This window comes from Culex pipiens, chromosome 1 (genome assembly GCF_016801865.2).
Source record: "Culex pipiens pallens isolate TS chromosome 1, TS_CPP_V2, whole genome shotgun sequence".
Classification (NCBI taxonomy): domain Eukaryota; kingdom Metazoa; phylum Arthropoda; class Insecta; order Diptera; family Culicidae; genus Culex; species Culex pipiens.
The window spans coordinates 53079843-53151931 of record NC_068937.1 but is presented as its reverse complement, the minus strand read 5'-3'; the positions used below and the strand labels follow the sequence as shown (position 1 = coordinate 53151931).

Genomic DNA, 72089 nt, shown 5'->3' with positions numbered 1-72089 from the left:
ACTCAAAAATGGTAATATTCAACCTACACACTTAGATTTTTTTACCGTACTCGGTAAAATTTTTACCGAAATCTCAACAGCCGAGCGCTCGGTAGCCAGCCCGGTAAAAATTAGATTTACTGAGTGCTCAGTAAACTTGATTTTGACAGCTCCGGTTAATCTGTACCGAGGAGCTCGGTAAAATTTTAACGGGCGCTCAGTTTAATTTCGGAACAATTACCGAGCTTACAGTAATGCCTTTTCCCCTTTTTGTTCACATTGATTTTGAAGGTTAGAATAACAAAAAAACATTTATTTACAATAAAATTAACGTATATTCCACAAATTTAAAAGCACGCATGTTTCCGAGATCCAAAATAATAGTTTTGAAGTTAGTCCGGAACCAAGTTCTTAATAAACATTACTTTTTAACAAAATCATATCGTCTGAAGAATATCTCTGCATTTTATCTTGCCTGAAAGAAAGTTTATATTTAATCAAAACATCCATTTGTTTTTAAATGAAAATAACCTTACCTCTATAATAATAGCCAAAGTTTTTCATAAATGTGTTGTTTTTATAACTATTTAAACAAATTTTCATCACACCGATCATTTTTAACCGTTTTCTAAGCGTCAGCAAAACACATTAAATGACAGCTAAGTTTCAACAGTAGAGCTCAGTAATATTTACTGAGTTCCCAGTAAAATTCACCAAAATTTACCGAGCAATCAGTACTTCAATTACCGAGCTGTTAAAAATAACCGAACACATGAGTTTACTGAGTTAATCAGCAGAATGAAATACCGTATTTTGGTAATTTATGCTGAACTTCAGTAATTATTTTACTGTAGCATGGTAATTTTGACAAAAACTACTGATAGCTCAGTAAAATATGACTTTTACTGAGCAATCTCAGTAAAAAAAATACCGAGTAACGAATTCCTGATTTAGTGTGTACCCAGTTTTCAACATTCCAAAATTCAACTTTTTTTGCTGTGTATGAAAATAATTTCAATTACAAGTCAATTTGATATAATTTTTTAATGTTGAATTTTACTTAAGCTATGGTTATGGTTATTGTTTTTTGATTTAGCTAAATATGTCCCAAACTATGGGAAGATGTTAACCAATTTTGTCACGGATATTATTTTTTGGTCTTTGTACCTAAACTTTTAATAAAAAGTGAAAAATTCAAAATTTGTTTTTTTTTAATTATTGATGAACCCTCCAGAGGAATCAACAATTTGCTCGAAAATTTTCTAAGTATCCATAACCCATTTTATTAATACTTTTTATTTAGCTTAATATGGCCAGAGCTTAGGGAAAATTTTGACCAATTTTTTTTTTAAATACATAATTTTGGCCATGAAATGTGGTTTTTATATTAAAACTTTTGTAAAAAGTGAATCAAAATGAAATTAATTTTATTTAAAAAATTGATATTCCCCTCATGGTAACCAAGAATTTGTACGAACATTTTCTAATTCTAATGAACTACTTTATTATATTTTTTATATTGCTAGAACTTTGAGTGCTTTCAAACATTTCCTTCAAGTTCACTATTTTGGTTTTTTGCTCACTTGGATATTAAGCCTGGTCTCTGTTAAATTTTACATTTTTTTCAAATGTTGAACAGAATTTGTTAGCCGTCAGAAAATGTTTAATGATTTTATTTAGCATTTGAAAATATGTAATATTTAATTGCAATCAAGCAAATGTTAAAATTTTAAAACAAGCTAACAATTAGAAACAATGTCAAAATCAGTTATTTACCTTTGTCAAAACATATCTCACAAGTACCAAATTAAGCAATCGGGAACATTTCTTGACTTTTTTTTGATAAGGTCCTATAAACAAATGTAAACATTGAGTGTATCCCGCTTACTCCGATGGACTTTGACATAAGGTGTGAAAGGGATACACTCAATGTTTACATTTGTTTATAGGACCTTATCAAAAAAAAGTCATGATTTTTTCTCTATTATCAGATTTTCTCGAGTAATTTTTGATAAAGAATGAGTTATTTTTCGAAAAAATCTCTGTTATAATTATTTTGTGTTATTATAACAGCTAATTTAAGTGTTTTAATAACAAATCCTGAACTTCTGACTATAACAGAACATGAACAGTTATTTCCACCTGTTTGTGATTTAATCGTCTAATAAGAATCCATCCATAAACTACGTGGACAATTTTTAAATTCTGTAAATTAATTTTAAACTTTTCAAAATTTGTAAAACTTCTTTATATGGTAATTTAGTCACTGCTCTACCAAGTGCATAATGATTTCAATATGATTATCAGCATCGGCATCCTTCAAGGGTGTCCCAAAAAATACTGTGCAACTTAAAGCTGTTTTCATCATAAATCAACACCACACCAAAATAGACACTGATTCGAGATAACTCCTCAATTTTATGTTTGCACCAGTTTTTGTTCCACTTTTTCACACATGTTTTTTCTTCTCAATTTATTTATAAACAATGTTCTCCAAAGAAACCAAATAGATACCAGTTTCAACGTTATTTTCATCGTCGTCAAAGATTCCAAATTAGGTTGCTTTTAATTATCTGCCAATTAATATTTCGCACTAGTACTAATCATTTCAAAACTAATGATCACTTCAATTGCTTCACATTTGCATATGCGCACAACAGAACAAAAAAAAAAACGAAACTTTCCACTTAAAAACAACTCTTAGAACTCAATAATCCTAGATGCTCATTAGTTCACTGTTCACAGCGGCGATCGCATCGTGAACTTCAACGTAACTTCAATGTAATTCTCCACCAGTTGTAAATCGTCTGCCCATTAAATCAGGTTCATTACTTCTAACGATCCTTCCCACTCTCCCATCCCCCAGCACTGTGTTCCTCCCCGGTCTTCGCCTCGCACTCCCAGTATATCACGCACCTTCACGATCACGGCGTCAAAGATGTCACCCCAGAACAGGGCGAATATTGCTCCGGCCACGGCCACCACGGCCCCAACCACGGTCACACAGTAGATCTTCGAACAGGGCATGGTCACTAGTTTTAAGCACTGTTGTTCCTCAAATTCAAACGAAATCTTTGAATTCCCATGCGCGATGAAAATGTCACGATTTTTTTCTCCCGCAAAATTCTCACAAAAGAGTGAGAGAGCCCAAAAAGGCTCGCAAAAAATCACGGAGCAACTCCTTGTCCACGACCGATCCGCGGCGACTTGCACGAGAGAATAAGCGGCGAACCCTGCGCGGCATTCAGCTGAGCTGTGTTGAGTCTATACTAGTGTCAGTTTGAGTCGGTTTGCGCAATATCTACTTAGGTGAGCAGCGTGCGCGTGGAAATTGTCTGAGAATTTTGTTCAAGTCCGGCGACTCGCTCAACTCAGTTGCTATTCAAGATCGAGGATTGTGTTTGTTTGGTCGCTTGTTTTTTTTTTTGCGATGGGTGGGGTTCTTGGAATGGGGTAAAACAAGCTTACAAATATTGAAAAAAAAAAATCGAAAAAAAACATTTATTTTCGTTAAAAAGATTTTAAAATAGTTGTAAAATCAATGCAATTTCTGTTACTCAACTTAAAAAATCGAGAGACGTGTCATTCTGTGGGAAATGTAATGTTCTTTCAAAACGGCATTAACCCAGAGAGGTCATTTTTCCTTCCTCACTGAGGTAAAGCTATAATCCTGCTCTGAAATTGAACTTTTTTTTAAAAGCTCGAAAACCCGCCTTGATGTATTCATATCGACTCAGAATCGAAAACTGAACAAATGTCTGTGTGTATGTGTGTGTGTATTAGAGGTGGGTAAAATCGCTCTTTTTTAGGAGCCGCTCATTTTCGTTCGCTCATTAAAAAGAGCCGCTCTTTTGAACGACTCTTTCGCTCTTTTTCAAAATTTGGATGAAAAGGTTTTTTTAGGAATCGTGTTTGGACTTTTATAAATTATTTGATAAAAAAAATTAAACTGGAATCGAGAAGATGCCCTTAAAAACCATAGGTCTTGGTGGTCTTCATGTCAAGATTTCTACTCGAACCTAAACATTCGAGTAATAGAATGGCATCCAAACTTAAATCTAGCATGTGTGTGTGTGTGTGTGTGTGTGGTCCAATCCAATACCCGCTAACCGGTAGCGAAATTATGGGAAAGTATAATTTGTAGCAGACTGTGTATATGCCGAATGCTGATACAGCTTATCTCAGTCCCGGGTATTAGGTGGTGACAGCCCTCGCGCTGCTTCCAACGACCCATTTCAGAATGACAGAGCTCCTTGCGGTCCAATTCCGAGGTCGCTGGGCATTGTTCGGCCCCGCCTAGACATAAAAGCAAGCATCTGAAGGAAACTCGATCTATATTTAGACTTCCAATCCCGTCAGGCAAATCAGGGATCAGCGCGTATTTAATATGAGAAGATAACATGTTTCAACACTACGGATCAATTCACTGCTAGAGTGTAAACCTTCTGATGGCCGACTGCTTAGCGTCCCAGACCACCAATCCAAAGGTGTGAGTTCGAATCCCACCTGATTTTATTTTAGTTTTTATTCATATTCAAATTCCTGATTCCAAATTTCAAAGGTACCGACCGGGATTAAATCCCTGAACCTTCTGCTAGGGAGACAGAAGCCGTAACCATTAAGCCACGGAGCCGGTTGAATGGGACGTGGTTCTCTGTATGGCTTTTTGCGAGATGAGAGCAGAGGACAACAATCATCTCAACGTTTCCACTTTACCCGGGCTAACGACCGGCAGTTCCAGTTCAAGATGATTTCCCTTCATATGTTAAAAACCACTTATGATTTTGGCACATATTCCGTTTGTCAGCGTTTCCTGTCATTACTGGCGGGAAAAATCTACGTGGAATCAGCTGTGCAGACCTCATGTGTGACAGGAATGCAGGTTGAGCGACTCCCACGGGCATCCAAACTTAAATCTAGCATGCCGGAAAAATTGCTTGTAATTTTAAAATTGTATTAATTTCTACATGAATTGAAATATTTGGAGAAAATATTCTGTGAACTTTTTCTACATTCTGATTGAATCGATACAATATTCAGTATTCAGTACATTTTTAATATGATTTTAACAAATCATTTACTTTTGGGAATAATTTTTTTAAGCATTGACATTTTTGAAATTGCATTTCCAATTCTCAAAAACAAATTTAATACTAATTTTTTTTTGAAAATTCAATAAATTATATTTATATCAAAAATCATTCCATCTTGAAAAGGTTCTTTCAAAAGACCGGAGATTAAAAAAGAACCGCGGTTCTTTTTTTGTGAGCCACGGTTCGTTCGCTCTTTTCAGTGAACCGGCTCTTTGAGCGGCTCGCTCTTTTTTTGCCCACCTCTTGTGTGTATGTGACCAATAATGTCACGCAGTTATCTCAGCACTGGCTGAACTGATTTTGACCAAACCAGTCGCATTCGACTTGGTTTAGGGTCCCATACGGAGCTATTGAATTGTTTGAAGTTTCGATAAGTAGTTCAAAAGTTATGTATAAATATGTGTTTTCGCATATTTTCGGAAGTTGAATAAATGGCAGTAAACTGAACCAAACATCATCATGTTACACATCGTTAGTTAGGTAATTGAAAGGCCTTTTCAACGAGTCCAAAACATTGATAATCTGGCAACCCTGTCTCGAGTTATAACCACTTAAGTGACATTTATTTACTTTTTTGTAGCCGGATCTCACTTAAATGTATGTAAACAATGTCCGGATCCATCATCCGACCCATCGTTGGTAAGGTAATCGAAAGACCTTTCCAACGTGTCTAAAACATTGAAGATCTAGCAACCCTGTCTCAAGCTATGACCACTTAAGATGCCACTTATGAGCCCTTGAGTGATATGTGTGTTTTTTTTTTGTATTCCGAAACTTAACGAAATCAGACGAAATTTGTGTCCAAACCCATCATATCACATATCACCCATTGTTGGAAAAGAGTGAGGAAGGCACCAACCACATAGGTGGATTAAGTTAGTTTTTTTCATTTTTTTTTTTTTTTTTTGGAACAACATCTTTATTTTTTTGGAACTTTGCAAGGTTACATTTAAGAGTTTTTCCAATGTTCTAGAAAGTCTTAAAGCAGACAAACACAACAATTTTAGTGTAGGTTCATAAGGGTTTCCCCACCCATGTAGATCAATCGGACCGCGCACTGGACTCACAATCCAGAGGTCGCCGGTTCGAATCCCGCGGTGGGCGCCCTAAAATTCTAAGTGTCAATATGGGTATTCGGCGCCGTCGCTCCGTGCCATACTCTCGTACACTTAGGAGCCCAGGGCGGCGAAGTCCTTGTAGATAAAAGGAAGACACTAGTGGTTGGTACTACCAATAGTCGCTGACAGCTATAAGTCAACTTCGTTTTTTTTTTTTTAAACTTCAACGATTCTACTGTTGGCCTTTTTCTACCAATAAAACAAAGCTTCTAAAAAATCCAATTCACCCCCACATGCGTTTAACTCTATCTTGGAGTAGGTGAACACGAGGCTGTTATAGGAACAGAAGAGAATTCACTCTCAGACACAAGGGTGTTGATAGTGGGATTGAGTAGTGTGTGGTTAATGAGTAAGATAATAATAAGTCAAGACTTTTGACAAAAGGTAAAAAAATAAAAAAAGAATGCCATGATTTAATAAAAAAAAAGGCTAATTTATTAAAATAAACATTTGGATAATCAATAATTCTAACCTTTTTTCCCCAGCCTTGGTAACCGTAACCACTATCTGATCAGTCCGGAAGTAAACGATACTGAGGGTGAAGGTGGCAAAGGAAGAATGCTATGGAGATGCGTGCTATTAACTTGTTCGAGGAAAACTCGCGAAATGCTATACTCTCGGTGGGTAAATTGGGCGCATCAAGACTAGATCATTTGCAGCCGGCGTGAGATTCGATCTACGTGAAATGGGAGCAAATGAGAGGGCATTTTAACGTGAGAAACGTTTTGAGGGCGTTACTAACGTTGCATCATTGCATTGACGTAATTTGTGCTCACGTGAATTAGGCAGTTTGAGAGAAAAATCGTTAGGTTACTAAAATAAGTTAAAAAACTAGTTCTAAAGGGTTTCTTTATTGTTAATTATCACTATCAAACGCATGATAAAAAGTTGCAATAAGACCTCGCGTGACTTTGCCAACAGGTTTTCCTTCATATTAGTCAGTCTAAAATCCTTGCGTTTATTATGACAGACTGTGGAGTGACTAGTGAGTAATTTATAACCGGTAGCAATATCCCGTCACAAGGTGTAATAATTTAAAAATTGTATCCACTCACTTTGCTTTATAGTAACAAAGTCACGCATCAACCAACATAACCAATAGCCCTGCCATAAACTGTCAAAACAGTAAAGTTTCGTCAGGATGCACTGCACTTCAGGAAGATTGACCAGCTTTCGACTGGTGTAATCACCAAGTCGGGTACACCACCACGGTTCGACCGGTTGGCCTTGGTGGGTCAGAAATTGCAGCAATCCGCCCAGCATCAAGTGTGGAAGGTACCACTTAGGCAGTGACTAGAAAGACGACATTCTAGTTGTGGCGGTTACGCGACAGAAAGGGTTCTAGACTACTTAGAAACGTGGTGTCTTTAACGTGGGTTCGGCTATGGTGCGTTGGTTGGTTCTGACCGGCAGCATGCTCAATGAACTGGTACGGTACCTGTGGCAGCTGCACGTGTCTCGATATGGACTTTTACGAGGAAAAGTGGTTTGGTGGTCGCGGGATGTTGGAGACTTGAATCTTAATAGAATCACATATGGTGGCACTTTTGTAATTTTGCTTCTTTTTTTTGTTTATTCTTGAAGTAACTTTCCACTACACAATACTTAAGGGGTTACATACATGTAAATCAACAAAAAAGTCAGAGGTTGGTGTGAGCACACACTTAATTTTATAAAAAATCTGTTTTCAGGGCATTAAATATACTTTTTCATTTATTATCAAAACAAATTTGAAGACATTTGGTTGTATCATTGCCGAGATATAGCTATTTGAAGTTTCAAAAAACGAGTTCAATTTTTTTGTGAAGACTCATTAAACCGGTCCTATGTGCATGACGAAGGCCGATCTTCAAAAAACTTTTAGGAGTGATTGAAAATCATCTTTTTAGTGGATTCAATAAAATTCAATAAATTGTCTGTAATATGAAATTTAGTGATTTTCTACATGTATTTAACCCCTTAAATAACACATATCTGAAATTTTGTTAACCCTCTATTGTCCATTTTTTTTCTTTTGTACTACGAAAAACTTTACTTTTCTTGTTTTATGTTGTTCTTGTTTTATTTTTAGTATTTTAATTTGCATTTATCATGTTTATTTTATGTTTGTTTTTAAGTAGTATTTGGTCTACAGTAATGCCTCGGTTTAGCACCGCATATGGGGGATGCAAAACCGAGGCGTGCATAACCGAGGCACAGAGCTTATGGAATTTTGGCTATATGGGAGACATTGGCTTTAATCGTACGAAAAATCATGCAAACATTAAAAAAATATAGTGTTTTGGAATCGGGATGATGTCAGCTAACCATAAAAATTATTATTTCAAGAAAGTTTTCACAAAAATACGTATTTTTCCTGTATTTCGAAATGCATTTTTTCTCTAAAGAAACCAAAAATATATTGTTATTGCAATATGGGTATCAAATGATCAGATTTTTTTTCATACATTTTGGATGTAATAACATTTTTAGAAAATACTCCAAATTTTCACAAAACTACGTCTTTTCGAAAAAATACTTAAAATTTCAATTTTTACAGGATGGGTATCAAACGATCGGGATTTTTTCATACATTTCGAATGTAATAACAACATTTTTAGAAAATACTCAAAATTTTCACAAAACTACGTATTTTCGAAAAAATACTCAAAATTTACGTTTTTACAATGTGGGTGTCAAACGATCGGGATTTTTTTATACATTTCGAATGTAATAACAATATTTTTTTAAATACTCAAAATTTTCACAAAACTACGTTTTTCCGAAAAAATACTCAAAATTTCCGTTTTTAAATGTTGGTAACAAACGATCGAGATTTTTTCATACATTTCGAATGCTATAACAACATTTTTTGAAAATACTCCAAATTTTCACAAAACTACGTATTTTCGAAAAAATACTCAAAATTTCCGTTTTTATAATGTGGGTATCAAACGATCGGGATTTTTTCGTACATTTCGATAGTTATTAAAAAAATGAAAATAATCAAAATTTTCACAAAACTACGTATATTTGATACCCATATTAAAAACTGAAATTTTGAAAGGTTTTACAAAAATACGTAGTTTTGTGAAAATTTTGAGTATTTTCAAAAAAAATTGTTATTACAATCGAAATGTTTGAAAAATCCCGATCGTTTGATACCCACATTGTAAAAACTGGAATTTGGAAAAGCTTTTCAAAAATATGTAGTTTTGTGAAATTTTTGAGTATTTTCAAAAAATATTGTTATTACATTCGAAATGTATGAAAAAATCCCGATCGTTTGATACCCACATTGTAAAAACGGAAATTTTGAGTATTTTTTCGAAAATACGTAGTTTTGTGAAAATTTTGAGTATTTTCAAAAAATATTGTTATTACATTTGAAATGTATGAAAAAATCCCGATCGTTTGGTACCCATATTGTAAAAATTTAAATTTTGAGTTTTTTTCGAAAAAACGTAGTTTTGGGAAAATTTGGAGTATTTTCTAAAAATGTTGTTATTACATCCGAAATGTATAAAAAAAACCTGATCATTTGATACCCATATTGCAATAACAACATATTTTTGGTTTCTTTAGAGAAAAAAAAATGCAATTTCGAAATACAGGAAAAATACGTATTTTTGTGAAAATTTTCATGAAATAATAATTTAAATGGATAACTGACATCATCCCGATTCCAAAACACTATAATTTTTTGATGTTTGCATGATTTTTCGTACGATTAAAGCCAATGTCTCCCATATAGCCAAAATCCCATAAGCTCTGTGCTTCAGTTAAGCACTGGGCCGTGCTTAACCGAGGCAGCTGAACGGTGCAAAACCGGGGCAGTGCAAAACCGAGGCGTGCAAAACCGAGGCATGACTGTATCTGTCTGCCCAGTAGATCAATCGGACCGCGCAATGGACTTACAATCCAAAGGTCGTCGGTTCGAACCCGAGGCGGACTTAAATAATTTTAAGTGTAAATATAGGTATTCGGTGCCCTCTCCCCGTGCCATACCTTCACACTTAGGAGACCCGGGAGGCGGAGTCTTGTCGCAAAAAGAACGATACACGCCTGTGGATCCGTTGACGAAACCGCAAGGTTCAAGAGGGCCACATTATAAGGTGAAACGTCGATTCCGTTTTTTTTTTTGGTCTATTCTACCATCTCCTATCATTACATTATGCCTATCTAATTTTATCATGTTTGTATAGCCACTTTTTCAATTTTTTGCTTGTTTTTCACATTTTCTACTATAAAATGGCACCATTATCATTAAAATTGTAAAAAAATGCGTAGACACAACACTACAATATTACTGCGTATTACTGCGACAAATACGAAAGTAGCAATCAAAAAGTGTTTCCCTTACGCTACTAATAAATAAACAAACAAACAAACAACCATGAATGCATGCTTCTTTTTACTTAAAATATAAAGAATGTTAGTAAAAAAACACGGCCTATGTTGACCCATGAAAAAATAACATGTTTAAAAACATTTGCAAAGTCACTTAAAACAAGTCACAATTTCAACCCTAAAATTTTCAAAAAAATTAGGAGTTCTTTTTTGTAGTGCTTTTTAAAGATTAAAAATGATTGAAAATGATTTTTGGCGATATTTTAAATCGAAGCTCGTCTAGAGGCGGGATTGGGTTGTAGAGGGTTAAGTAGATTCTGGAGTACCGTAAAGTTGCCGTTGTAATTTTCTTGCCGTGAAATTTCAATTTTTGTATCGTGCAAAATCACTATCTCTAGTGATATATTCACATTTGAGCGAATACAAAGTTTGTAAAATAAATCATCAATATGTTTTATATACAATTCAAAAGTTAACCCTCTACAACCCAACCCCGCCTCTAGACGGGCTTCGATCTAACAAATCGCCAAAAATCCATTTTCCAACCAATTTTTGATCTTTAAAAAACATTGATAAGAAGAATAGGCCAAATACTACCAAAAACAAACATAAACTAAGCAAGATAAATGCAAATTAAAATACTAAAAATAAAACAAGAAAAACATAAAACAAGAGAATTAAAGTTTTTCGTAGAACAAAAGTTGCTCAAAATGACCTTCTGAATACGGGAAAAATAAAAATTTTCGAAAAAAATTTGGGCAGTAGAGGGTTAAATAAACAATTTTATACCACAGTCCAGACTCGATTATCCGAACGCCTCGGAAAAATTTCACTTCGGATAATCGAATCACGAAAAAAAAATATTTTCGTTACAACAACCCTGGGTGCTGAATAGTGGTTCGCAAAGCGGCCTCAATTTAGAACTGTCAAAGCGGAACCAATTTACTGTTCTCAAAATGCTCCCAAGAAGTAGCAAGTATTGTAATCGATCTATAATTTATTTTGTCAGGAATATAAAAGTCGATGTTGTCGAACTTTTGAAGTATTCGAAGTCAATTAATCTTAAGAAGAGGGTTGAAATCGAGATTGGCATAATTCATCACTAACATTTCAGTAAGCGCTTTATCTCACGCAAAGCCTATTTTTATGACGCATTTTGAAATGCTAACGACGAATTATCAATAACTATGGATGGCACCTGCGACAAAGCCTGTGACATGATATTGAATAATCTTACTCCGGTATTATCACTGCGCTTCAAAGATTCATAATCTCGTAAAGTAAAAAGTAAATCTTTCCCAGTTCCTGAGGGGAACACCCTTGAAGAGTATCGGGGCCGGCATTTACAAAGCGGATTCAGTGGCAGTTTCATTCTCAACTTAATGTTAACATGTTAAGGTTAATGTTAACATTCCATAGGTCGCCTCCCTAAGGTGTCGTGATAAGGTCCAGTTTGTGACGATACACTACCTTCCCTTTACTAAGAAATCGATTCCAGAAGGGAAAAGATCACCAGTTGTGTTGGTCCGAGCCGGGATTTGAACCCCGATCTACCGCTTACGAGGCGGAAGCGTTACCACTGGGCTACGTGGCTCGGACATTCATAATCTCGGAACATCCATTATGATTCACTAAATTACACCCGCTTCTAAGACAATTTTTCGTCACGTGGAAACCAAAAAAGGCCTCTTTTGGCTGTTCGTTTAGTCTATGAACAAAACACGCGCGAAGCATTTAATTTCTGAGCGAAAAGCCTAACATCAACAGATCCAAAATGTTTTAAAATAAGTATCTTGAGCAGCAAAAAATATGTCAAGCTTGAGCTTGAACATAGCCTTCTACTTTGTTTATGTTTACAGCTGTAGGGCAGTTTTATTAGTAATGAGCAGTAGGGAGCATTCGAAAGTCACGTTACGCATTTTGTCTTTTAAGCACCCAGCAAAAACCCATAAACAACTCTTAATAATGTAGAATTTTCAATATTGTTTTTAAATATTGAAAAAAACATTTTTAAATTTAAGACGCAATCAAATATTCAAATTTATCTTAAATAGGGTCGCAGAACTCGAATTTGATGTTACAATTAAGAAAATAAAAGAAACACAAAAAACTGTTTTTTTGCTCATAATTGATTATCCGATGTCTCATACAAACCTTCGGATAATTGAACATTGGATAATCGAAACTTCGGATAATCGAGTCTGGACTGTACACTGAGAGCCCGACCATGGTAATTTTAAAAACATTTGCTGAAAATGCTGCTTATTAAAAAAAAACTGTGGCTTTTCGGTAAAAACCCCATCCTTCATAAAATATTTTTAAATTGAAAAAGCAAATCATGAACCTTTTTTAGGTAAGAAAAGCAAAAAAAAAAATAACATTTTTCGAAAATTCTAACTTATTCTCACTAATGACAAAACAATCAAACCATCCACTTTAAAGACCAGGAGTCCGTAGGCTTCAATGGAGAGGGCACCCAAACCTCTTTCTACTCCAAGAAACCTTCCACCCCAGGTTTTGAACTGACGATCTTTGGATTGCTAGTCCAACCGCCGCCAGCGATTCCACTGGAGTAGGCTTGGTTTGGTGAGTTGTTTGTCTTTATAGCAGGGAGACGACTCCCACACCTGGAATGACTTCACGGCCTAACAACAGCCTGTAGAGAATGAGACGAGGATAGGCATTATTAGGCAAAATTAAATTATCGATGGAAATATTCTACGGCAAATAAGTGCTACAAATGATATTTGACCATTTCAAATGTTGGAGTTGAAACTTGATTGTTGTTGCTTGCTGAGATGCAACGACGACGCACACAAAACGAGAGCTTCGTCGTGCACCACGAAATAGGCCAGCAACGCGTGAGTGACCGTACTAGTGTGGGTGCGTCGAGTAGGTTGAGCTTGTTTGTCAGCGCAACGCGAAGCGCTACCAATGGAAAAAGAGAGAGAGTGACACCGAACGATGTCGTCGATTGCTGCGATGCCTGCAAGGTGCGCGCCGGCGAAAAATAAAACAAGAGAGTCGTATGTGTGTGTGTGCTCTGGCCCTCTGGGATAGATCGTGAGTCGGGCCGAGTCTTCAGTCTGGTTTGGAAATTTGCAGTGGTTGGTCGTTTGACGACATTTTGCAGTTTCCATTTTCAAGATGGCTGCATAGAAAAAAATAAATAAAATAAAAGCCTTTGTTTACTACATGGCGCAGTTGGTGGGTAAGTTAGGTGAAATTAAAAAAAAAGAAGAAAAAAAAGAGCTGAGATAGAGAAATAGAGTTATGAAATCATAAAAAAGTTGACGAACGCCTCAACTGTGTTAATAACAAAACATAGGAACAGTTGACGAACGCCTCAACTGTCTTAATAAAAACAGACATAGAATAGTTGACGAACGCCTCAACTGTCCAAATTAACTGTTGACGTAAGCCTCAACTATCAAATGAGAGAGAAATAAACAATAAAGGAGAGTTAAAGTGTTTGTTGATCATTCTCAACTTGGTTGAGAGAAAGAATAAAAAAACAACTTCAAAAAAAATAACTATATAGATTTAACAAAAAGAAGAAATAGCAACTTAGCAAAACAGTAATAAAAAAAAAATTAAAGAGTACAACTCACAAAGGTGATAAGAATTTGCAAAATAAAACAATTCTTATCAAATATAATGAGGGAAGATAAAATAAAGAAAAAGAGAAACAAGAAGTTTTATTAGAATTGCCGAGAAGAAAAATAAAAAAATAAAACTTTTGGTGCATCACATAGAGTGAATGAGATAAAATAAAAATCATAAAGAAGATCAAATGAGAGAGAATTAAACGATAGAGAAGAGTTAACGTGTTTGTTGATTATTCACAAATTGGTTGAGAGAAAGAATTTAAAAAAACAACCTCCAAAAAAATATATATAGAAATAAAAAAATGAAGAAATAGCAACTTAGCAAAACAGTAATTCAAAAATTTAAAAGTTTACAACTCACAAAGGTGATAAGAATTTGCAAGATAAAACAATTCTTATCAAATATAATGAGGGAAGATAAAATAAAGAAAAGAGAAACAGGAAGTTTTACTACAATTGCCAAGAAGCAAAATTTAAAAAAACGTTTGGTGCATCACAAAGAGTAAATGAGATTACATTTAAATTATAAAGAAGATCAAATGAGAGAGATTAGAGAAAGATTTTTTTGTAGCTAAGCAGAACAGTAAGTAAAAATTGATAAGTAAAATCCACCAAGATGATAAGAATTTGTAAAATAACAAATCCTTAGCAAATATAATAAAAAAAAGATGGAAATAAATTTGAGAAACAAGAAATGTTTGTTGAATTGTCGAAAAGAAAAAATGATTCAAAGAAAAGTATGATGCGTAACAAAAAGTGAATGAGATTAAATACAAATTATAAAGAAGATCAAATGAGAGAGAATTAAACGAAAGAGGAGCATTATTTTTTTTTGATATTCACAACTTGAAAAAAAAAAGTTTTGAAAAAGCCATATCGATTACACACAAAAAAAGAAAAAGCAACTTAGCCAAATCGTGATAAAAAAAATAAATAAATAAAAGGTAAATCTCACAAAGGTGACTTTAAGAGAACACAGTGATCAAGGAAATTGTTATTTTTTTTCCAAAATCGTTGTAACGCATCCAATCTTACGGGTATTTTTGAATAGAAGTGAATTTTCCCTAAAAAAAAAATTAAAGGATGGAAAAATGTTAAAATGCCTTGGAAAAATCTGAAACGAAAAAAAGGCTAGATACGAGTTTTGGAATGTACCCATACACTTTACAGTTGACTACTAAACTGTATATCTGAAGGAATAAAAAGAAGTGTGTTTTCTCAAGCACAAAAAAAAAAAACGAAAAAAAAAACAAATTAGACAGTTTCAGAAATGTAAGCAATGGTATTTTGAAACTAACATGTCTTATATTAAATCATTGTGCTCAATTTTAAAAGAAGTGAAGTAGAGTTTTTTCTTCTCGAAAAAAGAAGCAAATAGCTTGGATTGGCTAAGGTTTCTGTTAGTGAAGGAAAAAAAATGACTATTGCTCAAAATAATCATTGGACTTAAGAGCTTCTGAAAAATTAGAAAATAGAAACAAATAATTTTTAAATGGTTTTTGGAAGTTTCTGAACATTTTTTTTTCTCATGGAAAAAAGAAAAATGGAGTAATTTGGAATTGATTTCAAATTTCTGACAGTTCCAGAAGTTTGAAGCTATAGCATGGAAATCTACATGCCATAGAGATTAAATAATGTATCAGTTTTCTGGTTTGGAAATATTATCTCAAAACAAGAATTAGCGAAATAACGTGGACTCATTAAGGATTCTGTCAGTAAAAAAATAAAATAAAATGTAATATTTTGAAATGATCATTAGATTAGAGTTAGAAACAAATATTTATTGAAATGTTTTTGAATGTTTCTGAACTGTAAGAAAAAAAATTACCAAATAGATTTTTTTCAAACAATAACGAACAACATAATTTGGTATTGCTTTGGACGTTTCTGTAATGAATTCTGGGAGAAAAAAATAAAGAAGCAGTGTTTTTTTTTCAAGCATATAAAGGAGCAAAATATTGTTGATTGATAGAGGTTTGTTTCAAAGAATAAATGTAAGAGATAATATAGGATTTAATTAGATCAGTACACGAAGTTTCTAGAGTAAATTATAGCAGAGATTTTTTTCCAGCTTAAAAGAAAAGCGTCATTTGAAATGATAAAAAGTTTACGTCAGTAATGAATTCCAAAAAAAAAAATGATTGATTTTATCATGCAAATAAAAGAGCAAAATAATTTAGATTGATCAGTTCAAAGAATAAATGTGAGAGATGTCAGTTTTAATCTGAGTTTGGAGACAAAACATGAAGAAAAGCATTTTTTTTCAAGAGAACATTATAGAATAATGTAAAATAGGATTGGAAATGTTTTCACAGAAAAAAATAAACGATTCCTATAATTTCTAATTGTTTAACGTAAGTTTAGGAAAACAACGTAGGAAGCGGTAGCTTAGCAACCTTTAAAGCCTTCTTATGATCTTATGAACGATTTTGGAGGAGTTAGAAGAAATTATATTTTTCTTAATAAAAAAAAAAATTGGGGTTTTTAAAAGATCCATACAGTGAGTATCTGAAAAAATATGATGAGAGATTTATTTTTCAAAAAAAAGGAAACCTAAACGTCTTAATTCGATCATTGAACTGAATATCTAGAAGTTATTAAAAGGAAAGGAAAGAGCAAAATAACTTGAAGTAAATAAGGTTTAAGGAAAAATGTCACAACGTTAGTTTTGAGAAAATTGAATAAAGCGTGATTATTACAATGGATGATTTGAAAAAAAAAATGAAAATTTATTTTAAAATATCAAATGATTCAGAAAATTAACTAGATAAACTAGAACTGACAGTTAACTTATAAAAATGTATGATAGCCTTGATAAATAGCTAAACACTTTATAAACGCATTCGTCTGAATTACTGAGGATGAATACAGGAGAGGAAAAGGTTGAGCATTTATTGATTTGGAAAAAGATAAGTTGATAGAAAAACAGATGAAAAAAAAACAGAAAAGAGTAGAGAAGGGGGAGAATGTAGAGAATGAGACGAGGATAGGCATTATTAGGCAAAATTAAATTATCGATGGAAATATTCTACGGCAAATAAGTGCTACAAATGATATTTGACCATTTCAAATGTTGGAGTTGAAACTTGATTGTTGTTGCTTGCTGAGATGCAACGACGACGCACACAAAACGAGAGCTTCGTCGTGCACCACGAAATAGGCCAGCAACGCGTGAGTGACCGTACTAGTGTGGGTGCGTCGAGTAGGTTGAGCTTGTTTGTCAGCGCAACGCGAAGCGCTACCAATGGAAAGAGAGGGAGAGAGTGACACCGAACGATGTCGTCGATTGCTGCGATGCCTGCAAGGTGCGCGCCGGCGAAAAATAAAACAAGAGAGTCGTATGTGTGTGTGTGCTCTGGCCCTCTGGGATAGATCGTGAGTCGGGCCGAGTCTTCAGTCTGGTTTGGAAATTTGCAGTGGTTGGTCGTTTGACGACATTTTGCAGTTTCCATCTTCAAGATGGCTGTATAGAAAAAAATAAATAAAATAAAAGCCTTTGTTTACTACACAGCCAAGGTCGGGACAGACGTTTTACTTCCCCATTCGATGGAAGGTCTAACTAATGACAATAACTTTAAATTGGCGGATTTTGAATGAAACAAATTGTATAAGGGTCATCCTTAACTACGTGGTCAATTTCTTGGAAATTTTAGACCTCTTCGTGAACAATTATTCTTTGTTTTTGAAAAACTAACTATGGGGATGGAATAAACCATATTTCAATAAAAAAAAGAAAAGCATTAAATTTAAACAATCTTTACTCAAACGTCAAAGTCAAAACTTCCTCTCAGTACAAAACAAATAAAGAAAATTCTATAAGAAGGACTTTTCAGTTTTGTGTGAGTTGACCCCTTACAACTGTTCCCTAGGGTGCCCAGAAAAAATGACCCCCTGCTCCACAAGCGGAAAACGGTTTATTGGTTTATTTTAAGCATCTGTGCAAATTTTGAGTGAAATTGGTTGAGATTAACCCATTGATAACCGAGCCTAAAGTTGGCGAAAAAAATGTTTTTCATGCAAAAATGACTTTTTTAAATCGCTAATAACTTTTCAGGATTAAGTTTTACAGCTTTGGTATGTTCTACAAAGTTGTAGAGCATTAAATTTCCAATGAGAATCTCACTTTTGGAAATATTTGGATGTAAGTAGCGCACCGTGCAGACCAAACCGTAAGAAAATTGGGTTTTCCATACATTTTTTCGATTTTTCCCATACAAACTTCATCCTCGAGTATCAATGGGTAAAAACATTTTGCTCATATTTGGCCGAGAGTTCTAAAATAGCCCAAGGAACAATATTCAGCTTGTGGAGCGAGGTTTTGAGAAAAAGTCCCCTATTCTGGGCACCCTACTGTTCCCGCATCTCCGCCGGTCACTGTGTGTTTCTCACCGTTCAGAACCAGGGGGATGCTAAAGACCGCCATCTTGGGTGATTGAGATTGATAACGCGCGCAAATTGCGCACAGTGAAAACAAAAATATTTCTTTTTTTAATAATTCAATTTTTGTTATAAGAATTACTGTAGTAAATGTCAACCGGCTCCGTGGCTTAATGGTTACGGCTTCTGTCTCCCTAGCAGAAGGTTCAGGGATTTAATCCCGGTCGGTACCTTTGAAATTTGGAATCAGGAATTTGAATATGAATAAAAACTAAAATAAAATCAGGTGGGATTCGAACTCACACCTTTGGATTGGTGGTCTGGGACGCTAAGCAGTCGGCCATCAGAAGGTTTACACTCTAGCAGTGAATTCATCCGTAGTGTTGAAACATGTTATCTTCTCATATTAAATACGCGCTGATCCCTGATTTGCCTGAGGGGATTGGAAGTCTAAATATAGATCGAGTTTCCTTCAGATGCTTGCTTCTATGTTTAGGCGGGGCTGAACAATGCCCAGCGACCTCGGAATTGGACCGCAAGGAGCTCTGTCATTCTGAAACGGGTCGTTGGAAGCAGCGCGAGGGCTATCACCACCTAATACCCGGGACTGAGATAAGCTGTATCAGCATTCGGCGGCATATAAACAGTCTGATACAAATTATACTTTCCCATAATTTCGCTACCGGTTAGCGGGTATTGGATTGGACCACACACACACACACACACACACACACACACACACACACAAGAATTACTGTAGTAAATGTCAAATTACACAGTAGTTATGTTAAACGTTTCATGTGATAAAAGTACAACTTTAAATGAGGTCATCGGCCCGAAGTGAGCTTAATAATCCCAACTTTAGAAGTTTATTTTGCAAATAAATTGATAAAACTCACCTCACAAACATACCCTAACTTTTAAACGTACATTGCGGTAAAATTTTACATAAAAACAATAATTACTTTATTTCCATTTTATGCCTGCAGTTTTTGTACTTTTTTTTACAGTGCGCAGTTGCTTTGTTTTGGTTCCGTAACGAACAGCTGTTCTTTTGTGCTGGAGCCGAAGTTGACATTTCCCTTTTGTTCTGGTGCCGAAGTTGACAGCTTGTGTTGGTTACGGGCGAGCTGCCTGTAGTGAGATATAGATGTCGCCCCCCTGTTCAGAACATCGAACGCAACCTTGTAACAGATCTGTAGACATCACTCCGCCGCCGCACCCGGGTTTACCGGTTGCAAGTTTACCTGGAGATGCCGATCACGATTGCGCGATGTTTATCACGAGTACAATGCAAACGTGCAATCACAGACAAATAGACGTGAATCTTCTAGTGGCACAACTAGCGCAATCTGTTGTCCTGCAGCGCAATCAGAATTATAAAAAATTGTGACTCGGCGCGCAGCTACGATCTGTCAAATTGCAAATTTGATTTGACCGTTGGCGATTAATGGAAATTTAAGCGAGTTCACGCCTGTTTGCCTGTGTTGCAAACATCGCCGGCACTGGATGAATGAAACGCGCTCTGTTGTCGTCGTTAACGGCAGTTTGTGTACCGCTCTCTGAACGTCAACAAACATGGCGACAGGTATGGCGCGGGAATGCACCCAACCTGTTATTAAACTCGTTGATTTCTTGTACGGCGCGCGTAAATTGACCAGCAATTTGTCAACAAAGATTCTTCGCGAGACGAAAGGGAAAACAACGAAACCGGGAGTGATGGGTTTGGAACTGGTTTTGGGGTAATTAAATGCCGAAGGAACTTGTTTTTTTAGTTGACTGTAAGTTAATTGTCCTTTTATGTTTTTGTTGAGGAAGGTTCATAAATGTTCAGTTCAGATTCAGATTGAAATAATAACAACAACAGCTCAGTGAAAATATTTCCATCTTTATTTCTAACCTCTAACATCTTTTTGGTTTCGTTGCCACGTGCGCCGCCATCTTTAAAACGAGCTGTCAAAGTTCACTAGAAGCTATAAACACAAGCTAAGCGGAAAAATAACTTATTGCAGAAGTAGTAGTAGTAGATAGTACGCGACAGTGTGTTTGCCTTAACAACTAAAAGGTTCCTTAAAAATGCTAACTTTTGCAGGTTAGTGCCACCTTTAATATAAGGGTGACCCGTAAACCCTGGTATTGTCACATGTACCCGACAGCAAACGCAAAAAAGAGACTATTTACAATTTGGTATTGATTGCTTAAAATTTGCTCGTTTCAGTTCGTGTTAAATTATATGTACAATTTATGCTGTAATTATATTAGGAAAATTTGACGGAAACTTCCGACGGTTGCACTTGCACCGGCAAGTGCGGTTGATCCGGAAGTTCCTTTTTTGGCGACGAGAACACTGACATTTGGAACTTATTCTGAGTTTTCCTCTGGCTTACTACTAACTGACTGCTTCTAACTATTTACAATTAATTGCTTTAAAATGTCATTTGGAAGAACTATCTAACTGTCAAAGTGACGTTTCTAGCTGTTTATCGCTAGTTTGAGCATCTAAACCTACCGCCTACTGCGCGTGTCGTGTCGCTTCTTTGGAATGTCTTAACGTGTCGACTTGTGTTTGTTTTCTACTAGCCTACTTCGCTTTCGCCTTACATAACCGTTTTGCACTCCTCTGCCGGTAAGCTGACCTGCTGCTGCGATTGTTCTTTGCCACTAATACTATTGTTCTCGGCGCCACTGTCAACCGACGGTGACGGTGCTTGCGCCGGCAGCGACTCCTCCTCGTCCGGTAACCGTACGGTAAGGATCGAGTTCATTGGGAGCAGTGCCTCCAGACTGGAGCAGTCGTCTATCCGAGGGGGTTGGTGCTGGTGGGTTCCGGAAGTTCCGGCTGCCGACGCAGGCAACGTACTAACGTTGCTGACCGTCGACGAGCTCGAGAAGGTTCGACCCTTGAAGCTTCCGGCCGGGGATTGCTGCTGCCGCAGGATGATATCGTGGATCGGGATCTCGTACCCGTTGTCCGTCGTCTCACCCATGGTTTGCTGGCAGTTTGGCAGCGCCACGGTCAAGCCTGTGGTCAGCGGAACGTCTTCGCCGGTGGAACACTTGCTGTTGGAACTGTGGTTGTCGTCGTAGACGAGCTCCAGATACTTTGGTATCGTCGTGGTCATGACCGTCGCGCCGGAACCGCTCGAAGACGTTGGCGGGGTTATGATGAAGGCCCCGCCGCTTCCGCTGCTGCCGAATTTAATATCTGGATGGGGAAAGAGATTGAGGTTAGGGAGGAGTGCTAGTGCGCGAAATGCCGCGAGATGAAACCGGACAATGTACCTGCCATGAACGGATTGTGATTGATGTCGGAAAGCAGATAGGATCGGTTAAAGATCGCACCTAGAACAAAGCGAATTTTCCGGATTAGTGGCGCGTGATGAGGCGATCGGAGTGTTAGTATTAGTTGTGTTTGTGTGAGTGAGCGGTGAACACTTACCGTTTTGCACCTTGCATGGGAACTGGGAAGTGATCTGGATGGAGTCGCTGGTGCGCTCCTTCAGTGACTTGAGCACCTCCAGCAGGTACCGGAACGTTGGTCGATCCTCGGGTGAGTAGCTCCAGCATTTAAGCATTAGTTGGTATCTACAAAAAGTCAAAGGTTAGCGTTGCACTAGCAACTGTCAAAATGAGAACTTACAGCTCTTCCGGACAATCCTGTGGTCGACCAAGTCGACCACCACCCCGGACGTAATGCAAAACCTCAACGTTGTTCCGCGCCGGATACGGCTGCTGCCCAAGCGTCATGATCTCCCAAAGCAGTACTCCAAACGCCCAGATGTCCGACTGCGAGGTGTACACTCCATCCACCAAGCTTTCCGGAGACATCCACCGCACCGGAAGCAATCCCTCGCCATCTTTCCGGTAGTAATCGTTCTTGTAGATATCCCTCGCCAGTCCAAAGTCACCGATCTTCACCACGCGATCCTTCGGATCCGGCGACGAAACCAAGCAGTTCCGGCAAGCCAAGTCCCGGTGCACAAAGTGCGTCTCCTCCAGGTACCGACAGCCCGTCGCAACGTCCACGCACATGCTGATCAGATCCAGCAGCGTCAACGAGGATGGTACCCCCGGCGTGGGCCGGTTCGAGCGGAGGTAACTCAGCAGGTCACCACCCTGCATCAGCTCCATCACGATCAGCAGCGAGTCGAACTCCAGACAGATGCCGATCAGCTTCAGGATGTGCTTGTGCTTGAAGTTGCTCATCAGGTGTGCTTCCTGCAGGAACTCGGCCTTCTCCTGCTCGGTAGCGCCCTTGCGAAGGGTCTGCAAGATAACCAATGTGGGTTTATACCAAATTGTTCTACTTGATCGTTTAATGGTCTTACCTTAATCGCCACACTAGTCTCCGCTTCGGCACCGAACCCCTTGACAATGCCTTCGTACACCTCACCGAACGCTCCGCAGCCCAGGAATCTGGTCATGGTGATCTGTGGGTGGAACGGTACAACAGTTAGATCGCGTCGGAATTCCCGACTAGGTCTCAGTTACCTGATCGCGCCGGATCTGCGGCAGCAGCGCAATCTCCGAGTCCGTGAGCGGCCCGGAGCTGTACAGGATGTTGTTGCTGTGAATGAAATTGCCCCGGCGGGGCAGCTCGCGGAGGTTCGCTAGCTCCACATCTGGAATGCGAGTAGTATTGGTTGCATCAATAAATTTGTTCTTTTCTTTCTCTGCGCGAGCGCGGCAAGCTGTAAGGAGAGAGAGATGGGAATAACACAAACATGATGCGGGCGGCTTGAGCATTGAGGCGAACACAGAAGGTGGCGTGAGGTGAGGAATAGCGGATGAGATAGAAAGAAAGAGAGCTGGACACTTACCACAGACGCATATCAGCACGAAGATCAGCAGCAGGATGCTCGAAGCAGCGATCACTCCGATGATTAGGAAGCTGCTGGCTTGGCCGGAGATTAGAGGAGCGCTGATGGGTTCGCTTTCGCCGCTGTACGGTCCCCAGCCGCAGGAGTTCTTTGCCCGCACCCGGAAGGTGTGTTTGTGCAGAGGTCGATTCTCCGGGATGAACCAGTACACTTCGGTTCCGTTGTACACCTGCTCCCAGTGTTCGTCGAACGTTTCGTACTCCTCGCTGTCTGTCGACGAAACGTCCACCCTAGTCGGGATCGTGTTGTTCATGTCGTCTTCGCCGTAGTCCTCCAGCTCGGCACTGCCGGCAGCCGTCACCGCTGATCGTTCCACGCGGTTTGTATTCCTTGGGGATCGCACCAGTGCTTCCAGCGCGTACTCCTGGATCGGTGCTCCATTGTCCTTTGCCGCTTCCCAGATGACTCGGTAGAACTCCTGCCGGATCTGGGTCACGATCGGTCGTCCTGGAGCGCTCGGTCGATCGGCTTCGGTTTCGTAGATAAACTTGGTGTCCGATGGCCACATGTACGGATCCTGGCGGTTCGGGTAGAACAGCAGCACAATGAAGCGATACTGTGTCTTGGGTTGCAGTCCGGTCACTTGGAAGATGTCGTCCTCCGGACTGCTGACGTTGACGCCCGTCTCGAACACCGTTTCCCAAACCTTGCTTCCCATCGCGGAGTACTGCAGCTTGTACCTATCGAAACAAAACAAACCATTACGACCCTTTCCTCAACCCTACAAGCAAAAGATCTTACGTCGAGATGTTCACGTGCGGTCTCCACTTGACGCTCAGCTCGGTAGACGAGATGGACTGAAGCATGATCTCCTCTGGTTCGGGGAACGTAACGATGTTCACCTGGTAGCTCTCGCTGAACGTCGTATTGGAAGAGTACGCCCGGATCCAGATCGTGTACGCCTTGCTCGGTTGCAGCCGCGTCAGGTTCATCGAAAGGTGGCTGAGTGTTTCGTCGAAATCTGGAAGCGGTAACCTCATGAGAACCTCCCTCAAATCAAACCAAATCATCTAATCTTACCAACAAACGTCTGCTGCTGGCGGTTCTTCAGCCCGTCGTGGATGTTCTCCGTCTGCCAGTGGATCTCGTACCAGACTCGATCGCTGTTCTTGACCTTGGGCGGTGACCAGTGGACCACCGCTTCCGTGGGGCTGATCGCCACGGCACTTACATTTTCCGGAGTCGAGGGAGCTCCCGCGGCCGTGGAGAACACCGTTGGTGATCCCAACCGCGGACTTTCCAGCAAGTCTTGTGTCAGTCCTATCTGTTCCTGGTAGTAGTTGACTAGTTTGACCTGGAACTGGTACTTGGTGAACGGTTTCAGCCCCCGGATGGTCGTACTGCGATCGTACGAGCTCACCAAGCTGCAGTTCCGCAGTTCGCAGTCTTCAGTTTCGTTAGTTTGAACGGGTCTGTACTCTTCGTAGAATATTTGGTACCGAATAGCGCTCGGTTCTATCGTACAGTTCTGGTGCACTTCTGCCTTAGGCAGCAACAGTGTCAGTGAGTCCTCAGTTCGCTGGAGCAACTTGACCTGATAATCCTGCTCCTTTTGTAGTGGAATCAAGCACCGTCTCTCCGGATAATACTGCAACCTTAGCGGCAGCAAAGTCCTGATCTCATCAAACTTCTCCGAATCGATCGAGCCCCCATAGTCCATCCGCACAAACGCCGTATCCTTCTCCAGCCAGTAAAAGTGATCGCCATCCTTCGCCACACTGTGCATCTCCGGATTGTACTCGAACTCAAAGTTCATGCACGTCTTGCTGTTCAGTCCGATACTCCGGAAAGCTCCAGTCTCCGCCCAGAACAGCCGAGCTTCCTCATCTACCGACGTTTGCAGCGTCAGCACCGGATGTACCGTAATCCCAGCCGTCCGATTCGGACACTCCTCGAAGCTATCGTCGAAGAACTCTTCCGTCTTGTTCTCCTCAAACGAGTGCACAAATATGACATCCTCCGGAACCCTTTCCGTCCAAAAGAGCTTCCGATCCATAGGCGAAACCACCAGGTTGCTCATATTCCCAGCTCTGTACACGATCCTCTCCAAATGAACGGCCTCCTTGTCACTTCGGTTCAGATCGAACGCATAGATTGCGCTACCCACCGACTCCAGCTGGGACCAGTACAGAACCCGCTGAATCCAATCGATCGTCAACGACTGCACCGGTCCGCTGATCGTATGCAGCTTCGTCTTGGAACTTCCGTAAAACTGGAACAGCTCGTTATTCTCATCCACCCAGAACAGCTTCCCTTCCCTGTCCAGTCGAACGATAAAGTTGATCGGCGTCGATGTCCCCACCACGTTCGTCGACTGCTGTGAGTCAAAGTCGTACAAGAAAACATGTTCCGAGGTTACGATCAGTGCCTGTGGAATCGGATGATCCTCAGCCGTGTTGATCACCTGCGCCGCCGTCAAGTCACCTTCGCGAGCACTCGTCAGAGCTTGCACGCGGAACGAGTAACTCACGTTGTGGACCAGGTTGGGGACGATCCGCTCGGTACCGTTGATCAGCTCACCCTGCAGTACGTGCTTGACGGTGTCGTCCTCCTCGTACGAGCAGTGCACCTTATACCCGATGATGGGTCCGTTGGAGTTCTTCGGTGGCGACCAGCGGAACGTTGCGTCGATGCTGTGCGAGTTCTGGATGGGGTTCTGGAAGTGCTTGACGAACACTCGGGGGCGCAACGGTGGCGATGGCTTTCCCGAAGGACTGTACAGTCGCGCGCTGGAGAAGATTGACGATCGCCAGTACGTGAAGGCGCTGATGGTGACGTTGATTTCCGTGTGCGCTGGAACGAAGTTCGCTCCAGCTGAATTGAAAGCGAACGATGTTTTTGACAGCTCGTGGATTTCGGTTCTGCTCTTGACCTTGATCGTCAGCTTATAGAACACCTTGCCGTAGTTGACGTTCGCTACCGGATCCCACACGATGCTGAACTTTTTCCAGGTGCCCTGGATGCGGATCGAGCTGTCGTTGACCTTCATCGGTAGCACGTTGATGTTCTGTACGTCTTCCGGATAGATGTGATGTGCCGGGTCGATGATCGTGAATGCTCGAGCTCCGCTCAGCTTCTGGTTCTTGATGTGCGCGAGGTTCTTTCCTTGCAGATCTCCTACGACAACCTCATCATGCTGAAGCCAGAGAAGACGATCGCTAAAGTGGGTCAACGACCCTCGTGGGGACTGATCCGAAAGCACCGTCACCATCGATGATATCTTCCCGGTTCCCGTTCCAGCCATGTGTGCACTGAACAGTTCCGAGTTGCTGATGCTTCGTACGATCCAGTAAACCCGCTCGTTATCCATATCGAGAGTCAATCCGATCACCACCTTTCCAGTGAATCGATCGTTCTCCATGTAGTAGCTATGCTTGTCTTTCCCGTTCAACCGGAACGCTTCCATCGAAAACTCCGATGTGTAGTAGATGTACCCCCGCAGCGCATCAAACTTGATCTCCCGCACGTTCTTCACGTTATGAATTGGTTCGTGTTGTTCACCGTGCAGACTGCTCCGCATGATCATCTGCTGCGACGGGTTGTAGTAGTAAAGTCGTCGTCCGATCCAGTCTACCGTCACGCACTCAACCGACTCCAGTTCCCTAACCTTCCCAATCCCACTTTCACTCTGATTGTAGAACACCAGCGACGAGTTGCTCACCACGTACAAGATACTCTCGAACCACGCGATATCCGTCACAACCCCGTCCTCCAGCTCCGTCCGACTGATCAGCGTTTCAACGCCGTCACCGATCACGTCACTTCGCATGATTCCTTCACTGCCTGACCAAAGCAGATGCCGCTCGTGGCTGTCCTTGAGCGTTCGCACCCGGAACTCCGTACCCCAGGGACCACGACCTGCCGGGGTGTACGCCGCCGCCTTGATCACGTACTCTTGTCCCGGTTTGAGCAGCTCTACGTCCATGGACGTGAAGGTGGTTCCGGTAATGTCCGGATATGCTACCACCTTGCCCGTGATTTCCGCGACCAGCTCCAGCTTGTACATCCACTCCTGCCAGGCACCCTTGCCCTTGATGCCGAGCAGGTGCGGCACGTTCCAGAATATCTTGATCTTCTTGTTGGTCAGCAGAGCTTGGACGTTGCGTGGCGGGTTAACCGGAACTGGGATCGGCTGCGCCGAGGAGAGATTCGCACAGATTGTGAAGTACGTGATTGGTAGCGCGAACGGGTACGCATTGTGGTAGTACAAGTTTTGCTTCTTGTGCAGATCTTCCGCGATCACCTCCTTTCCGTTGGTCCAGTAGAACAGCTCGTTGGCGTACGTAATCGCCTTGACCTGCTTGAAGCGCGGACTCTGCGTGTTGTTGCGGATGTTCTCGATGGTTTTGCCGTCGAGCGAAATCGCCAGCACGGTGTTGCTGTCCTGATCTGCTACGAGTACGCGAAATCTGGTGTGTTCAACGGCGAAGGCGCCCAGGTTGTGGTGGTTGATCAACTGTATCGGTGTGATTTCATGCTTGACTCCGTTTGAGATGTCGCCGAGATCGAGCCGGAAGAGGCCGGCATCGGCGTAGAAAGTACGAATGACCCAGAACAGATACCCGTTGTACGGGTCGACCTCAAAGTGTATCGGCTGTCGCTGTAGTCCAGCGATCGCTACCGTCATACGATCTCCGTTGAAGTCACAGCGCGAGATTTGCCACAGTCCGTTGACGGTGACTTGACCGAGGATGTACAGATGGTCGTTGAGCCAGTCTACCGATAGTAAGGTAGGCTTGAAGTTGTGACCCGCTTCCGGGGTTAGAATGATCGTTCGGTTCTTCTCAGCTCCTTTAAGTAGCGGAGCCTTCACGATGTTTCCCGCTTCATCGGACACGAAGATCAGGTTCTTGCGGATGTGGATCGCCGTACCGCGGATCTTGTGGTGCGGACTGCGGTAAAAGTCCGTCGGAGGATCCGACAGCAGGTCCGACCCTTGGGAGAGAACGGATCGTTCCGCTCCGAGAATCAACGTCGGCTGGATGTCCTCATCGAGGTCCAGCGGTTGCGGCGGTGTCTGTACGTAGGTCGTGGAAGGGGGACCTTCCCCTTCCGGGTTGCGCATCTTCACCGAAACGGAGTAGTTCCGTCCGGGGGTCAGCTTCTCGTAGATGTAGTACCGGGACGAGTTCGACTCCGGGATGTCCTGAAGGGGAGAGTTTGAGGTTAGAATTTGGGTTTGAGACGGTGCGGGATGTCAGGTTAGTTGGTTAGCTTCACAGATAGATGGCAGCATGCATGCGGTGCAGTGTAGTTGCTAGTGTGCCTAACAGAGTGCTTGTTTGGTTATTTACAGAAATCGGTTATGTGAGAGCTTGTCGGAAGCAAACCACATCTAGAAAGCGTCAAAACGGAAGCGTTTGGAAAAGACAGTCAAGGCAGAAAAAGAAGAAGAAGAAGAAGAGGAAGCGCAAAACAACAACGTGGACAACGGAGGGCGGGAACCTTGAGAGCACTGTATCCTGAGGGGTCGATGTCTTTGATCTGTAGTACGTATGACAAGACCGGACCGTTCGGGAACGGTCCGGGTTCCCATGATATGGAGATTCGTGAATAGTCTACCGCAACGGCGCGTACAATTTTTGGCTCGGACATGGGCGGTCCGTGCGCCAGCGTCAGGATGATGACGCTCTGCTCCGAGATGAGCACCTCGTCGTGGTGGGGCGACAGGAGCAACGCTACCCGGAACTGAAAACGGAGGAGGAAAGTTCGTTAGTTGAGACGCAAACCAACCTCATCTTGAAGTTCCTTACCCTATACTTGGTGTACGGCTGCAGATTATCGACCCGTATCGTCGAGTTATCGCCCATACTCTGGTTCCTGCAGAATTTCCAGTCGCCGGCGACCTCCTCGTACCGCCACTGCACCAGGTAGCTCTGCGGGCTGTGGTTCTTGTAGTGCGAAAACTGCACCAACCACTTCGGAACTTCCCACTCGAGCGAGAGGGACGTGGCCGTCAAGCTGTCGGCGACCAGCGCCGGTGCTGGCGGCGTCCCGATCATCGACTTGAGCCACCGGAAGTACCGGTTTAGTGCGTCGTTACAGCCCATCACGCAGTACAGCTCCTTGGGCTCCAGCAGGTCCTGGTCGGTTTTGTTCTGCGGGGAGAGAGCGGTTTGTGTTTGGTATTTTTCTATTATTCACATATTAGGCGTCTCGTCTTCTAAGCGTCTCGTCTTTTAAGCGTCTCGTCTTCTAAGCGTTTCGTCTTCTAAGCGTCTCATCTTTTAAGCGTCTCGTCTTTTAAGCGTCTAGTTTTCTAAGCCTCTCGTCTTCTAAGTATCTCGTCTACTAAGCGTCTCGTCTACTAAGCGTCTCGTCTTCTAAGCGTCTCGTCTTTTAAATGTCTCGTCTTATAGGCGTCTCGACTTATAACAATCTCGTCTTCTTTATAACGTCGTGGTTCTTTATAACGTCTCGTCTTTTAAATGTCTCGTCTTCTAAGCGTCTCGTCTTTTAAATGTCTCGACTGATAAGCGTCTCGTTTCAAAGGCGTCTTTTCATATGAGCGTCTCGTCTTATAACTCAAGTAGTCTTTTTAATGTCTTCAAATCTACATTCCTGACGAAAGCTACTTACGCAAACATTTTGGCAGGAAGATTCCAGCGCTAGCTCCCAGAGTTTGCAACCGACGGCACACTGAAATAAACAGAAAGAAAACGGGGCAATCGTCAGAGAAGTCGCTTAAATAGCAATTATGGCAAGTCTATTGTAGAATTTTCCCAGCATAGAACCCCTATCTGCCAGCCAAGATCATCATCTGCTACACACACGCCTCGGGTTTGTCGCAAGGTCTTGCGTAACCGCATCGCCAACAGAACACGTGTTGAAGTTTTAGCAAATAACCGACTCTTAATAATTGGGTTTACGATACTTTTCGAGCTACTTTTTATGGCGGCCGAACAATGTCTAGTTCAGCGCTACAAAAATAACACAAAGTGACCAAATGGGGAGAACAGTTGACACGAGTTCCAGAAAAGCTGGATCTGCTGCATCTTCTTCAACTGATCCAGATTAGTAGAATCTCTGGACGCCCCCGCCATCCGGAATTGTCGCGACACGCACAATCAGCGCGCGCTCGCTCGAGAGGATCATTAGGTCTATTAACGGCGGAATGATTTAGAACACTCTCGGACCAAGTGACTCTTGAGACAATCTTGACAATTTGGCAGCCAGCGACTTGAAGTGTTTATGGCAAGATTTATGCGAGGTTCAACCCAGTCGCACTGAGTTGCATTCAAGAAATGGTCACTGATAGGCGCAGCCAATTGACGGGTAATTAAATCATTTTATGGCACACCGCGTGACGAACCGTCATGGGGTTTTGGCGAATTTTACGAGCTGTCACAATCAATTTTGAGCCGTTTACTGAAATAATCTGGTTTGATTCGGGTGGGACGCGCGAAAATGGAACGACACTCGGCGGAACGTGACGTGCACGGGACGCCATTATGGCAGGTGCTATAAAACATTTGACAGACGTCAGGTGTTTTTTTTTGCAATGTACGATGCCAACAGTGACAGTTTGACTGGCGCCAAACGCCGTTGTGAAACGTGCTATAAAATCCGTTTGACAGCTAGCTACGCGCATATGGAAGGCAGGCAAAACAAACCCAAAACTTGTTGCCTCTATTTCTTTGTCCAATTTTCGGACCACTATCGCAGCATGGAATCTAGAAATTTGCGACCATATGTTTGACTCCCGGTAGCCACTTGTCACGCTCGTTTTTTCGGGATTCTTCTTCCCACCGTATGTCGCAAGAATGTAAACAACGCAAGAATGCTCATGGCTTCCCCAGCAAACCTCAAGTGGCATAGTTTATCTGGCTTTTCTCCGTTTTTTTATCTCTCCGTTTCTCCTTCTAATTATGAGAAATTAAATATTTCTTAAAACATTTAGATTATGAAACATTTCTCGAGCACACGCGCTAGCTCCCGTTGCCAGTGGCAACCACATTCTGACGTTTCTGGTTGATTATGGCATTCCCGCCATAATGGCGGTGACGAAAGAGTTACGCGCCTCCCGGGAATTTCCCACCGAAATGTCAAGTGGAATCCTCTCGAGAAGAAAATCCAGACGTGATGGAAAACAGATAATCGAGGATCGTCAAGAGCGATTTGGTGTGCAATTAGCGCGCATGGGAAAGCAGCCGTTTGCAAATGTAAACAAGGCCGCCTTGGGTAAACAAAGTTGACAGACGGGGCTGAAAGTGACACGCTGTGCGGTTGGATTGCTGCTTTTCTTTAAATTCCTGTAATTTTAAAGCTGCCAGAGCGTTACACTCTCAGGAGGTTCTAACTAATATTCGTGTTTAATCATGATTTGCTGCATGGGCTTTGAAACGTCACTCCTCTTCGAAATCCACAAACAATTAGCTGGCCAAGCAAGCAAATTAGCTCCGTTTCCTCTCGTAGAGCGCCCAGTTCAACTGTCAACCGTTTTACGATCGTCGTTACCCAGTCCAGTTGATTTAATTTCCGCACCATAACTCAACGAGAAACTCCGAGAGGAACAAGTGTTTCAAGCCTCCGGATCCAGCTAATTAAGCACGTGGCCACAAACTGCGACCTTCCGACACTTCCGAACTCTGACTGCGAGCCAACCGATTTAAATCTATTTTAAATTTTTCTGGTGCCTATTTTGGACCCCCATTGTTGCCCGGGTTGATGGACAGAGATTCGATTATGTCGGTGGCCCCCGGCCGGGACAGTTCCAGCGAAAAAGAACATCAACATGTGCGTTAATTGATTTTAATTTGTTCCGCGGCTAATCGCGGGAACGTTGCGCAGCAAAGCGGTTAGAAAAAGGGTAAATCTCTTCGGAGTCGTTTATTTTTCTGGGAGACAACCAAGATCCATAGATCACTTTCAAACGGTTCACCCACGTGTGTTTTTCGGGGGTTTCCGTGATTGATGGATGCTAGACGACAGGTTAGAAGTCGTGTTTTGACAACCTGACAAGGTTGACAGTCACTGTGGTTATGCTCGAAACCTCCAGATCATCTCCCCCTTTCTTTTTTTTCTCTGTAGCTTGTTTACAACGTTCAATTTAGGAGCTCACTGGATGGTGACAATCGTGATGGACCCGAGAGAACTGTCAGTGGAATCTACTTCCTAATTATGAACATCCAGAAGCAAGGGGACCGTTGTGGGTTGTTGTTTTTGTTTGGCGTCCCTTTTGGACTTCCGTCCCAGCCCAGAACAAGTGCAGCAACGGGGAAAGGGGTCACGTGACCCTAATGAGTACTGATGTTCTGACTCGTTCAACTGCATCCAAATGTCACAACTACCTTAAATGCCTCAACTGCCAGAGCTGTCATACTGTCTCTACTGTTTTGGCTAAAAATGTTAATACTTTTTGCTCAACTGCCTTTACTGTCTCAGCTACCTTAACTGTCTTGACCGTATCAACTGATTTTATTGCCCAAACTTAACCTCAACTACCTAAACAGTCCTGTTTTTACTGCCTCAACTGATTCTAATGTCTCAACTGAATTCACTGTCCAAACCTAATTTACTACCTAAACTGTACTGGCAGTCTTAATTTTATTTAAATGTTTTGACCGACCCAATTACTATGACTATCTTAACTAACTTTACTGAATAAACTTATTTTACTGTCTCAACTGCCCATACTGTCCCAACTGCCTCAACTGTTCAACGTGTCTTGGCTGTCTCAATTTTTATGGCTTCATGAACTGCTTTGACTGCCCAACTGCATTAACTGCCTCAACTGCTTGATGTGTCTTTACTGCCTCCTCCTTCTACTTGGCTGTCTCAATTGACTGAACTGCCTAAACTGATTTTGTTTCCTAAACTGTCCTGGATGTCTCTACTGCCTTAACTATCCAAACTGTCTCAAGTGTCTTGACTGTCTCAACTGCCCTAACTATCTCAACTGCCTTAACTGTCTCCACTTCCTAAACTACCTAGTTTTTTAAGATATTCAGTCTGTGCGACTCCGGTCGAAGACGGTGAACAATAAACAACAATACCCTGGCTGATTTGACTGCCTCAACTGATTTTAATGTCTCAAATGATTTCACTGCCCAAACCTAATTTACTGCCTAGACTGTACAAGCTGTCTCAATTACATTTCAATGTTTTGACTCTCCCAACTGCCCATACTGTCTCAACTCCCTCAACTGTTCAACGTGTCTTGGCTGTCTCATCTGTTATGGCTTTCTGAACTGCTTTGACTGCCTCAACTGTTTGATGTGTCTTCACTGTCTCGACTACTTTGACTGTCAAAACTTATTTTATTTCCCAAACTGTCCTAGATGTCTCAACTGTCTTAACTGTCCAAACTGCCTCAAGTGACTTGACTGTCTCAACTGCCCTAACTATCTCAACTGCCTTAACTGTCTCAACTTCCTAAACAGTCAAGGAACTGTTTTGACTGTCTCAACTGAGTTTAATGTCTCAACTGATTTCACTACCCAAACCTAATTTACTGCCTAATATGTCCTGGCTGTCTCAATTGCATTTAACTGTTTTGACTGTCCCAACTACTGTGACTTTATTAACTAACTTTACTGAATGAACTGATTTTACAGTCCCAACTGCCTCAACTGTTCAACGTGTCTTGGCTGTCTCAACTGTCGTGGCTTTCTGAACTGCTTTGACTGCACCAACTGCTTTAACTGATTTTGTTTCCTTGACTGTCCTGGATGTCTCAACTGCCTTAACTGTCCAAACTGCCTCAAGTGTCTTGACTGTTTCCACTGCCCTAACTATCTCAACTGCCTTAACTGTCTCGACTTCCTAAACTACTTTGACTGTTTTGACTGCCTCAACTGATTTTGATGTCTCAACTGATTTCACTGCCCAAACCTAATTTACTGCCTAATCTGTCCTTGCTGTCCCAATTGCATTTAGCTGATTTTATTTCCTAAACAGTCCTGGATGTCTCAACTGCCTTAACTGACCAAACTGCCTCAAGTGTTTGATATGTCTTGACTTTCTCAACTGCCGGGGGTCGTTAATGTGGATGGTTTGATACTATCTAAACTACATTAACTGTCCCAACTGCCTTAACTGCTGTGACTATTTTGACTGTCTCTACTTATTCGACTGCTCAAGCTTTATTTACTGCCAGACTGTCATGGCGGTATCAACTACCTTAAGAGTCCAAACTGCTTAAACTGTTTAACGTGTCTGACCTTTTCAGACTGTTTTGGTTATCTGAACTACTTTGACTGCCTCAACTTATTATATTTTTAAAGCCAATCTTATATATTGCTAAACTTTCTTAAATTCCTTAATTTCTTTGAATGTTTTGACTGCTTAAAGTTAATTTCCTGATTTACCTGTCACAACTGTCTTAATAGCATTTAGCTTTTCTGACTGTCTCAACTGCCTTAACTGTCTACATTGTCTCAATTGTTTTTGGCTGTTTGAAGAACTTTGACTGTCTCAACTGACATTATTGCCTGAATTAGCCTGGCTTTCTCAACTCCCTCAATTATCTAAAATGCCTCAACTGTTTACTGTGTCTTGACTGTCCCAACTGCCTTAAACTGCCCTAACTGCTTCTACTGTTCAACATGTCTTGACTATCTCAACCATTTTGACTGTCTGACTGACTTTACTACCTAAACTCAACAGATCTGGCCATCAGTTGTCTTAATTGAAAAACGTTTTTTTCTGAGATGTCTCAACTTGTCTCAACTTCCAACTTGTCTCAGCTGTATCATGTTATGCAAATAACACAATCAACTTTGGTTGGTGCAACTGGCTCAACGGGATATCCTAACGAGTTCAGACCTATCTAATTGATTGCCTTATTTGCCTTAACCATCTTTGTTGTCTCAATTGACTGCATTAGCTGTCTCAGACATTTTGTATTACGAGTATCAAAAGATGGTTTAACCTGATCCAATAATTTCGATTCTCTCAGTGTACTCAGGACAGGCAGGACTGGTTCAACCGAACAAGTTGTCTCGATTATATCAATCAAAGTTTGTACAACAGTTGTTTATATTAAACTACACTGTCTGTAAAATTTGCCTGTCTCAACAACCCGACGTGTCTCAGCTGTCCATATCATTTCATTTGTCTCATCAGCGAAAGTTGTCTCATTTGACAACTATATAATGTACAACATTTGGGTGTTTCAACTACCTGACGTGTCTCATCTTTGAATAGTGTCTCACTGGTACCAACTGTGATAGTTGTCTCAATTGTCTTAACTGAAGCTCATACAATAAGTGGGTACATTAAACCATACTGTCAGTCTTAGTAGTCGATCCTGTCTCAACTAACCGAGTGTCTCAGCTGTCCATAAAGCCTCAATTGTCCCAACTGAGATAGCTTACTCTATTGTCTCAACTAATGGTTTTACAATCTTATTGTAGGTTATTATAAAAATCATATATTACTCACTTGTCTCAACTATCCGATGAGCCTCAACTGTCTATATTGTCTCACATGTCTCATTTGAACAAGTTGCCTCAATTGTCTTAACTATAATTTGAACGACAGTTCCGTTAAACCATACAGTCCTAAAGAAACTTGGATGTCTCACCTGTCTCAACTACCCAACGTGCCAATGTGTCCATAATGTCTCAATTGTCTCACCATGCACGTCATTAGCATAGATTAGCTCACAGATCAAACCACGACGAACATCCCTCCATAAAACATCTTCATCGATCCAGTGTGGTCCTGCCTCTCGCAGCACATGAATGAAACCCGACACCGTCTTCCAGCGAAAACATATCAATACAGCAACAAGAACAACAAACTTAAGTGACCGTTTGAAGCGAGGGGTTGCCCGGCCAGACCTCCTCCTCCTCCTCGTGATGTGTTCGTTGATATTTTCAAAGTCATAAACCAAAAAGGAAGATGCAACGTCGTCGTCTGCTCCCGGTAAAAGTGGAAGAAGATTATATTTTTTATGGCATTTTGAGTAGCCTAACGTCCGAGCGGGACAGCACGCTTCTTGTGTCGTTTTATGACGTTCGGTCGTCGCGCTCTGGTTTTAAACACACAACAGATCTGAAGGATGTAACTAATTCAGCCTAAATTGAGAATAATTAATATGCAATTAAAACATATAAACAGAGACGCTTCGGAGTCGGTGTGGGGTTCCTTCACGATTTGGAGTCGAAAAAAAATCGCTTGATGAGCTTTTAATGTTTTAATGCAATTTTTATATCAAAATTATAGCAACCGCTTTGTTGATATCACTGACATCGGCCGACATTTCAACATTTGCATGCAGGCCTTCAGTTCCATTGTTCCGGCGTGCACGAAACTTCACTGGAAGGCGATTAAGTGCATCCATTGAGCGGTGCATGTTTGTACGACCCTGCACACATATTGTCCGGGAGCTGTTTTTTATCCAGATTTTTAAGCAAAGATGGCGATACGAATGGTGAACGCTCGAAATGTCAAAATCTTACAGTGGTACCAACATTACAAAAAAAGTTTCCCATGGCATGACAGCCACACTTTTTTTCTAATGTTGGTATAACTGCGCGATTTTGACATTTCGGGCGTTCACCATTCGTAACGCCATCTTCGCTTAAAGATCTGGATAGTATTTCGCCATAAATGACCAGATCGGAGGCACTTTGCATGCAGCCGTTCATCCCGTGGTGCATCACGCAATTTAATTGCACTTTTCAAAGCTTAGAGAGAAGCTGCAGCCAGCCTTCGGCGTAAATATCTGAAAATATGAATCAGTCTGCCGACGGGAATTTCGCTTTTAATTTTGTATGGCGTCATCAGACTGCGCTGAAAACTGCTCTAAATAATAATAGTTTTGCTGTTGTCTAACTGCGTTATCATTTATGGAAAGTTGTTCTTTGCCGTGATGTGTTTTGACAAGCGTAACCTGGTTCCAGGAGTGTGAAACTGATTTGTCCGGGCAGTCGAAGTTTGTCTACATGTCGGGACGGGGCGCCAATGAAAACAATACAATTGAGAAAAGAATTTTTGTAATTGCTCCGGATTAGTTGCTGAACTAACTGGAAGAAATATATTGAAACAGTTGTCTCAGTTGAGACAAAGTTCTTATTTTTATTTTGAGACAGTTGAAACTGTCTGAGACAGTTGAGACAGTTGATGTGCCCATGTTAGTTGAGACAGTCGTTACAATTCAGGTAGATTGGAAAGTTAAAGTAGTCAAAACGCACATGACACATTTTAGTTAGTGTAGCTGTCTAGGCGGCTGAGGCAATCAAAATAGTTAAGACAACTGAAACGACCAGGACAAGTAACACTCAAGGAGTTGAGACAGTTAAAAAAGACAAGATATTTGAGACAATTGGACAGTTGGATTGTTAAAACAGTTGAGACAGTTACAGTCGACTCTCTGGCTGTCGATCTTCTCGATATCAATAATTCTCCATCTATCGATGAATTCTTCAGTCCCTTCAATCTGCATACATCAATTGTCTTCATTCCTCGATATTTTCCCTTGCTTGAAGGATCTCTTCCTCGACGGTCCCTTGGATTCCGTTTGCTTTAAAAATCTCTTTCGGTTGTCAATACTTTCAGTTTCTCATGGCTTGCATAGACATTTTTCTTGGCGAAACGAAGCTTTGAAGGGTGTTTGACATTAGTTTGTTTTTGTTTGCTGGACGTTGCCATAATTCTCTCCCATAGCTGGGTATCAAGAAAAAAATATTTTCAATCGAGTCTTCATTTTGCATCGTTCTGTAAACTGATGATTCTCTTCCTCGACGGTCCCTTGGATATTGACAACCAGAGAGTCGACTGTATAACCGTTTTGAGACAGTTGTCGTTGTTGAGACAAATTTTACAGTTTGGGACAATTTAAATTAATGATACAGATAAAAAAGTAATGAGTGTTGATACAAAATATACTGTCCAGATTGATGAGACAGTCACGACGTATGAGGCCGTATAATCACTAAAGACAATTAGGACAGTCAAAACAGTTAAATCAGTTGAGAAAGTTGGGACAGTTAGAGCAATTGATACAACAGTTGAGAGTTGAGACAGCCAAAGCAGTAAAGAATTTAAAAACAGTTGAGACAGTCAATGCAATTGAGACAGTCACAATAATTGAGACAGTCCATAAAATTGAGACAGACAACACAGATTACACAATTAAGACAGGTGAGACAGTTAAACAGTACGGAAATTGTTGAAACAAATGAGACTGTTAGAGCAATTGATACTACGATTGAGAGTTGAGACAACCAAAGCAGTAGAGAATATAAAAACGTTTGAGACAATAAACGCAATTGAGACAGTCAGAATATTTGAGACAGTCAAAGCAATTTTGTCTATAAAAAAAAGTTGAGACAGTCAACGCAATTGAGACAGTCACAATAATTGAGACAGTCGCAATAATTTAGACAGTCACAATTATTGAGACAGTAAAAGACATTAAGACAGACAAAACAGGTTACATAATGAAGACAGAGACAGTTAAACCGCACGGAGATTGCTGAGACCAATGAGACAGTCAAAAATGTTAATACAGAAAACCAAAATAGTTGAGACAGTCAACGCAATTTTGACAGTCCATGAAATCGAGAGAGACAAAACAGATTACTCAATTGAGACATGTGAGACAATAAAATAGTACGGAGATTGCTGAGACAAATGAGACAGTCAAAATATTAAGACAATTCAGAGTATTGAGATAGCTGTAGGTCTTACATTATTTGAGACAATTTGACTAACTAGAACAGTTGGTATATTTCAGCCTGCATCCAAGCTTTGGAAGTTGATCAAACTGAGAGAATTCAAAAAAAGTCTATTTAGACGATTCATAAAGTTGAGACAATTGGAACAGTATGACCAATCTTGTCTCAGCTCTTACTTGCGGCAATTGTGATAGCTTTAGTTAAACAAAAAAGCAGTTGATCATCATCAAGAGAAATGATCGCCGTGAATGCCATCATTTCAAAACATCTAAATTCCAACAAAAAAACAACATGAGTGGAGGAAAAAAGCACCAAACATTCTCATAACAAATATTGCGTTCATCAACCAATGCAGTGCCAAACAGAAGTTCCAGCGTGGTCGGACGCGCTTCGCGATTCATCCGGCCAGCACGCGCAGAGACCATCCTGTCCGGACTTACGGTCGAGTGATTTTATAAGTCATCGCCCAGTCGTCATTCATGGGACCAGCTCTTTTTTGTGTGCGTTATTCTCTCTCAATTTTGTTTGTCGTTAATTTCGTTTGTCGCGATTCACCTCTACCTTTGACAAAGTGGAGTTGTGATCGTTTTGGAACAATTTTTCCCCTCCAACTTTTTTTTTCTTCCTGAGGTGTCATAACTCCGGAAGGAACTTTCTGAAATCTGCAAAAACAAAAACGACAGATTGGAAGCATCGGATCGTTCTTGATCGACCGAGGATGAGATATTCCTGCAGGAAGCCACACAATTACCTGTGCAAGGTAGCAATCACTGCCACAGCTGGCGTCGAGGTGCTCGTTGAAGCCGGTTCGGTTCTGAAACGGGAGAAGGCCGGAGATTAAAATCTGGATTTTTTTTAATGTTAAAGCAAGAGAGGAAAAGGTCGTGAAAAAACAAAACTTAAACTTCAAACGTGAAACCTCTTTTTTATACGTTTAAAATAAATTTAAATGAGCTGTTTAAATTAAATTAAATCTGTTTTCAGGGTATTAAAATAAACATTTTCATCTGTTAACAAAATAAATTTGATGACATTTGGTTGAATCATTGCTAAGACATAGATATTTGGAGTCAGCAGTTTCAAAAAACGGGTGCCACTATATCTTTACACTGCTTTGGCCAAATCAGCTCAAAATTTTGGTGAAGACTTGTAAAACCGCTCACGTGTGCATGACGAAGCCGATTTTCAAAATTTCATTTAAAAAAAAAAGATTAACATATTTTCATGTTTTTCATATAAAAAAAAACTAAATTTTTGTTTTTTTTGTATTTTTTAGAAAAGCAAAATTTCAAAATCGGGCTTCGTCATGCACGCGGGATATGTCTTCACCCCAAATTTCAGCCAATTTGGTCCATCCCATCTCAAGATATCGTGGCACCCGTAAATCAACTCCTTGTTTAGAGAAAAACGTTCACAAAGTTTGACAGTTCGCTTTGCGCATGGCAAAATTGTGAACTTAAATCGTCTCTTACTCAGTTCAGACATGAAATATCTTCGTGAAACTTTCAGGAGTTTTTGAAAATCATGTTTTTAGTCAATTTAGTAAATTTTCTGTAATATGAAATTTTGTGATTTTCTACATGTATGTAACCCCTTAAGGCTAATGCAAATATTTTTCAAAGTTTTTGTCCCGCGGCTCTGGCTGGGAGGGGAGAGGGGCTGGGGAATTAAAAAATATATAAAACTTATAAAATAACAAGCCATAGTCTCATCATTTGAATGAAAAAAGTGTTTAAAATGCATTTTACACTGATTCTTGTTTTGCAATCATAAGTTATCAAAAAATGTAAGATTTGATGAAAACAAACAGTTTAGCGAAAAAAAAATCTTTTTGCGGTACTGTGCATCGAAAATTTTCAAAAAATCAAAGGATTTTTGAACAAATTCAAACATGCTAAAAATGATTTTAAACGCATGGTCCTGCATTTTGGAATCAATTAAAGCTGATTGCACTTTAATTCCCATTAAAATTTTGAAGTTTTTTGGAAAAACAAATTTTTGTCTCAAAAACTTTAGAAAATGTGTACCAGTCTAAAAGAGTTATCAAACAAAATAGCCCATAAACAAAACATTAAAAACAAAAAAAGTTTCACAAAAGCTACAGCATAGCAATCTGGATCGCGGGAGGATAAAAGCCTCTGCAAGTATTCTTCCAAACTCTTGAAGAAGATTTGAACGGAATTTTATCCTGCCGCGGTCCAGATTGCTATGCTTTAGCTATCTTGAATAACTCTTGTAGAATTCTTGAAACATTTTGTTACTTGAGGTAAAAGAGATTTTTTGTTGTTTTTTTGAAAAAAAAAAATCATAATTTTATAAATTTAACTCCTTCCAATTGATTTCTCTAGCAGAAGGTAAAATTGAAATATTATCATTAATACTGCAAAAAATGCACCATAGTTAGACAAAATATTTTCTTAGCTAAATATTCTTCACAATAACATTTTCAATCAAGATTTGTTTTATCAAAGCAAGGAGTAGAAAATCTTTTAATGTAAAAAAAATTAAAAAAATATTAAAACATTGTTTTACGATACTATGGCAATCGATCTTTGTACCATCTACCAAATTGTACCATGGATTATCCTTACAGATATCGACGATTTTATGACAATGGAATTATGGAATTCCATTTCCTGGAATGGTTTTTTTTTCGTGTTATTTTAGCTATCTTTCGGATTCGATTGTGAGTAGCGGGACTTCGCGGTTACTATGCAACGTGTTTTTCGGAGCCTTTTTTATATTTTAAATTTCATAAGTCCTTCTTTTATCATCGTTGATAGGAAGGCACGCCGCCGGTTAAGTTCGTTTAAGTTATTGTTTTAATTTAATTACAATCGGTTACGTGGTGTCCTGTTTTCTTTTCGTTTATATTCTTTGATCGTAATAATGTATTCCAACTGGCAGTTTTAGTATTAACTCCAAGCTATCGATTTTATGAAAGTAAAGCGTCTTTTATTTATTATTTTTGAAATTTGCTCGCGTTCTCTTAATTGTACAAACAGTAAAAATATATTTATAAGTCCAGCCCATAGCACTACTGCTCGGTTGGCACGCGTTCGATTAAAACACTTTTAAAATAATCAATTATTTATCTTTCCGCAGCCGGCTGCCTAAGATTTAAAATTTTCAATCGATAAACAAAATGCTCATGGTCACATCACTGCCACTCGTGAATCCTGACCTCATACCCATCTACTAACCCCCTCAAAACTCATGTGATACTTTGTCGGAGAAGCAGTCGATTGGGCGGTCTCTATCACTCAAGTATCGGACTAACATTCCCATCCACTTCCCCGTGACCCTACCACTGGTCTTGGCCGGCGCCGGTATTGATCAGCATTATAGGGGCCTTTGAGAAGTTGCGAAGCGAGGAAAGATAGCACCCACTCATCTTCCACGGCTCGTGGATGTAACTTCTGGAGGTCCTGTTCAGTAACGGAGTAGCAACTGCGGGTTGGCACCTTTGCTTACACAGAAAAAAAATATGTAAATTTACACAGTATGTAATTACTGTTTCTTATGTAAACTCACTCAATGTAATGTTGAAATATGATGTAAAGAGTAAAAAGTCATGGAAATTACTCCAATGTAAATCTAAATCTAATGTAAATCATGAATCTAATGGAAACGTTGAGCATGGAAACTCAAATCTGATGAATTTCTACCCGTGTTCGGCTTCCTGTAAATTCCTATTTAATGTAAATCATATATCCAATGTATTTCTGCCAAACGTTGACTTCAAAACTACCCGAACTAAAAATAGTTATATTTGGTTCTCTTTCTATCGCTCTCATCCCAAGTAACCATCCAGCACTAAGAGAAATCATAAATGTGCTGTTTGTCAGCATTCTACAGCTAATCAGTCATAAAACAGCTAGGATGATAACAAATCAGCTCTAAAACAACTGCTGTAGTATTAGCTGATATGCAGCAGTTTTAATGCTGCTCCTAGCAACACTGCTGCATTTTTCCCCATTTTACTAGCAACACTGTTGAGGAGTGAAGGAGAGAGAACGATATAAACGAAAATAAAAATATCTCTTGCTCGCTCATTCCTTCAACCAGTACGACCAAAACAAACCAGCGGAAAAAACGGCTGTCAGTCGATGGCTGAGATTCATCGTAGGTTGTTTATGCTCCTGATGTTTTTATTCTTTGAGAAGAATATTTATGGCTGGTTGAACAACTTCTTCGTTCAAAACTTGTATTTTGTGGGTGTTTGCGAGCACCTTTTCTTTGTGGAAAAAACTAAATGATCCTTCGAAAGGCTAGATTTTTGCAGGTTGGATTTTCTCGGCCACTATGGTGAAGCTAGCTTTGAAGTGTTTTTTTTTTTCTCTTACGATTCCCGGCGGTACTGGAGAAATCTGCCGTCTTCGATGCTCACCTCAGTAAATTCCCAATTTGAGTCCCGCAATCAAGCTCGCAAAGTACTAGCAATTGTAGGTGTCAAACAAGCTATGCTAAACCATCTCCACACTGGCCGTGCGGGATCAGGCTCGAAAACTTCCACTCATCAGCGGCAACATCTCCTGGCATCGAATCTTCGACATCTCAATTTCAAACAAAAAAATCGGCTCCTCCCCAGTGGTTCAGCTTCATCGGCAATGCAGTTGCGTACAAAACGAAAATAGATCGGAAGAGGGAGAGATGAAAGAGAGGGAGAGAGCAACATTTTTGCTTCTCCCAATTTTTTGACGTTTTGTGCAGGGTTGGATCAACAACAGTAGAGGCCAGCTGGAAATCAGAAATATAAAGTCCAAAACCGGTTGCATATCAGCTGTAAAAGCGCATTTAGTGCAGATGTCAAAACAACTTAGCTGTAACCCACAGCTGGTAAAGCGCTTGTAGTGCTGCAATCTGACTTGTTTTAGTGCTGATTGGTTACTTGGGATATTTCGCTGGCTCACTGCCTGAGCCTCGACCAGAGCAAGTTGATGCTTTAGCCGCTCGTTTATAAAATGCGAAGATGGCTCAGTCGGCAGCGGGTAGCAGCAGTAACACCGAACATCCTACCCGTCGTCCGTTCGATTCGAGTCCAGCGTTATTCTACTTGGCCGTCGACGAGAAAGCTTCCCCTACCTGTGAAACAACTTTTTAAAATCAGAATTTCCTTTTGCTGCCCGCTTCAATCATTTTAAAATAGAACATAGGCCACACCCTTTTCCTACTGCAATCCAAGTCGAGCTTCTCATTCCCATCCCAATCAGAATTAGTTGATTTGAACTAATGTAAATTCCAAAACTAATGTAAATTTCCAATGAATCTAATGTAAATTTCCAATGAACCTAATGTAAATATACATCATTTATCATGATACCTTTTGGTACATGATAAATAATGTAAATTTACAGGAATATTTTTTTCTGTGTATGCTTATATATGGAATTCCATTTCCCGGAATGGTTTTTTTCCGGAATCAACGTTTACCGGAACACAGTAGAAAAGAAACAAAATTAAACTTACACATTTTGAAGCAAAAACTTTAAATTTAATTCGTTTTGTATAATTAATATATTCTGACTATTTTTTTAATATAATTTATTTAAATAAATTTCCTTTGAAATAAGTCATCTGACAATGTCCTTGAATAAGCCCGTGACAATTTGCAACAACTCAAGAAAAATGTGACGATTCACTTTGGGCCCTGTTCCTCCTCTTCCGAATTTACAACGTTTTTTTCCATCCCCAATCATCGTCACCGACCGTTGAAGAGCCTTTACATCAACGGCTAAACCGCATAATCAGTCGCGGACTGCTCCGCGCAAACAAGTCCCAGCTCCTAACGAAGGAGTAGAACAAAAAGCAAAGAAAAAGAGAGCAACGAAGAGGCACGCGCGACTAAGCGCATCTCCCTAAAAGAAAAATCAAGTGCTCATGCGCGCCGCGCAAGAAGAGATAGAGGGAGGGAGGAAAAGAAAGAAAAAAGTACTCGCGTGCCCAACGGCTTGTTAAATATTGCTTTTACATTGCTTTCCTTCTCCTTACAACCAACAAACGAAGACGGCGTTCGTTCTGGAGGAGGATGCTCCTTTCACTGCAGGCGAATGCATTCGAAATGGTCATTTAGGGCAAAGGGACGAGGGGTAGGTTATAGTCATTTTTTTTTTTCAATTTTTGAATGTGAATAAAATGTCGAAAAAGTTAATTAAAAACTAGATGGTATTGTTACTTTTCAGGGTTAAAGAATTGCAAATTATTTTGGAATCATTTCTTCTTTTTAATGAAACAAAATTAACAAATCATTATATTCCTTGACGATAGATGTATAAATAATTAATTACATAAAATCTCCAATTTCCAATTTTTTTCAAAAAGTTTTGGTTTAAGACCACATTTAATGGCCAGAATAATATCTTTGGCGAAATTGCTCAACATTTTCTTATAGTTCTACGCATTATTAATGAAATTTTAAAAATAACAAATTATGTTGCGAAAACAGATTTTTTAAACATTTTATAGATTTCCTAAGCGTGTAAATCATAAAATAATAAAAATGAGGTATTCGACTTTTTATTAAAATTTTGGCTAAATTATCTTTGACAAAATTGGTTTAAAATTTTTCCATAGTTCTAGTCATATTCAAATAAATAAAAACAAATTGGATTATAGAAAATGGGTCAAAATGTGTCCATAGTTCAAGAGAAGTTTTAAGTTTAAAATTATGATTTTTAGGTCGGAATGTCACATAAATAACTCGACCAATAATTGAACTTTTTTTAATGTACAAAAAATGAATTTGATCAAAAAAAAAAAATTCAAAGATTCAAAGATTCAAAGATTCAAAGATTCAAAGATTCAAAGATTTAAAGATTCAAAGATTCAAAGATTCAAAGATTCAAAGATTCAAAGATTCAAAGATTCAAAGATTCAAAGATTCAAAGATTCAAAGATTCAAAGATTCAAAGATTCAAAGATTCAAAGATTCAAAGATTCAAAGATTCAAAGATTCAAAGATTCAAAGATTCAAAGATTCAAAGATTCAAAGATTCAAAGATTCAAAGATTCAAAGATTCAAAGATTCAAAGATTCAAAGATTCAAAGATTCAAAGATTCAAAGATTCAAAGATTCAAAGATTCAAAGATTCAAAGATTCAAAGATTCAAAGATTCAAAGATTCAAAGATTCAAAGATTCAAAGATTCAAAGATTCAAAGATTCAAAGATTCAAAGATTCAAAGATTCAAAGATTCAAAGATTCAAAGATTCAAAGATTCAAAGATTCAAAGATTCAAAGATTCAAAGATTCAAAGATTCAAAGATTCAAAGATTCAAAGATTCAAAGATTCAAAGATTCAAAGATTCAAAGATTTAAAGATTCAAAGATTCAAAGATTCAAAGATTCAAAGATTCAAAGATTCAAAGATTCAAAGATTCAAAGATTCAAAGATTCAAAGATTCAAAGATTCAAAGATTCAAAGATTCAAAGATTCAAAGATTCAAAGATTCAAAGATTCAAAGATTCAAAGATTCAAAGATTCAAAGATTCAAAGATTCAAAGATTCAAAGATTCAAAGATTCAAAGATTCAAAGATTCAAAGATTCAAAGATTCAAAGATTCAAAGATTCAAAGATTCAAAGATTCAAAGATTCAAAGATTCAAAGATTCAAAGATTCAAAGATTCAAAGATTCAAAGATTCAAAGATTCAAAGATTCAAAGATTCAAAGATTCAAAGATTCAAAGATTCAAAGATTCAAAGATTCAAAGATTCAAAGATTCAAAGATTCAAAGATTCAAAGATTCAAAGATTCAAAGATTCAAAGATTCAAAGATTCAAAGATTCAAAGATTCAAATATTCAAAGATTCAAAGATTCAAAGATTCAAAGATTCAAAGATTCAAAGATTCAAAGATTCAAAGATTCAAAGATTCAAAGATTCAAAGATTCAAAGATTCAAAGATTCAAAGATTCAAAGATTCAAAGATTCAAAGATTCAAAGATTCAAAGATTCAAAGATTCAAAGATTCAAAGATTCAAAGATTCAAAGATTCAAAGATTCAAAGATTCAAAGATTCAAAGATTCAAAGATTCAAAGATTCAAAGATTCAAAGATTCAAAGATTCAAAGATTCAAAGATTCAAAGATTCAAAGATTCAAAGATTCAAAGATTCAAAGATTCAAAGATTCAAAGATTCAAAGATTCAAAGATTAAAGATTCAAAGATTCACGTTTTTAAGAATTTCCTCAAATTTTGAATTGTTTTCTCTAGTTATAAATCAGTGCAAACTTTTCAACGTATCAACATTTATTTATAATGTGAGTAAAATTCATCTTTTGTGTCTCATATTTAATTAAAAGCTTTTATTTGGATTGAGCATAAAAAAGACTATACTCAATTTAAAAAAAAAACAACATCTTCGGACCCCTCGCCACTGACCACCGTTCACCACCCCAAACGAAATCATGCGTGCGGAAAGAACTTGCGGTGCTGGTGCAAACACTTGCTCTACATCAATTCCCGCAGGTCCGGTCGCTCAATTACTATGCATTTCTCCGCTCCATCCGCAAGACCTTGGTACAATATTAGCTTCCATCGGACCATATCGCCGTAACGCCACCGTGGCCACTTTGCTGTCCAGTCCTAATTAAAAGAGTGCTTCTCCTCCCCATCGCTTTCAGCAGGTAATCATCGTGCAATCAACGCGCACTTGCTATAATATTTTATAGCGCACGCTCAAACTAAAAAAACGGCCTCAATTCTAACCACACAAAAAACGAAGCTCGGCCAACTTCATCACAATCGGTGCGGTTCGGTCTCTCCCGACCGACCGGAAGATTTAGTTTAGGGTCAATTAGAATTTATAACGCATCCTGCTGTCTCTTTCGCTCGCATATTTCAGTTGGGAGGTTGTTTATGGCAACGCGCTGCCTACCACTGAAATCGCGCTCGAGATAATCAGGCAGATTAGTGTGAGCTCGTATGGACTCGCTTTTTTGCTGCTTTGAAGAGGGGGAACTTTTGCCTCCGTAGTTGTCGCCGTTTCTGTTGGCCAAATGTTTTTGTTTTGGCTTGTAATGTTTACGGTGTAATCAGGTCGTAACGGACACGAGCTTGTTTGTTTTTATAGCAGCGCGCCAAAACAAAGTGACGTTTGGTTGCGCCATAATGGCTTCAAGAGTATTTTGACAAGTGGCCATTATGGTGCACTGCGCGACCAAACGTCACTTTTTTATGGCGAGCTGCTATAAAACCAAATTAAATCATCAAAACGATGAAATGTTGCTTATTTTAACTGAAAATTCAAGAAAAACAAGCAACTGAACCGATTTCCTACATTGAGCACCCAAATGCAATTGTAAATTGTTTATATCATGTCATGTGCACTTCCTGCCCCGCGTCAAAAAGGGTCCAGTTGACTGAAGGGACATCCACAATGAGACGATTCGCACGGTCATTACCCGCCAAAGACTGGGCCGGGAGTTGTCCTGCGCTTCCTTCCACGTTTTTGTTTTAGCTTGCTCTCATTTTCCCTCTCTTTTTATTACCCCCTCCACACTTTACATCAACCTCGTCGATTTGTTTTCATTATGCACTTGTTTCGTTGGGTTCTTTTGTAAGTTTATTTCGACAAAAAAGGGGTCAGTTACCACTTGTGGCCAGGATCATTTCCTGGGGAACCTTGCCGTTTTTTTTTCCTTCTGCCTCTCAACATTGAGGTAGGATCCGTTTCCATGTGGTTGACTTTTTCCCAACCTTGCGTCACGGTGCTTTAAGCCCGGGGGGTTAATTTGAATTAATTTAATGGCCAAACCCAGGAACGAAAGTCACCTGACCCTGTGGGAAAATGTGGTTTGAGAAAAAACTGGAAGCGTTTTTGGGGATTGTCAAATTAACCGGAAGAAAAAAAGGGCAAAAAATGAGGTTTGTCTCGGTTAAAGACTTCTGAACTCCACACTAACTAAACATTCCCAATTTTGTCTCAATCTGCCCAACTTTGTCTCAATCTTCCCAAATCTGCCTCAATCTACGCCAATATTCCGCACTATGCTTGGATCTGCCTCAATATGCCTTAATCTGTCCCATTCTGCCTCAGTCAACTGAGATCTGCCATAATCTGCTTTAATCTGCCGAATCTTCCAATCTGCATAATTCATAGGCAACCCGCCAACATCTACTTCAATCTGCCCCAATCTACCCCATTCTGCCAAAATCTGCCTCAATCGCCCTAAATCTGCCTCAATATGTCTTTATTTGCCCCATTATGCCTCGGTCTACTAAGATCTGCCATAATCTGCTACAATCTGCACAATCTGCCAAAATCTGCGTCAATCTGCTTAAATCTGCCTAAATCTACCACATTCTACCCAATTCATAGGCGATCTGCCAACATCTGCTTCATTCTGCCCCAATCTGTCAAGTCTGCCTCAATCTGCCCAACCTTGCATAAATCTTTCAAATCTGCCATAATTTACTCCAATATCCTGCTTACCGAGTCGAACCAGTGTTTACGGCTGGAAGGCTCGTTTATAAAGACAACTAACTAACCCCATTCTGCCAACATCTGTTTCAATCAGCCTCAATCGGCTAAAATCTGCCAAAATCTGCGTCAATCTGTTTCAATTTAACACCATCTGCCCAGTTCGTATGCGATCTGCCAATATCAGCTTAAATCTGCAAAAATCTGCCTCAATCAACCTTGATCTGCCAAATCTGTCAATTTGTCAATGTTCCAATTTACCAATTTGCCAAAGTCTGCTAATTAAGCAAGCCACGGGTAATCAGCTCCTTCACCTGAAGTTCAGTTTCTTCTAGCTATAAGTTAAACTGACTTGCCAATTTACCTTCTACCCAACCAATCAATCTTCTCGTCAAGAATCTTCCGCAAATCACCCAATTTGCTTATTTTCTGCCATCTTGAAAATTCAATGCTAATATTCCCATCTATCAACTCGTCAGTATGCCAACCAAATGCCAATCTGTCAATCTTCTGCCAATCTGCCAAATTTCTGCCAATCTACAAATCTGCTAATCCAACAATTTTGTACTGATTTTCTGTTTTTTTTTTTTTTCGATCTGAAAATCTTCTGTCTAACTGCCATTCAGGTCATTTACCCATTTGTCAATAGGACCATCTGCATTTTATTTTTATAATTTTCTCGTTTGCTTAATATCTGCTCATCTGTTAATCAACCCAATTGCTTTTTAACAAATGTCAATCTGCCAAACCGTACAATTTCTGTTGATCTTATTATTTTGGCATCAATTCTATCATTTTTTTTCTGCCATCCTGTAAAGCTTTTGTAAATTTGTAATTTTCGTGCAAATCTGCCCATTTACCAATCTGCTAATCTGTCCATTTGCAGTATCCTCTTCCAATCTATCAACCAATCTTCTGAATTTCTGCCTGACTGCCTTTCCGCTTATTTTTCATTTGCCAATCTACCAATCTGAGTTTTTTATGATTATTTTCTAATCTGCGTATCTTCTGTCAATCTGCCTTTTTGCTATTTTACTAATGTCAATCTGTCAAACTGATAATCTTCTGCCATTTTGTCAATGTTTTTCCAATCAACTTATTTTTTGATCATTTTTTGTCATTCTTCCTAGGTTTTAAAAATTTGCGATTTTCCTGCCAATTTATTCATCTGCCTATTTTCCAAATCTGCCGATCTTTCCATTTGCGGTATCTTCTTACAATCTGTTAATCGTATGCCAATTCTAAAATTATCTGTCAAACTCTTGACTTCCTGTCGATCTTCTAATTTTTTTTTGCCAATCTGCCAATTTGCCCATCAGTCAATCTGGCAATCTGAAATTTTATTTCAAATCTGCCATTTTGCTTTTCTATAAATCTGCCAATCTGCCAATTTTCTGCTATTCTGCCAAACTACTGATTTGGCAGTCTTAAGCCGGCCTGCCATTTTTGTGATTCTGCCTTTTTATTAGTTGAGCAATCTGCAAGTTTTCAATTAAAATATGTTGAAAAAAAAATACAGTTTGGCGAGATTTTTCGTATCCCTTGCAAATGAAATTATTGTGAAAATAATTGCCCTGATCGCCATTTTCCCGGCAGTTCACAACATTCAACAAACAAGCTATACTTCTCAGATAACTTGCGCCGGCTCTAGGGTGGTCCGATCGGTTCGGTTCCGGCCATTGAGCGCGCAAACCCTCCTCCGAGCGGGGCCGATAACGCACCCTCCACAGGGACTTTCTCACAATAGATCATTTGTAATTCAAATCCCGTTCGGCTTATTTTTTGTTGTTGTCGGCAAGAATGACTAAAGTGACGGAATTCTGACCGCATAGACTTTCGATTAAGACGCGATATGGAGATTCTGGTGACATAACCTTAAAATGGCTTTAAAGTTTTAATTTGGTGAGTTGAATTCGAAATTGATCAAATTCTTTGACATTTTATTGTGAAACGACAAATTATGACGCTCACTTGTCTGTGCCATAAGTCTATGCCATAATCCGGTAGCTCCCGCAAACGTCAACACCACATGATCTTGGCGTTTTATCACTGCTCAACTATCAGTTACTACGCGCGCCGGAGCTTCTTCGCGTTCAACACAATAAGTCATTTGCCGCGTCGTCATCAGCTGGGCAGTCAAGAATGCCCGGTTTAGTGCGAAAAATTGAGAGGAAATTTCAATCAGAACATGAACATCGCAGCAGAACTGTTCGTTTGAAGTTTGCTTGCACGCTTATTTCGTTTGAAGTGGGTTTTTGTCGAAACATTCAAAGCGCTTGTTTTTATTGACGAATAGACGTTTATGTTGTGTTAGCAACTGTCAAACGTTACACGCTTGCAATATTTAACCCACTTTTGAGTTTAACCCATTTGGGCTGCATAGACGGTATTGTTTGAAAAAGCTTGATGAAACAGTCCCGCTTGCTACGATCTGTCATACTCCGCACATTCGCGAAATTCCACCCACTTTTAAGTTCAATCCACTTTTGCTGCATGGGCCAACCGTTGTTTATTGCAACCTTGACGATATCGTTAAGCACGCGTGATTAAATTCCACCTTTCTTTCAATTTCTTTTATTCTGTGACAATTGTCACTCAGACGCAACAGTTGCCTGCGGTCACATTCAATCATAAATTATTTTAAAATTAGTCCCGCGCAACGCGCGTGGACCGGCGAAATGTGCGATTATCTTGCAATTTTTTTTGTTGTTCTCTGACCACGCGGATGACAATTCCGCGCGAAAATGCTGTCGTTTTTTCGCATTTCTTGTTTTGTTTAAGCCTTATTATTTATAGAAGAAATTCGCAAATTTCGTGCACATTTTTTTTCGTTCCTTTTTTTTCGCATTGCCTGACGTTGCTTCCTGAAAATAGATGTGGGTCAAATGCGGCTGTCAAAGTTGATTTTTCTAACATCTCTCAAACATTTTAAAGTGTCGTTCAACCCTATTGTGTTGAGTCGAAACCTGCATTTTGCGCGCGCTCGTCAATGGAGACAGTCATCAATCATGGAAAAAACGAGAAAATCCCAAAATTGGCACTCAACGGTTTGTTTTATGATGAGCCTCAATTGCAAATTTGCCGAATCCTGTGTGCACTTTGAAGACGTAATTTGTACTTCCTGCGGGATGCTGGTTTTGGGATTTGGCCAGTGCGTGTAATCTGTTATTTTGCGGTTTTGCGATACTGGTTTGTTTACCCTTTTGGTGATTTGTGTAAATAAGGGTAATTTAGGGCTACCGTGGGAGCGCAAATCTGATGGTAACGGCTCATAATCATTTTTAATATATTTTACAGAAAAATTTTAATAACGTCAAATTGACAAATTGACAAATTAACAAATTGACAAATTGACACATTGACACATTGACACATTGACACATTGACAAATTGACAAATTGACAAATTGACAAATTGACAAATTGACAAATTGACAAATTGACAAATTGACAAATTGACAAATTGACAAATTGACAAATTGACAAATTGACAAATTGGCAAATTGACAAATTGACAAATTGGCAAATTGACAAATTGACAAATTGACAAATTGACAAATTGACAAATTGACAAATTGACAAATTGACAAATTGACAAATTGACAAGTTGACAAATTGACAAATTGACAAATTGACAAATTGACAAATTGACAAATTGACAAATTGACAAATTGACAAATTGACAAATTGACAAATTGACAAATTGACAAATTGACAAATTGACAAATTGACAAATTGACAAATTGACAAATTGACAAATTGACAAATTGACAAATTGACAAATTGACAAATTGACAAATTGACAAATTGACAAATTGACAAATTGACAAATTGACAAATTGACAAATTGACAAATTGACAAATTGACAAATTGACAAATTGACAAATTGACAAATTGACAAATTGACAAATTGACAAATTGACAAATTGACAAATTGACAAATTGACAAATTGACAAATTGACAAATTGACAAATTGACAAATTGACAAATTGACAAATTGACAAATTGACAAATTGACAAATTGACAAATTGACAAATTGACAAATTGACAAATTGACAAATTGACAAATTGACAAATTGACAAATTGACAAATTGACAAATTGACAAATTGACAAATTGACAAATTGACAAATTGACAAATTGACAAATTGACAAATTGACAAATTGACAAAATGACAAATTGACAAATTGACAAATTGACAAATTGACAAATTGACAAATTGACAAATTGACAAATTGACAAATTGACAAATTGACAAATTGACAAATTGACAAATTGACAAATTGACAAATTGACAAATTGACAAATTGACAAATTGACAAATTGACAAATTGACAAATTGACAAATTGACAAATTGACAAATTGACAAATTGACAAATTGACAAATTGACAAATTGACAAAATTGACAAATTGACAAATTGACAAATTGACAAATTGACAAATTGACAAATTGACAAATTGACAAATTGACAAATTGACAAATTGACAAATTGACAAATTGACAAATTGACAAATGGACAAATTGACAAATTGACAAATTGACAAATTGACAAATTGACAAATTGACAAATTGACAAATTGACAAATTGACAAATTGACAAATTGACAAATTGACAAATTGACAAAATGACAAATTGACAAATTGACAAATTGACAAATTGACAAATTGACAAATTGACAAATTGACAAATTGACAAATTGACAAATTGACAAATTGACAAATTGACAAATTGACAAATTGACAAATTGACAAATTGACAAATTGACAAATTGACAAATTGACAAATTGACAAATTGACAAATTGACAAATTGACAAATTGACAAATTGACAAATTGACAAATTGACAAATTGACAAATTGACAAATTGACAAATTGACAAATTGACAAATTGACAAATTGACAAATTGACAAATTGACAAATTGACAAATTGACAAATTGACAAATTGACAAATTGACAAATTGACAAATTGACAAATTGACAAATTGACAAATTGAAAAATTGACAAATTGACAAATTGACAAATTGACAAATTGACAAATTGACAAATTGACAAATTGACAAATTGACAAATTGGCAAATTGACAAATTGACAAATTGACAAATTGACAAATTGACAAATTGACAAATTGACAAATTGACAAATTGACAAATTGACAAATTGGCAAATTGACAAATTGACAAATTGGCAAATTGACAAATTGACAAATTGACAAATTGACAAATTGACAAATTGACAAATTGACAAATTGACAAATTGACAAATTGACAAGTTGACAAATTGACAAATTGACAAATTGACAAATTGACAAATTGACAAATTGACAAATTGACAAATTGACAAATTGACAAATTGACAAATTGACAAATTGACAAATTGACAAATTGACAAATTGACAAATTGACAAATTGACAAATTGACAAATTGACAAATTGAAAAATTGACAAATTGACAAATTGACAAATTGACAAATTGACAAATTGACAAATTGACAAATTGACAAATTGACAAATTGACAAATTGACAAATTGACAAATTGACAAATTGACAAATTGACAAATTGACAAATTGACAAATTGACAAATTGACAAATTGACAAATTGACAAATTGACAAATTGACAAATTGACAAATTGACAAATTGACAAATTGACAAATTGACAAATTGACAAATTGACAAATTGACAAATTGACAAATTGACAAATTGACAAATTGACAAATTGAAAAATTGACAAATTGACAAATTGACAAATTGACAAATTGAAAAATTGACAAATTGACAAATTGACAAATTGACAAATTGACAAATTGACAAATTGACAAATTGACAAATTGACAAATTGACAAATGGACAAATTGACAAATTGACAAATTGACAAATTGACAAATTGACAAATTGACAAATTGACAAATTGACAAATTGACAAATTGACAAATTGACAAATTGACAAATTGACAAATTGACAAATTGACAAAATGACAAATTGACAAATTGACAAATTGACAAATTGACAAATTGACAAATGGACAAATTGACAAATTGACAAATTGACAAATTGGCAAATTGACAAATTGACTAATTGACAAGTTGACAAATTGACAAATTGACAAATTGACAAATTGACAAATTGACAAATTGACAAATTGACAAATTGACAAATTGGCAAATTGACAAATTGACAAATTGGCAAATTGACAAATTGACAAATTGACAAATTGACAAATTGACAAATTGACAAATTGACAAATTGACAAATTGACAAATTGACAAGTTGACAAATTGACAAATTGACAAATTGACAAATTGACAAATTGACAAATTGACAAATTGACAAATTGACAAATTGACAAATTGACAAATTGACAAATTGACAAATTGACAAATTGACAAATTGACAAATTGACAAATTGACAAATTGACAAATTGACAAATTGACAAATTGACAAATTGACAAATTGACAAATTGACAAATTGACAAATTGACAAATTGACAAATTGACAAATTGACAAATTGACAAATTGACAAATTGAAAAATTGACAAATTGACAAATTGACAAATTGACAAATTGACAAATTGACAAATTGACAAATTGACAAATTGACAAATTGACAAATTGACAAATTGACAAATTGACAAATTGACAAATTGACAAATGGACAAATTGACAAATTGACAAATTGACAAATTGACAAATTGACAAATTGACAAATTGACAAGTTGACAAATTGACAAATTGACAAATTGACAAATTGACAAATTGACAAATTGACAAATTGACAAATTGACAAATTGACAAATTGACAAATTGACAAATTGACAAATTGACAAATTGACAAATTGACAAATTGACAAATTGACAAATTGACAAATTGACAAATTGACAAATTGACAAATTGACAAATTGACAAATTGACAAATTGACAAATTGACAAATTGACAAATTGACAAATTGACAAATTGACAAATTGACAAATTGACAAATTGACAAATTGACAAATTGACAAATTGACAAATTGACAAATTGACAAATTGACAAATTGACAAATTGACAAATTGACAAATTGAAAAATTGACAAATTGACAAATTGACAAATTGACAAATTGACAAATTGACAAATTGACAAATTGACAAATTGACAAATTGACAAATTGACAAATTGACAAATTGACAAATTGACAAATGGACAAATTGACAAATTGACAAATTGACAAATTGACAAATTGACAAATTGACAAATTGACAAATTGACAAATTGACAAATTGACAAATTGACAAATTGACAAATTGACAAATTGACAAATTGACAAATTGACAAATTGACAAATTGACAAATTGACAAATTGACAAATTGACAAATTGACAAATTGACAAATTGAAAAATTGACAAATTGACAAATTGACAAATTGACAAATTGACAAATTGACAAATTGACAAATTGACAAATTGACAAATTGACAAATTGACAAATTGACAAATTGACAAATTGACAAATGGACAAATTGACAAATTGACAAATTGACAAATTGACAAATTGACAAATTGACAAATTGACAAATTGACAAATTGACAAATTGACAAATTGACAAATTGACAAATTGACAAATTGACAAATTGACAAATTGACAAATTGACAAATTGACAAATTGACAAATTGACAAATTGACAAATTGACAAATTGACAAATGGACAAATTGACAAATTGGCAAATTGACAAATTGACAAATTGACAAATTGACAAATTGACAAATTGACAAATTGACAAATTGACAAATTGACAAATTGACAAATTGACAAATTGACAAATTGACAAATTGACAAATTGACAAATTGACAAATTGACAAATTGACAAATTGACAAATTGACAAATTGACAAATTGACAAATTGACAAATTGACAAATTGACAAATTGACAAATTGACAAATTGACAAATTGACAAATTGACAAATTGACAAATTGACAAATTGACAAATTGACAAATTGACAAATTGACAAATTGACAAATTGACAAATTGACAAATTGACAAATTGACAAATTGACAAATTGACAAATTGACAAATTGACAAATTGACAAATTGACAAATTGACAAATTGACAAATTGACAAATTGACAAATTGACAAATTGACAAATTGACAAATTGACAAATTGACAAATTGACAAATTGACAAATTGACAAATTGACAAATGGACAAATTGACAAATTGACAAATTGACAAATTGACAAATTGACAAATTGACAAATTGACAAATTGACAAATTGACAAATTGACAAATTGACAAATTGACAAATTGACAAATTGACAAAATGACAAATTGACAAATTGACAAATTGACAAATTGACAAATTGACAAATTGACAAATTGACAAATTGACAAATTGACAAATTGACAAATTGACAAATTGACAAATTGACAAATTGACAAATTGACAAATTGACAAATTGACAAATTGACAAATTGACAAATTGACAAATTGACAAATTGACAAATTGACAAATTGACAAATTGACAAATTGACAAATTGACAAATTGACAAATTGACAAATTGACAAATTGACAAATTGACAAATTGACAAATTGACAAATTGACAAATTGACAAATTGACAAATTGACAAATTGACAAATTGACAAATTGACAAATTGACAAATTGACAAATTGACAAATTGACAAATTGACAAATTGACAAATTGACAAATTGACAAATTGACAAATTGACAAATTGACAAATTGACAAATTGACAAATTGACAAATTGACAAATTGACAAATTGACAAATTGACAAATTGACAAATTGACAAATTGACAAATTGACAAATTGACAAATTGACAAATTGACAAATTGACAAATTGACAAATTGACAAATTGACAAATTGACAAATTGACAAATTGACAAATTGACAAATTGACAAATTGACAAATTGACAAATTGACAAATTGACAAATTGACAAATTGACAAATTGACAAATTGACAAATTGACAAATTGACAAATTGACAAATTGACAAATTGACAAATTGACAAATTGACAAATTGACAAATTGACAAATTGACAAATTGACAAATTGACAAATTGACAAATTGACAAATTGACAAATTGACAAATTGACAAATTGACAAATTGACAAATTGACAAATTGACAAATTGACAAATTGACAAATTGACAAATTGACAAATTGACAAATTGACAAATTGACAAATTGACAAATTGACAAATGAAAAAAATGAAAACTGGAAATTTTAAACATTGGAAAGTAAAAATGTTTTATAATAAGATAAATTAATAATTTTTCAAATTATTTTGATTGTTAATTTTTCCAAAATTGAATCCGTTTTTGAGTTTGGAAAATTGGAAACATGGAAAATTGGAAATTCAAAAATTTGGAAAAAAACAAAATTGGGAAATAAAAAATGTCAAAAATTTACAAATTGATAAAATGTAAAATTATTTTGTGTGCTGACTATACCTAATTCAGGTCTTTTTTTGTGTTTGAAAAATTGAAAATCAGTTTTTTTTTAAATTTGGAAATTTGGAAATTTGAAAATTTTGAAATTTGGAAACTTGGAAATTTGGAATTTGGAAATTTGGAAATTTGGGAATTTGGAAATTTGGAAATTTGGAAATTTGGGAATTTGGAAATTTGGAAATTTGGAAATTTGGAAATTTGGAAATTTGGAAATTTGGAAATTTGGATATGTGGAAATTTGAAAATTTGGAAATTTGAAAAATTTGGAAAATTTGGAAAATTTGAAAAATTTGGAAAATTTAAAAAATTTGGAAAATTTGGAAAATTTGGAAAATTTGGAAAATTTGGAAAATTTGGAAAATTTGGAAAATTTGGAAAATTTGGAAAATTTGGAAAATTTGGAAAATTTGGAAAATTTGGAAAATTTGGAAAATTTGGAAAATTTGGAAAATTTGGAAAATTTGGAAAATTTGGAAAATTTGGAAAATTTGGAAAATTTGGAAAATTTGGAAAATTTGGAAAATTTGGAAAATTTGGAAAATTTGGAAAATTTGGAAAATTTGGAAAATTTGGAAAATTTGGAAAATTTGGAAAATTTGGAAAAATTGGAAAATTTGGAAAATTTGGAAAATTTGGAAAATTTGGAAAATTTGGAAAATTTGGAAAATTTGGAAAATTTAGAAAATTTGGAAAATTTGGAAAATTTGGAAAATTTGGAAAATTTGGAAAATTTGGATAATTTGGAAAATTTGGAAAATTTGGAAAATTTGGAAAATTTGGAAAATTTGGAAAATTTGGAAAATTTGGAAAATTTGGAAAATTTGGAAAATTTGGAAAATTTGGAAAATTTGGAAAATTTGAAAAATTTGGAAAATTTGGAAAATTTGGAAAATTTGGAAAATTTGGAAAATTTGGAAAATTTGGACAATTTGGAAATTTGAAACTTTGGAAATTTGGAAATTTGGAAATTTTAAAAATATGGAAATTTGGAAGTAATGAAATTATGAAATTTGGAAGTAATAAAATTATGGAATGTGGGAAATAGCAAAATTGAAAAATAAAAAAAAAGACAAATTGATAACATTTTCAAATTATTTTGTTTGTGACTCTCCTTAAATCGAAGTTCGTCTTTGTCGTTACTTAACTTGGAAAATACAAAAAAATAAAAATTTGGAAAATAAACAAAAATCAAAATTGATAAATTTTAAAATTGTTTTGTTGGTTGACTTTCCCGAAATTGAATTCGTTTTTGACGTTACTTAACTTTGCTGCTTATAAGAGCAAACTTTTTGAAAAAGGAACAAAAAACAACTTATAACTAATCGCAGCACTAAACCACACATGTGCGACTAATAAGTCAACCGACTTTGGCAACATCTGAGCCTCTCTTTCGAAGATCTACACCATCTGATTTCTACCGAAACTGGGCAAGTGTCACCAAGTGGTCGCCACAGGCGTCAAAATTTCCCAAATTCTAACAGTGTATAATTTTTCAATTCCAGCTTCTAACCTCAATGTGGCGAGGCAAAGAAGAAAACGACTTAATAACTACTCTCTAATAACTAACATTTGTTTTTGCCTCTGCGAGAACGAGAGTCTTCAAATTGCAGTGGTCACAAAAGGTTCTAAATCGAGCACATGTTTGCGGCTTTTTTGTTGCCCTTTTTGACAGCGATGTCATTCGCGGTTTGAAGCGATTTTATTACTTTTGGGAAATTATAAATATGAGTCAAACAATACAAAGTAGAAGATTTTTTAAGCAAAACTTGTTTCTCCATCCTTCTTTGAAATTTATTTAACATTTTCCACTTCTCTATTACGGACTTCAAAAGTGATATATCTCTATGGAGTAATTATAAAAACTGGTCAATCTGTCAATCTGTCAATCTGTCAATCTGTCAATCTGTCAATCTGTCAATCTGTCAATCTGTCAATCTGTCAATCTGTCAATCTGTCAATCTGTCAATCTGTCAATCTGTCAATCTGTCATTATGTCATTCTGTCAATCTGTCAATCTGTCAATCGATCAATCTGTCAATCGGTCAATCTGTCAATCTGTCAATCTGTCATTCTGTCAATCTGTCAATCTTTCAACTTTTTGTCGATTTCTTTCGAATAGATTTTTTTATATTTCCTCTAATCTTGCTATAATTTCCACCACCTTAAATAAGCCTCTTCACACTTGGTCGCGTGGCAGCGAGCTTATTACGATACGCACTGGTAAATTTTCCCCTGCTGCGCAAATGAAGTGCATAAAAAGCGATGTATATAAATTCATCTTCAGGTTGTTTTTTTTCTGTTTTGCACACAACTTTCACGCTCCATGAAGATTCGCCAACTGAGCGCGAAGCACACGCGCCATATGAGAGTAACTCTTTTGCTGAGCTTTTTTTGCTGATGTTTTTTTTTTTCATGAAAAGAAGAAGGAAATGAGCAATCCTTGCTGGAATTTGTAGTAAAAAAAATTATGGAATCAATCTACCTAGCAGTGCAAAGAAATTTTCAACCGCCATGTTTGAAAAATTTGATTGTGACGAACAAAAAATCATCCCATAAATTACGAAACATCATTTTTCTTTTTTACTACGACTATCGCGACTTGGTGATTGCACTGACATGGAGGAAGAAATGTTTACTACACAACACACGGTTCTCACTAGTATTCTTGTCAGTTCGGGCCATGTTGCTCAGCCGATAGGGAGCTGACATATCAGCGTTACACTCGCCGGTGACCTTTAGAACTCGACGTGCGCAGAGTGTATGATTCTAGTGTATGTTCTGTGATTTTTTTAAAAGGAATGAAAAAAAACTTGAGAGGTGCGTTATGGTTTCAGGAAGATCCGATAAGAGTTATTTGACCTCGATTTTGGTTGAATTGTAAAATAATGCGTAGATTTGGGAAATAACTTATCAATTCAATACGGACTTGATTTTCCAAAGCGTCAATTTATTCATTTGACCAAAATCTGTCCATTTGACCCAATATTTGTTCATTTGACCCACGATGTATCCGATTAAACCAAAATTTGTCCATTTGACCTAAGATTTGATCATTTGTCCGTTTGACCCAAATGTGCCAATTTGACCCAAGATTTGTCCTTTTGACCTAAGATGTGTCCATTTGTCCATTTGACCTAAGATTTATACATTTGACCCAAGATTTGTCCTTTTGACCTTAGATGTGTCCATTTGTTCATTTGACCTAAGATTTGTCCTTTTGACCTAAGATGTGTCCACTTTTTCATTTGACCTAAGATGTGTCCATTTGTCCATTTGACCTAAGATTTATCCGTTTGACCCAAGATTTGTCCTATTGACCTAAGATGTGTTAATTTGTCCATTTAACCTAAGATTTATCCATTTGACGCAAGAATTGTCCTTTTGACCTAAGATGTGTCCATTTGTCCATTTGACCCAAGATTTGTCCTTTTGACTTAAGATGTGTCCTTTTGTCTATTTGACCTAAGATTTATCCATTCGACCCAAGATTTGTCCTTTTGACCTAATGTGATTTTTCAATTTGACCCAATATTTGTCCCTTTGACCTAAGACGTGTCCTTTTGTCCATTTGACCTAAGATTTGTCCCTTTGGCCTAAGACGTGCCCTTTTGTCCATTTGACCTAAGATTTGTTCTTTTGACCTAAGATGTATCCATTTGTCCATTTGACCTAAGATTTATCCATTTGACCTAAGATTTGTTCCTTTAACCTAAGATGTGTCCATTTGTCCTATTGACCTAAGATTTATCCATTTGTCCTAAGATTTTTCCTTTTGACCTAAGATGTGTCCATTTGACCCAAGATTTGTCCTTTTGACCTAAGATGTGTCCATTTTACCCAAGATTTGTTCATTTGACTTAACGTTTGTCCATTTGACCCAAGATCTATCCATTTGACCCAAGAATCGTCCGTTTGACCCAAAATTTGTCCATTTGACCTAAGATTCACCCATTTGACCCAAGAATTGTCCATTTGGCCATTTGGACTTCGAGACTTTGCTTACTCTTAAAAATTGCTGAAATTTACCAAATTCTATATTTCTCGAATTTTTTAAAGATAAATTTGGATCAATTTCAGCACAAATCTAAATGCTCATTCCAAGACCGGAAATTGCGCCCACATCGGCTAAACATTCCAACCTGTTGCAACACACACACACGTTCCGTCAACAGCTGTGTCGTTTCAATAACCGGAAGGTCGGCGATACCGCCTCCACCGAGCGCGGCTAAATTGGAGAGGTAAATTGATTAGAATCGATGTTTATACTGGACTCTATATAGCAGAGCAACAGTGGAGGTTCAACTCGATGTCGTACCTCATCATCGAATGGCAATTTTCAATTCAATTGTTGCTCTCGGGGTGATGTTATACCGGCACAGGTCTTCAGGTCAACACGCTAATTGGATCTTGGACATTGTGAGGAGTCTTCTAAAAATATAGAATGATCTGCGGCTGGAATTGCAACTAAAATTCGCAAAAAAAACAATCTTCCCTGACATAACTTCCAGCTCCGCTGTAATAAAAGGGGACAAATCTCTAGCCGGACTGTTCCGCCATCACACTTTTAATGGATAATAATAGCAATCATAACAAATGTGACATAGTTTAGAATCCCGTTTTGTCGCTTTTTGTGGTGGTGGTGGCATGACACACATAACTCAGCGCGAAATTTACGCGAAACTGCACACAACCTTCACAACTTGCAGCCACTTTCCAGCTGTAGGGGAAGGTGGGGTTCTTAAATACCTCACAGTAGTAATTTAGAATATCTGCGTGGAATTCAACCTTCAAGTTATACAAATCGAAGAAATTAGGCAAAATTCACCCCCGCAAAAAAGAAACATTCCTCGAATCAAATTTACCCAATTTACTCGAACCTCAACTAAAAAAAAAAACTAGAGGCGCGAATAAATTTGCGTGCAAAAATGGTCGCAAACTCTGTGGAATAGCTAGAAAAGCCCCCCGGTAGAAACACGCGCGCACACAACACCGGGCCAAACAGTGACAGTACTGTCACTGGCGAGTTTTGATTATGATTAAATAACTACCGGATACATCCTTCCTGCCCTGCAGGCCCGGCCACGAATGGGGCTGGATGGAGTTTGCATTTGCGACAGTGACTTTGTTTTAGTTTTGTGATGGAACGTTTCTCTGTTTTGGAGTTGTCTCGAGATAATTTTGCTATTTTTTCGAAACTGATATCAATTTTATAAAATAATCGTCAAAATTGTTGTTTTTACAGGACAGGATTGAAAGATTTTTTCCGAAAAAAAATTACGAATGGAATGAAATGAGATTTTCATTAGTTTACAAAAACTTTTAACAGAATATCGATCATCACTTAAGACGATATAACAAAAAATGTCCTTAAATTCATACATTGGGATTCTAATAAACGAAAGATGAACAGAATTTTGGCCACGACTGAATCAAGAGACATGTCCTTGAAAAGACCACTAATAACATGTAAATAACACTAAATTTTACCCATCTTTTTCTAACCTCCATAAAAAAAAGATGGATACGAAGACGGTAGAGGGCCTAAAATTTAAAAAAAGTGGCCGCGATTTGATCAAATCGAATGATTGATCGACTTATTAAGGTGCAGCTCATCTCACTTACATTGAATGTAAAAATGTGTAGTAAAAATCAATTTCATGTCTTAAAAGCTTAAACAAAAAAACGTGTTGTTTTTGATTCAACCTACACGGAAAGACATTTTGTAAGCATATCCCGTTACTCTATATGCGGAATTGTGAACAATGAAATGTTTACAAAATCGTCAAATTTGTTAGACCATTTGGTTGTAAATGATTCCAAAACCAATCACATTGTTTTCAAATCAGATTTATTTTGAAAGACATGAAAGATTCTGTGAACAGATCACATTTCACAGAAACAACAGGGGAGGAAGGATGCGTGGACATACCGTACCAAACGCTCCGGATCAGTTATGATAAGGTTTGTTAATGTTAATTTGGCAGTAATTAAACATTTTTGGAGGAAACAGTATTGGAGAATTGGAGAATGGGAGTGAGAACGAGGGATATATCATTTTATAAAAGAATAATAACATAGAAAGAGCACCAGTGCATAATACAAGTCAGAATGTTCTCAGCAACTTGGACAATGGACATCCAGGATGATTGAACAGAATTTGTCTAATTCTCTTTAAACAACATCCTTCGTACATGGATTCGAGTTCGTTTATCGGTAATAGCATCCATTCCTCCCTCCATCTCGGTCAAGCCCTTCCTCTCAATTTACGCTAGGGGCGTTCAAATAATTGCGTGCCAAATTTTAAGCTCACATTAGCGGGTCGAATGTGAAAAAATGAATGACGTATAATTAAAATGAAAACGGCAAAAACACATCTACCGGCTTTGGTTTTTTTTAAATTATAGTTTTATTTTACATTTTCATCACTTAAGTTTTAGTGAACAAAAAAATATTTTTTTCCAAAAGTTTTATTCAATTGAAAAAATATGAATGAATGAATAATTCTCATACCCGCCGGCAACTTTGTCCATTTACAGGTGTTCGCTTGATCAAACAGTTCGACATCTTAAGTTCAGTAATCTGTACACCCACGCACATAATTTTGTTTTTTGTACCGTAAACCGAGGTGACATTGATAAGATTTTTGAATATTCCAAAAACCGGGTGACTTTGATAGTCATAGTTTTTGTTTTTAAAATCAGGTAAAAGGTGTTCAAATTTTATTTTACGTCGAATATACCATAGCTGAGGTTGCTGATATAGTTTTTAACAAAAAAATCAATGTTTATATTTAGTTATGCTTTATAAGTTTTATAACAAAATACAAATTTTAGGTAAAATTGTTAAAAAGTCAGTCTTCTGCCTGAAATTTGTTAAAAAAAAGTCTTGTTTATTAAATTATCGATTCATATTGATTTTAAACTGAATTCGAAGCACGAATCAAAAGTTTTCACATTTTGTATGAAATTTGTTCTACTGAAAATGCCTTCAAATTTGGAAATTTTATTTAATTATGTTTCAAAAACACACAATTTTTATTATTTACTAACTTCGTTTACTTTCTCCTAGTGCAAAATTGTCCGAAGAATCCGAAAATGCATTCCGTTTTCCGATTTGAAATCATGTTCATTGAGAAAATCATGACACTTTGAGAATATGAACATAATGCTATTCATCAACGTTTTCTTAATTATAGTTCCGTACGTATTTCATTTGTACTCTTCATCTTGCGAAAAAAATATCTCAAACCTATCAATATCAGCCCTGCTATCAAAGTCACCCCGTTTTATGGTACGAATTTTGAAAGAATTAGTTATTTTATTTTGAAATAATTGAAATAATTTCATCAAATTGATTAAACTATTATGATAAATCAATGCAAAGAGATTTTTCAACAATTGTTTCTCCAATTTCTTTAAAATTACAATTAATTTTGGTCAGTCAAATTCTTAACTCAAATGTATGAAAAATGAGTTTGGGGCCAAGTTCATTGACAAATTTACTGTTTAAAATCACATTTAAACGTGTAAAATTATTTCAATAAGATAGATTTTTCAACAAAATATCTGTTTCGGGATCAAAGTAAGGATAAATCATACGTTTAATATTACAAAAAACGCATAAATTAAATCTTAAAATTTGCGAAATAAAAAATCACTTCACAGGTGGGTCAAAGGGTCATTTTAGATAATTATTCTAAAAATCACCTCGCGGGCCACATTTGGTGTTTCTAATCGATTTATTGCAGTGCCAACGGCAATCAATTAAAATTTTGCTTTTTTCACAGACGTATTTCAAGGAAAGACAATTTAAAATTTGGAAAAATGACACAGAGTGGAAAACTCCGCTCCTCAAATTTGATAAAAAATTGATTTTTTATTTTTGCTCTTCCAAGACTGTTATCATTTAATACCCGGGACTGACATTAGCTGAACTAAACTTTCTCATAATTTCACTGCCGCCCAGCGGGTTTTGGATAGGACCACTCGCTCACTAACATAGTTTTTTTACCCCTCCAACTACTCTACTCTAAATTGATTTGGAATTTTTAAATTCAAGATGGTGACCAAATTGGTGGTGTTGGAACATTGAGAAAATGAATTCGGAAATGTAACATGTAATCAATCAATCAAAATCTTGTGATGCAAACTACCGTCCGAGTTAACACAATTGATGATCTAAACCTGTCCCAAATTACTGTTAATTTTCTATCTTTATTAATTTACTTTATTAAACTACTTCTTAGTTTTATTCGAAAAGCTGGGTTAGTTAAATAATTTGCGGTCTTTTTTGTATGTTGAGACAGTAGAATTGTTTTAATTTATTAAGATTTAGGAAAAGTAAATTTGATATGTCCAACAAAAATAAGTTATTGTTGATTAATTTAACGTTTATTTGACAGACGTTTCAGCCTACTCAAAACTAACTAGCCTGATGTTTGATGTTTAGTACTTCAATTACAGATTTCAATTTTAATTAACTGTAGCTATTTTGTAGACTACATTAGTGTTGCCGTAATGTGGTGTATCTGTCTATATGTCAATTGCATTATTACTTCAAATCAATTCAATAGTTTGCAATTTTGAGGTGAATTTCGATAGTCTCAAATTATGAGGTTCTGTATTTTTATGTGTTTGAAAAAGTGACTGGTAGTATATTCCAAAGGGTGAAAAGAAGATCTGCTAACATGATTCGCTAAACATTTCCAGCTGAGTATCTCACAACAAACTAAGTCCATCCAAGTTCAAGTCCGTCCAACCCAAAACACGATCCCAATGAGTTTCACCACTAATCGTTGCCAGAAACTGCAAATGAACCATAACCAAAACAGCAAGTGACCGCGTCGGGAAAAACGCGCGCACGCGAACGATCGTCTACGCCGAGCGCCATCACTTAATCCTCAGTTCAGTTCAGTTCAGTTCATCTCTCGGGTGTCCTTATCAAGAGCTCCCTTTTTTTACATGACGACTTGAACACTGTTTTCATGTTTTTTGTAGCGTCTTTGCTCTCGTCTAACAGAGTCTCTTCTCGAGTACATAAGGTAGTATATTTAGTTCATCTTTATCTGTGCGAGCTGTATGTTTCTTCTGGGAAAATAAGCCTCGAGTTCGACTGAACAAAAAACAGACGGTTCAATCTTATCACCATTATCGCCTGGAGCTCGAGTTCAGCGAAACTAACCTGGTCCGGACAGCGATGGACGCAATGCTGCTCCAACTCCTGGGTCGCCACTTGGTAGTCATCCTCCAGCTCAACCTCCGTCAACGATTGACCCCGGGACTGACTGCCAGCTAAGATCACCACCACCAACAGCACCAAAATCCGTTGCATCGTAACTCCCCCGATTGATCCCCTTAAGATTCACCTTTTTCTCAAGAAACCACTTGTTTCAAACTTCAACCCCTGCGCTGATAACACATTTCACCTGTTTCAAATTACACCCCGTTGAACTCTTCGTTGAACACTTCAGGTGATCTTCGGTTTCTTCGTCAAACTATCCTCAACCGCAAAATCTTTTCTCACCGCCTGGACCAACTCAGCATGGTCTTCTGATCAGCTCTCCCAAACTCCCCGCCAAGACACTCCATACTTCCGGCCTGGACACTAAACTCCTCTTCAAAATAAAAAAAAACTAACCTCAAGAATGAGGTAATCGATCCCCGTTCAGTCGTCGTAACCTGATCCCTTTTTTCATACACTTTCATGCGACCTTTCCAAAGTCGAGTCACCAGCCACTTAATCCTTCCTTCTTATCAGGGCCTTACAAAGCTCCGAACACACACACACAGTCCAGCAGGTTCTGCTCCGACTTTCACGACCTAATCCGACGGCGGTCCAACGACAACTGATCGGACCGGCGAAGCGTTTGAATCACTCAGTTGAACGGGCGATCGCGCGCGCACACCCGATGATCCTCAAATTCGACTGTTTAGTGCGCAAACTGACGGTGAGATGGCGCGTCGATCAGCGTTGACGATCCGGAACATGAAAGCAAGCCAGACTGAACGGAGAGGAGAGTAAAGTGACCGCGCAGAACAAGTGCCGATGCACGACTGAGTTGTGGAAGTTGACTGGCTTAAGCGGAATGGCAGAATTTTTTTTCGAGTGTTGTGAATGAAAATGAAAATGAGGGGGAGAGTTGGAAAGGGTTCTGAGTGAGGAGTTTAGGAGCGGGGAAGAGCGCAACAAGTGGTCGTGCGTGAAATTAATGCACGGTTGCGTGACGGGGGGAAATGGTACAGAAATTATTTTAAAAAAACATTAGGGAAAAAAGTAGTTTAAATGATAGTAAGAAATTTAAATATTCAGTGAAATTTAAAAACATATTTGTCCAATTTTATTTTTTTACGCTTCATTCCTCGGTTATTTGAAAGTGCATTATCTCTAGGGCGTCCAATTATCTCGGGTTTTGAATATCCCGGGAAACGGGAAAAATATTTTTTGAATCCCGGGAATTCCCGGGATCCCGGGAAATTTTTAAGGCAGTCAAAAAATGTATGCTTTCATTATATTTGTTTTGTATGTTATTATGTATTATGTTAAAAAAATAGAATTAGCTCAAAACTGTTAATTGGTGATAATCTACACTTCAATCTAAAAAAGACAGCAGTTTCTAAATAGCTTGAAAAAATATATTTTTTTTGTGATTTGTTGTGCTTTTGAACCACAATTTTTAATCCAATGTGATTCAAATTAAATTAGTCTCTCATAAATATATTTCTTTAATTTATTTTTTATATGACATGACTAGCAGAGCTTGAAAACATCTTTGAAAATATAAAAAAAGAAACGATATGCAAATAACATGATAACAGTCCATGTAAATATTTAGATAAGTTTTGAATTTCATGTTTTATATAAAACATATTTTACAAATAATTTTTAAATCGCCAATACATTTGGAAATCTAATTATTCCAATCTAATTGTAATAATTGTTTTGTTCTGTTCCTGTTTAAACCGAAATCAATAAAAAAAATCAAAACATTATGCAAAAAAATTGGCTAAACCAGCTGTCCTAATTCGTTACATTTTTCCTGATAAATATAATTTATTTTCAAATTTAAAATCATAAACATACGTAAATATTATATCCAGTCTATTAAAAACATATAAAATTAACTAGAAAATATTTCAAGCACTAGGCATTCTGCGGATCTGTAAACTAAAATTATAACAATTTTTCCCAATAAGCCAATTTGATGCTGATAATTGTGAATACTAATTTAAATGCTATCGATCATATCGATTACTAAGTACATCCATTAACATAAACAAATCTGAATTTCCAGACCAAAATTTGTTTTTTTTTATTTATTTCCGGAATTCCCGGGACAAAATATGAAAATTCCCGGGATTTGGGTATTCCCGGTTTTGGGAAAATCCCGGGAATTTTGTCCTGAGAATTCCCGGGATGGACGCACTAGTTATCTCAATGTTTGCGTTTAAAAAAGTGAAAGAGTGAAAATAGCAATATAAAAATAAAAATTATCTGGTGTACAACAATGGTCACGTAAAATTTTACATTTCACAAAATGACAACCCAATGAAGATCTGAAATAATGAATAAACATTAAAAAAAAACTAATAATTAGAATAAAAATAAGACGCCAAATATAGAAACAACATTGCGAATCAGTGATGGAAGAATCTGAATCCAAAGAAAATCTTATGACGCTCATTAAGACAAATAATCACGAACGATCAGTAATCAATGAAAATCAGTAAAAAGAAACTCAAAAAATCATCATCTGGTTTATTCGGCGGAACACCGATTTCACTACTGAGTAATTCTCTGAGATTTCGGTCATTCGATATTTTTTAACTTTTTTGGTGCCTTCAGTATGCCCAAATAAGCCATTTTGCATCCTTAGTTTGTCCATATAAATTTCCATACCAATTTGGCAGCTGTCCATACAAAAATGATCAATGAAAATTCAAAAATCTGTATGGTTTGAAGGATTTTTTGATCGATTTGGTGTCTTCGGCAAAGTTGTAGGTATGAGCAAGGACTACACTGAAAAAATGATACACGGTAAAAAAATGTGATTTTTAATTTTACTTTTTGTCACTAAAACTTGATTTGCAAAAAAAAACCCTATTTTAATACTTTTTTTTTACATTTTCTGATATGTTTTAAAGGACATCAAATGCCAACTTTTCAGAAATTTCCAGAATGAGCAAGAAATCTTTGACCGATCTTATGACTTATTGAATCAATAGTATTTTTTTCAAAAAATCTAAATATCGGTCGCAAAAATTTTCAACTTCATTTTTTGATGATAAATTGAATTTGCAATCAAAAAGTACTTTATAAAATTTTTGATAAAGTGCACCGTTTTCAAGTTATAGCCATTTTTAGATATTTTTTTGTTGAAAATAGTCGCAGTTATTAATTTTTTAAATTTAGTGCACATGTTTGCTTACTTTTGAAAAAAATACCTTTGATTTTCGAGAAAATTCACTGTATTTTGCCTTTCTGAACTTTATTGATACGACTTTTAGTTGCTGAGATATTGCCATGCAAAGATTTAAAAACAGGAAAATTGTTTTTTTCTAAGTCAAACAACCCACCATTTTATAATGTCGATATCTTAGCAACTAATTGTCCGATTTTCAATGTTCAAATATGAAACATTCGTGATATTTTCCGATCTTTTTGAAAACAATATTATATTTTTATTATTAAGACTAACATTTCAAAAGGGCGTAACATTGAATGCTTGGTAGTACTTTTCGATTGCAAATTCGATTTTAAATCGAAAAATGAAGTTGAAAAATTTTTGCGACCTATATTTAGATTTAAAAATAAATAGTATTGATCAAAAAATTATAACTCGGTCAAAGATTTTTTGCACAATCTGGAAATTTCTGAAAAGTTTGCATTTGATGTCTCCTAAAACATATCAGAAAATGATAAAAATAAAAAAAAAAATTTTTGGCAAATTAAGTTAGTGACAAAAAGTAAAATTGAAAATCACCAAAAAAACATTTTTAACCGTGTATCTTTTTTTTCAATGAAGACCTTATCCATCCATAACCACAACTTTGCCGAAGACACCAAATCGATCAAAAAAATCCTTCAAAAGATACAGTTTTTTGAATTTTCATAAATCATTTTTGAATGGACAGCTGCCAAATTTGTGTGGAAAATTATATGGACAAACCAATGATGCA

General features: G+C 37.4%; 2 protein-coding genes across 6 annotated transcripts in view; both read right to left on the bottom strand.

Annotated features, from left to right (window-relative positions):
- Positions 1-3208, bottom strand: part of LOC120413108 (protein peste-like) — a 21789-nt gene extending 18581 nt beyond the window's left edge. The window contains exon 1 of the mRNA XM_039573818.2: positions 2896-3208. Within this exon, the coding sequence (XP_039429752.1) occupies positions 2896-3006 (111 nt within the window). The 5' untranslated portion in view covers positions 3007-3208. The remainder of the gene's footprint in view (positions 1-2895) is intronic.
- Positions 3209-20372: 17164 nt separating this feature from the next.
- LOC120430976 (proto-oncogene tyrosine-protein kinase ROS) lies at positions 20373-68945 on the bottom strand. Of its 5 annotated transcripts, none has more exons than XM_039596315.2 (14): positions 68095-68945; positions 39762-39824; positions 29964-30023; positions 29138-29482; positions 28830-29072; positions 24405-28530; positions 24126-24345; positions 23325-24064; positions 22996-23126; positions 22833-22934; positions 22145-22770; positions 21944-22089; positions 21787-21846; positions 20373-21709 (listed from the first exon to the last, which is right to left on the bottom strand). In XM_039596315.2, exons 1-14 carry the CDS (start codon positions 68242-68244, stop codon positions 21102-21104), a joined length of 7620 nt encoding a protein of 2539 aa, XP_039452249.1. In that variant the 5' UTR covers positions 68245-68945; the 3' UTR covers positions 20373-21101. The 5 variants fall into 5 exon arrangements, with proteins under 5 accessions (XP_039452249.1, XP_039452085.1, XP_039452311.1 ...); XM_039596151.2 differs by having other exon boundaries at positions 22996-23195; positions 68095-68944; XM_039596377.2 differs by having other exon boundaries at positions 22996-23195; positions 28962-29072; positions 68095-68944.
- Positions 68946-72089: the final 3144 nt, after the last annotated feature.

What these genes read in the sequence shown, in the direction of transcription:
- LOC120430976 (XM_039596151.2), bottom strand. Translation starts at nt 68,244, where the DNA reads ATGCAACGGATTTTGGTGCTGTTGGTGGTGGTGATCTTAGCTGGCAGT. An exon ending in CAGGATACAGTGCTCTCAAG is followed by an intron (nt 28,531 to 28,829) that starts GTTCCCGCCCTC and finishes TCTCCCCTTCAG; the next exon opens with GACATCCCGGAGTCGAACTC. An exon ending in CGTGCTGATATGCGTCTGTG is followed by an intron (nt 23,196 to 23,324) that starts GTAAGTGTCCAG and finishes CTCTCCTTACAG; the next exon opens with CTTGCCGCGCTCGCGCAGAG.